The sequence below is a fragment of the Microcaecilia unicolor genome, chromosome 1 (assembly GCF_901765095.1).
Source record: "Microcaecilia unicolor chromosome 1, aMicUni1.1, whole genome shotgun sequence".
Taxonomy (NCBI): Eukaryota; Metazoa; Chordata; class Amphibia; order Gymnophiona; family Siphonopidae; genus Microcaecilia; species Microcaecilia unicolor.
Genome location: NC_044031.1, coordinates 536,571,429 through 536,634,011, shown reverse-complemented (window position 1 = coordinate 536,634,011; position 62,583 = coordinate 536,571,429). Strand labels below are relative to the sequence as shown.

The following is a 62,583-nucleotide window of genomic DNA, read 5'->3' as shown; positions in this document are numbered from 1 at the left end:
ACACACTATAGGTAAGTATAACTATATCCCAATCAGAGTCTTCTGTGAACCAGGTCTCTGTGATCGCCGCTAAATCCAAATCAGCCTCTTCCATCACAGCCTCAAAATCTAAAACCTTATTTCCCATTCTTCGGGCATTAGTATATACTGCTTTCCAGATATTGCCCCTTTTTCCCCATTTATGTAGAGATATTTAATGTTTCACTTACATGAGGGCTTGTACTTACCTGGGGGCTCTGTTCACCCTGCCCTAACAGTTCTGGTTTAAAACCCTTCTGATGAAAACACTTCTTCCCTTCTTTGATAGCTGGACACCATCTCTGCTCAGCAGCCCTTGGAAAAGCATCCCGTGGTGCAGGAAGCCAAAATGCTCTTGATGACACCATCTGCACAGCCACATGTTCATCTCCAAGATGCAAGGTTTTCTGCCTTTGGCCCTTATCTAGATAGCAGGTACTGTTGAGGGTAAGTGCTGCTTGCTAGGACATTCAGAGGCCCTATCCAGATAGATAGTTATTTTAGAAGCATCCACACATCTAAATAGCAGCCTTTAAAGGTCTGGAGAGGGCCAGATGTTTAAATGCAATTTCAAAACAGAAGCCATTCAGACATGTGGAAATTCACTACTAAATGGCAAGGGGGCGTGGGGATGGAGGGGAGTGGCCTAGTGGGACAACAATATACACATATATTCTCTATTTCATATAGGGAATCCATATCTGCAATGGAAAACCCATACATCAGAATTTAGACCTGCTTCAAGAGACAACCAAACAAGTGCTTGCATAAGGGGCAGCACTAAATCCTGATGTTTCAGGTCCCCCCCTCACAACCTGCCATCACTCGACCCTCCCAATCACCTGATTCCCCCATCACCCAACCCCCTACATCACAACCCCCATGCCATTACCAACCCCCTCCCACTATCACAAGCCTCCCCAACGACATTAGCAGCACCCTCTCCTCATTACCTGACCTCCCTGAGATCACCCTCCCCAAAAGACCCCAGGTGTTGGCACATTCCAACATGTGGCAGCCTCCCTAATACTCCCCCCCCCCCCCCCCATGGGTCAGAGGTTCCCAAAAATTGGAAATATGCAGCAAGCCCCCTCTCCCCACCCACTGACACAGTCCCTGGGCTTATGAGTCTCTGGTGACCTAGTGGGGCAGAAGTGATGCCCATTCACTCCTGCCTTGTAGCCACTGATATCCAAAATGGCCACCATATTACTACTAGAGGTTAAGCTTGCATATCACTCCTGTTCCACTAGATTACAGGGATGCTCTGTAAGTCTGGGGGCTGTATTGGAGAGTGGGAGTAAGGGGGCTTGCAGCCTCTTGCCAATATTTGGGGGCCTCAGGGGGAGAGTATGGGAGAGGCTGCCACTTGTCAGACTTATGTCCACACATAGGGCTCTTCCGGGAGAATGCTGCTAATGTCAGGGGCTGGGTCAGCTGATCTCAGCAAAGGCTGTTAATGGCAGAAGGGTTTGGCAATGTTGAGGGGGTCAGGTGATGTAGACAGGGTGCTACAAATGTTGGTTGGGGGGGGGGGGGGCCTGGCTGATCGGAGAAGACTAATTTTGGAGTGCTGTCAGGGAGGGGGTTTGGGGTTATTCACATCCAGATAGGGACCATCTTTGCTGAGGGAGCAGCAATTTTAGAAAGTTGTTCCCACCTCGGTGAGGGAGTGGAAAGTATGTTTTGTTTCCCTATGTCCAGTCTTTATAATCGCTGCTCACTCTAGATGAGGGTGGACGTTTGCAAAGCCTCTTGTAAAATAGCATGGGAAGTCCACACATCCTGACTTGGACATTAGAATTCCCCTCTGTACATTCTTTTTAAAATGCTGTTCATAGTGTCTGTGAATATCCTCATAAACTGCTTCTGTGTCATGCAGATAATGCTAGGGCAGTCCTGGAACTTATCCAGATAACTTAGGACAGATAAAAGGCTGTCCTAAATTATCCAGATAACTTATTCAGATAGCATACTGAATGTTGCCCCTATCTGTGTGGTGCTAAATATCTGGCACAGCTGACATTTAGAACCAAAATGGTGACCACGGCAGCTGCCTATGACCCATTACTTCTTGACCAAAGCATTTGAAGGGGTACAAGTTCTGGACAGATCAGTAAAGCCTTCCCTTCCCACCTACAATTTGCATGCGCCTTGCTTAGTTACTCTTTGCTTTTTATGTATTTACCTGAAGAAACTATAAATCACTGTGATGTACTTTAACCAATGATGGTATAGCAAGTTCTGAATCAACTAAACTAAGCTAGATTCTCTCACCAGAGTTACCTTCACATTAAAAAATCTCCCTTTTTGTACCTGTACAGCCTTTCTGAGCATTTCACCCTCTGCCAGTCGTAGAGGCTGCTGATCACATAACAACCAAGAAGAATGGGGGTTTGGGGACAAGGTGGCTTTAGCCTAATAGAAGGGATCTCCCAAGCAAAAAGTGACCAAGCGGTGATATACAGATGCTGTAGTATATGCGTATTCTTTATCACCGTGGCTCTTCTGCCTTCTCATGCCAATTCCTGATGCCAGTTACACCATAGTTCCTACCTCTTTTGGACATATGTAAGGCAATTCATAGCACCTTACTGGTCTGTACAGACCAATGACTCCAAAATTCACAAAAACATTTTCAAAAGAACAGATGGCAGTTAGAGTTGAGTATTCACAAGGGAACGTGTGGCTCTTGCTAAGGAGAAAGTACCTAACATTCAGGCTTATTGCATAATACAGTTTAAGATGGATAGGAAGATTTCCAACTGTGAAGTTCTGCTATGCAAAAACAGATTAGCACTGATTTGGACAATGAAATCTAAAGTTCATTAAGAAAACTGCAACACAGGATATCTTTTGCAAGTGGGTTTGTAAGAGCTATGAGCTGAGCTGTACAGAGCCACACAGGATGCAACCGTACAGAACAAAGTGGAAAGCTTAGACTAGGAACATACATTCATTTGAAACACTACACAGGCTGTTTAGTGCTGCTTTTAGCCCAAACAACAGGACTAAAACCAAAATTGTGGATTTTCTTTTGCCTGTGTTGTAAATAGTGGACACTGTTTGCAAAGAGCATGTAATATTTCTCAATTGTGCACAATAGACCTCTTAACAAGCCACACTAGTGGTTTCTCCCGTGGCAATGCCGACAGAGACCATACAAAGTGAATGGGCTTTGTCGGCATTAAATGCACCGGGAACCACTAGCATAGCTTGATAAGAGGCCCACTATTTGTGAACAATGTGCACTATTGGAAAAGTACACACATGCATACAGATTGAAAAAACCCAGTATGCAATTTTTGTGGCTAGTGTGCACTATTTATGACATTGCCCCTAGAAATGAAAAAAATACATGTTAGAAAAACAGAAAACTAAACATTTGTTGTAAATGGCATGGAAAACTGAACACAAAAATGTTGGCTTGCAAACGCCTAGCTTAGGCCCATGACTTTGCTGGCATAGCATTAGATATGTCACTGGGTAAGAAGTCTTTTGCAGATATTTCAGGCAGTTGTGCCTCAAACTGTCTTCAACTGTCACAGATTGTCCACAGACAACCACCAAGGTGCAGAAACAGGATCTGCTACACAGAACAAAGTTAGAGAAAACAGAGTAGCCTGATCAACAGGACTCTTCCAAAAATCCCAGGAGGCATAATAAGTCTTTAATCAATACTAAAATAGGACTCAACACGGCACCGTGTTTCGGCAAAGTGCCTGCAGCAAATAATGAAAATATACTAGAAACAGAGATAACAGGATTGAATCCTTAGAAAGACTAACGATGCTGATGCACTTTTGCTGCTGCTACAACCCTCAATAGTGCAACTGAGGAAGACCATCAGGCTCATTTTCGAAAGAGGACCCCCATCTTTTGACACAAATCAGAAGATGGGGGTCTTCTCACAGGGTCGTCCAAATCGGTATAATCGAAATCCGATTTTGGACGTCCCCAACCACTTTCCGTCACAGGGATGACCAAAGTTCACGAGGGCATGTCGGTGGCGTAGCAAAGGCGGGACTTGGGCGTCCTCGACCCATAATGGAAAAAAAAAAAAAGGCCGTCCCTGACGGGTACTTGGATGACTTTACCTGGTCCTGTTTTTCTTACGACAAAGGCACAAAAAGGTGCCCGAACTGACCACCGGAGAGAATTGGGGTTGACCTTCCCTTACTCCCCCAGTGGTCACTAACCCCCTCCCACCTTAAAAAAAAAAAAAAAAATCTTTAAAAATATTTTGTGCCAGCCTCAAATGTCATACTCAAGCCCATCACAGCAGTATGCAGGTCCCTACAGCAGTTTTAGTGGGTGCAGTGCACTTCAGGCAGGCAGGCAGGCAGGCAGCCCAGCCCAGCCCCATCCCACCCATTACACTTGTGGTGGTAAATGTGAGCCATCCATAACCCACATCTAGGTGCCCCCCTTCACCTTAAGGGCTATGGTAGTGGTGTACAGTTGTGGGTAGTGGGTTTTGGGGGTCTCAGCACACAGGGTAAGGGAGCTATGTACCTGGGAGCAATTTAGGAAGTCCACTGCAGTGACCCCTAGGGTGCCCGATTGGTGTCCTGGCATGTCAGGGGGACCAGTACACTATGAATGCTGGCTCCTCCCATGACCAAAGGGCTTGCATTTGGTCATTTCTGAGATGGGCGTCCTTGGTTTCTATTATTGCCGAAAATCAGAAATGACCATCTCTAAGGACAACCTTAATTTCAAGTTTTGGGCGTCCCCAACTGTATTATCAAAACGAAAGATGGACGTCCATCTCGTTTCGATAATACAGGGTTCCCCGCCCCTCCATCGTGACGTTTTGCGAGGACGTCCTCAGCAAAACTTGGGCATCCCTTTCGATTATGCCCCTCTATGTAACCCAAGGGAACTGAGAAAATGTTGCTGCCACTAAGATTCTGTCTCCATCTGCTTGTTAATGGACACAAACCATGCATTGTATAATTCATACTCTGTAGTAACTGGCTTTTGATTTGGCCTATGACTAAAATCCTGATAGAACCCTACTTGTATGAGTGTTACATAAGGGCACGTCTCCCAAAACACGTGTGCAAACGGATCGACTGACAGATGAACCCTCCCCAGAAGGTGGCATCACTTAAGTGAAATTACCTACAAAAACAAGTAAAATATAACAGAGGCCACTGAAAGTCCGAGTCCATTTGGTTAAACTGCAAATGTTTTTATTATTTTGGTTTAATTCCCAATCAAAAGGCAAATACATTCTTTTCTTTTAAATAGTCCTGTGTTTGTTTCTACCCCTGGAAAACAACATACAGCATCTCGTAGGAAGAGGAGACTGGACAGGCCATATGGTCTTTATCTGCTGTCATTTTCTCTAACAGATACACACTAATGAGAATTTGTATTTTTTCTACTTAACTAATGGCATATGACTATACATTCAATGAAATATACACATTATTTTAGTTTGTATTCAGGACAAACACATGCAAACCTCTTAACGTACCAGCATAATGATACATAGGAAGGCTTCCCAGTTTTCTCTTTATACAGCTATAGATGAGAGTGAATTTTTTTTTTAAATGAAGAAAATAGTAGATGTACAAAAGTGCATGTGACTGAGGGAAAATATGAAAACTAACCAAATGACAAAAAAAAAGCACTTGAACAGACTTGTACAAATACTCACATTAAGAGAGACCAAAAGTTAAAAAAACAAATAAAACAAAACAAAAAAAAAACAACAACCCATAACAGAAGTTATGGTTCAGATTATTAGAGAGAAAAAAAAAAGAAATGTGGAAAGATTCAGAATGTTATTTTCTCCATTTATGTTTAGCAGAGAGAAAAACAAGCAGTATTTAATAAATACTATAAAGTGGGGTCCTGATTATGGATATAATAGACCTTCTGTGGAAGTACACAAGACACCATTAATAAGCCAGCTATCAAAAGCAGCATTTCAATGATTAGCAAATTAACAGCTCTCTTCCAACAAAATGTTATCCAGACTCTAAACAACCTTATCACAATGCCTGCCAACTGCTGGCACTGATGCAAAGCTCAGCACACCTTCGGTTTTACAGGTACCCTTTTATTTCTCATGATTTGTGGACCAAATGCCCTTATAAAGGCAACTAGTCGAGACATAAGAAGCAGTTGAGTTGACTTTGGCAGGTTGCCATAGACCTACACTGGAGATCGCTGTGACTGACCATTGAATCTCCTAGCTATACATTAACACCCACAACAACTCTCCACTGCTGTTTCCATAATTATTAAAATCTGAACATTAGTGCCCAAAATAGTGCATAGAGTATTAAAAAAAAAAAACCCATTAAGAACTTTGTTTTTCCACATTACAAAATGGACTTAGTTGCAGAGCCGTATAAAGGGTTTTGTGGCCATGATGCTGAGTGGCAATCCAGAAAAAGCACATTCTGAAATTGCTCAAATCATTTCAATACAGAATACTGCCATTTAGTATCTGAAAATAAGCCTGACAAAATGGATTCACCTAAAGCTAGCCCTAGCAGTCCATTTTCAAGTCAGAAGAATAAAGCTCTCATAAGAGAATGATAATTTGCCTTGCTGCTTTATTCCGCTTCCATTTTGTTTGGAAACCTTCATTAACTAATAATTTTAAATCAGATCATAATAGGTCACAGGCTATTTAAAGTGGCCACTTCCTGGGGCAAGCATAGTTTTTCTGGACAGTATACCATTCCCTTTGTGATCTTATGCCAGTTACTTTCCATCTCTGACCATCACCATGCTGAAAAGTTCAAAGTGTCAGATCTTGTGCTAATTGGGTAACATCAATTACTAGCCAATTTCAGTTGTTCTGTCCTTCAGCTCTTCCACTGAATTATAATGCTCTCCTAGTCCATAAGCATGTCGCATATACCTAAAAAAAAAAGAAAAAAAATAAAACAAGGAAATGAAAACCATCCTTATACAGAGATTTTCTAGTGCTTTTCAATTTTGACCCTACTGAAACCAATCCAAACCCAAACTGGACTGAGGTTACTTTACACAAGTTTATACCCAACCAGTTGTCTTTTATGGAGAGGAATGCATTAAAATTACTATAGCGTTTTCAGCGCTGGTTGAAAAGTGCTAAACCCCCCCCCCCCCCCCCCCCCCCAAAGAATAGGATGGGTCAGTCAAACAGATCAATTTTATTTGATAATTATTAGATTCCTGAAACAAAGCGTCTGGACTGAAGACTCTCCCCACTCCTGAGATCCAACACTATTTCCCACAAAACCATACCGACCTGTTTACTAAGGTGCGCTAGCGTTAGCTTGCCCTAATTTTTAGAAGGCACTAAAAACGTTAGCACACATACAATACAGCTTAGTAAACAGGGCCCTTAGTTTTTCTAGTGCATAAAATCCTAGTATACAGACATATCAAGTTTTATGTTGGGTTCTAAATAAATAACTGTACATGATTATATTCTATTTGCCAAAAGGCTTTCTGAAAACACAAACACTGGGAGTAAGGCACTCTACTTCCAAATTTTACTAGATTCATTGCATCCTCTTATGTGTAGAACGCAGAGCTGAATTTAGCAGTGTCCCTACAGAGGTTTCAGAATATGAAACAAAGAAAAAACAAACAAACATTCAGACCTTCACAAAGTTTTAGTGAGGAAAGGGAGAAAATGAGTAGATGGCATCTCTAATCACCCTGCAAACACTTGCATTTAAGACAAATTGGAACAAGAAAGGCGATTTCTGATACCTGTGTCCAAAGAAATACCGACTAATGTTCTGTTTTCCTGCTTTCCTAGATGTTATCACCTGTCTTCCTACATCATTCCCCTCCTTTTCTCCCTCTATAGCTTAAGGGAATAAGGGGAATGGGATTTGATATACTGCCCGAGGGTACAATCAAAGCTGTTTACGTAACCATAGATCTGACAACATTGCTTTCTGTGGCTGCTCACATTGAAATGGTAGTGTGACAGATTTTATTATTTCAAGTCCTGTTGGAATGAAAAGGGCCAATTCCTTAGCATTCCTCCAGACCAATTCAGTCAAAAGACTTAATAGCATCACAGGAGCCCAGAACTTGCAACCTCAGCACTGGGTAAGGAAAAAAACAAAAAACAACACACACACACACACTTTACTGTAGGGTTAGGATGAGTGGGTGCAGCAAAAAAAAAAAAAGTGGCTGGTGTAGAGAGGAAGCGGTGCAGTACAGAGAAAAGATTTGGGGGTATGAAAAAGAGGGAAAGGTGCAGGATGGGAAAAGATAGCAATGGATATGAATTTGAAAAAAAGGGGCAGGAGGAGAGAGAGAACAAAGTAAGGATGTGGCATGAAGGAAGTTTGGAAAATAAAAGAACACAACAGAGAGGGAATGATGGAGCAGAGAAAGTGTGTGGCGGGGTAGACAAGTTTAAGAGAATGGAATGGAGCTGCCAAGCTCCTCTTGTTGTTTAAGGATGGGAGTTTATATGCTGGAGCTACTGAGTCCTTCTTCCTGTGGTTTTTTTTTGTGTGTGGGGGGGGGGGGGGGGGGGGGAATCCTCCCATCCTCAGAGAAACAGCAAGAGGGGCATGGTGGCCCCAATCTATAAGCTCCAGTTGAGAGGTAATATAATGGAGCTGTTGAGAGCTTCTTATTATTGCTCTGGGGTTGAGAGATGATATGTTGCCAAGCCCCTCTTGCTGTTCCTCTGGGGTTGGAAGGTGATATGTTGTCATCCTGTTTTTTCTAAGGGTGAAAGCCACCCCGCCTCAGAGAAACAGCAAGAGGGGCTTTGCAGCCCAAACCTATAAGTTCCCACTGAGAGGTGCTATGATGGAGCTTTTCAGTTTCTCTGGAGGCGAGAGGTGATATGTTGGAGCTGCTAAGCTCCTGTTGTTGCTCTGGGGGTAATCCTCCCAGCTTTAGAGAAACAGCAAGAGGGGCTTGACAAAGACTGGAATGGACATGATTTGAAAAATGACTAGTCAACAAAGATAGAAAAGAAAATGACTAATGGTCATGATTACAATATGTCAGTTTTTGGAATGTACATCTACCACAGCATGAAATATAACAAATCATGCTAACTGCGCTAATTTCCAAATTTTCTAAGCACAGAATACTAAAAGAGATAACAGGCCACAGTTTGAGCTTAAGTGGCTGTGGTTACATTCCTTATATGTTCTGAAGACAGTTTGCACTTCTGTATCACGCGACCAATGAAGTTTACATCTTTTATTCCTTGGGAAAATGTAAGAAGGAATCGGATTGGACAGTATGGGCAAGTTCTCTACTTTTGTGCAGAACATTTGCTCCTGTCTTTATAAATAGACTCCATCTGTAAGACACTGTTCATTTTTACTCAGGGCCAGATTCACTAAACTTAACGAGCCAGCAAGGAGGAGGAGTGTGGTCTTTGCTCCCTCTCCTTACTTCTGGAGGGAAACAGCCTCAGTAATACATCCTTTTTTTTTTTTTTTTTTAATGTGCTAACAGTGAAAACAGACTTGTTCAGGTGTTTCAACAAAGGTAAGGCGTCGAGGTGTGGTGCCCTGGAACAGCATGTCAATGGTCTATGGCAATGCTGGAAAAACCGTGCTGGTACCGGAACTGCAGCTAGTGTAGTTTAAGTCTCTGGAAGTGCTTGCAAATTCAGAGTCCCCTCCATACTTTTCCCATGCATAGAGCTGTACAGGACCTTGATTCTGCAAAATGGAATGCACCAGATGTCAGTTTTAGAGTTGGTAGATCCGTGGTGTGTCTCTATCAGATCCTGGCTGAAGTCAAGGAAAGGCTCAAACTTCTATAGGTGGACATGTTAGTCACAGCCATCACTTTCCGATCCAGGTTAACACTAGAGTTAGAAAATCAAGAGCATTATTTGAGTTTGATCTAAGAGGTGCTGCAGCTCCATTACAAGATCTAAAATTGAAAGACGAAAACAAGATTGGTCATATCTGATGTTGAAACAGATTTTAACAAATCTGATGGTAAAAGACTCCCGATGCAGGCCCTGTAGGCCAAAACACAGCTGTGTCGAGTCTTGCTCATCGAGCATCCTAATTGTAAAATTTTATCTTGTTTTATCGACTACTAATTTTATTTTTAACTGGACTTTTAAATGAAGCGTCATCCTTTATTTTTTTTAGTCATCTTGCTGTTTTATTTTTTTTTTGCAAAGACTTGTTTCTACTGTATTAAAGGTTTGGCCTTATCCTCCCTAGAAGTGGATATTTCAGCTTTAGCTTGCCATCAGTGCCTTGTTCAAGGTAAGCCATTGGCCTCACATTCTGATGCTGCATGTTTTCTTCGAGGGTTAAATTGCTTACGCCCCCAAAGTGTGCTGTGGTTCGTCGTCTTATCTGCCCTAGTAGGGTCTACTTTCAAACCGCTCTCTATGGCAATCTTGAAGGATCCCACCACTGAAGACAATTTTCCCATTAGCAATCTGCTTAGTAAGATGGGATTTCTTAGTTACAATCTCTGTCATGCAGAAAGCCATTCCTGGTTATTCAAAGAGAAAAGAAAAGAAAAGATGGTGATTCATCCGGTTCCTTCCTTCTTGCCTAAGGTAGTGTTTCCCTTCCACATCAACCAGACTGTGGTCTTATCACTTTTGGGTGATGCTAGAGGTGATGCAGAGCAGAAGTGGTTGTACCATCTAAAATGTCTGCAGGGTTCTATGGGAGTACCTCAGGAAGACGGACATGTTTTGCAAATCATATAGGCTTTTTGTTCTTTTCAGAGGCTAAAGGAAGGGGAAAGTGGCTTTGAAAGCCTCCTTGAACTCTTTTTTTGAGACGACATAATCTAGATGTGCAGGCAAGAAAGGATGCTAGATCTCGAGAGAGCATGCTGTCCACAGGCTTAGCAGTGAATATTACTGCTCTGGTACTTCCTACTCATCTGAACTGGTCTGGAGGAATACTTAAAAGATAAAAAGAAAATTTATCAGGTAAAACCTAATTTTAGTCCCTCCAGACCAGTTCATAAATCACCAAGGGCTTAGTTGTGGAATAGTTCAAATCCAGAACAGCTGCAGTTAAAAAGGAAACCTTTGTGGGACCTGCTCATTTAGCTTTGTTAAGTTATCAAAATACTAGCTGACAATGGGCTGCACAGAGCACTTATAGGTTCACTTTGAGGCTAGTGTTTCACAGTCTCCATCAGCTGGTAGGAGTGTATAACCCACTTGTCTGAACTAGTCTGGAGGAACTAAAGGAAAGAAAATTAGCTTCCTATACCCATTCCGTCACACCACATTCCCCCTCTACCTTATCTCCTCCCCCCCCCCCCCCCCCCCCCCCCACACCTTCTCACCTCTCTACTCCCGTCTATTCCTCTCCTTTTGCAATATCCCCTCTTCCTAGCCTGACCACTCTACACCCCTTCTACCACCCAGATCTTCCATCACTCTGCCTACCACCTGCTTTGCTCTTTCCATCCTGTTATCACTCTGTCCCCTTCTCATTTTCTCTCTCTATCCTCAATCTATTCTTGTCCCTACCATCTTCTCTCCACCCCCCTTTTGCCTGCCAGTGCTTCTTTATACTTTCAAGACCCAACCCCACACTGTACTCACTTCATGCCCCACTGCCTCCACCACTTCTCTTCCTCCTCATGCTTCCTAAACTCTCTGCATTTTGCAAGTTAGTGTCAGAGTTTCAGTTAAAGGTCACAGAATTGCTTGGGCCAATTATCCCACCTGCTTATTTTAAAAGCATTGACCGTCGCTGGCTAGATTAGCCCCAGATAGCCTGTGGGGCTTGCCGCCGGAGCTTATGCAGGTTCTAGATGATAATCAGTCAGGGCCTGCATAAGATAGATAGTTATGCAGGTCCTGGTTGAATAGTGGCCATACCTGGATAACTTCCTTCCACCTTCCAAGCCCTCTTTCTCCCTTACACCCTCTCCCCATCACACAACAGTAAGAGTCCCCCCTCCCAGAAGAGCCCCCCTGAGCCTACCTCATATTCCTGGTGGTCCAATGGGTGCGTAGGGGGCAGGAAAGAGGTGCAGCAGCCATTTTCCTGTGGCAGCCCCAAGGGACAGGAGCAAGTGGGCTTCACTCCTGTCCCCATCGCACCCATTGGACCACCAGGGATAGGAGGTAGGCCCAGGGAAGAAGGTGGTTCTTATTGTTGTGTGCTGGGTGGGGGGGAGAGAATAGAAAGATTATGCATCTGCCAGTTGATATTCAGTGCCTGCACCTGCATAGCTAAGTGGTCAAATAAATTCACCCACTTAATATTCAGTGCTGGCACCTATATAGCTAAGATCATAAGAACAGCCACATTGGGTCACATCAATTGTCCATCTAGCCCGGTATCCTGCTTCCAACAGAATATTGCTGTATCCTCCCCAGTGCCACCCCTCTGTACAGCCTCTGACCTGCCCACTTTCAGCATGGGTGGTCAAAGATGATATTCAGCGGCACTTCCCAGTTTAGTGCTGCTGAAAGCAATTTAAGCAAACAGGAGCACCCCTCCTGCCTGCTTAAATCACTTGAATATCAGGCCCTTTAAATACTTCTGTTCAGTACTAACTGAAGGATGAACTGGCAGCATAATGGTAAAGTAGGTAGATACTATATCATTCACACAAGAAAGTTCTATACGCATACACAAACAAGTTGGGACTGAATGAATTCTTTGCTTCGGTCTTCACCGAGGAAGATTTGGGTGGGATACCGGTGTCGGAAATGGTATTTCAAGTGGACGAGTCGGAGAAACTTACTGACTTCACGGTAAACCTGGAGGACGTAATGGGGCAGTTCAGCAAACTGAAGAGTAGCAAATCTCCTGGACCAGATGGTATTTATCCTAGAGTACTGATAGAACTGAAAAATGAGCTTGCGGAGCTACTGCTAGTGATATGCAACTTATCCTTAAAATCAAGCGTGGTACCGGAAGATTGGAGGGTGGCCAATGTAACGCCAATTTTCAAAAAAGGCTCCAGGGGAGATCCAGGAAATTATAGACCGGTGAGTCTGATGTCAGTGCCGGGGAAAATGGTAGAGGCTATTATTAAAAACAAAATTACAGAGCACATCCGAGGACATGGATTACTAAGACCAAGTCAGCATGGCTTTTGTGTGGGGAAATCTTGCCTGACCAATTTACTTCAATTCTTTGAAGGAGTAAACAAACATGTGGACAAAGAGGAACCGGTTGATATTGTGTATCTGGATTTTCAAAAGGCATTTGACAAGGTACCTCATGAAAGGCTACAGAGGAAATTGGAAGTTCATGGGATAGGAGGAAATGTCCTATTGTGGATTAAAAACTGGTTGAAGGATAGGAAATGATAGGTTTAAATGGGCAGTATTCACAATGAAGAAGGGTAGTTAGTGGGGTTCCTCAGGGGTCTGTGCTAAGACCGCTGCTTTTTAATATATTTATAAATGATTTAGAGATGGGAGTAACTAGCGAGGTAATTAAATTTGCTGATGACACAAAGTTATTCAAAGTTGTTAAATCGCGACAGGATTGTGAAAAATTACAAGAGGACCTTACGAGACTGGGAGACTGGGCGGCTAAATGGCAGATGACGTTTAATGTGAGCAAGTGCAAGGTGATGCATGTGGGAAAAAAGAACCCGAATTATAGCTACGTCATGCAAGGTTCCACGTTAGGAGTTACGGACCAAGAAAGGGATCTGGGTGTCGTCGTCGATAATACACTGAAACCTTCTGCGCAGTGTGCTGCTGCGGCTAGGAAAGCGAATAGAATGTTGGGTATTATTAGGAAAGGTATGGAAAACAGGTGTGAGGATGTTATAATGCCGTTGTATTGCTCCATGGTGCGACCGCACCTTGAGTATTGTGTTCAATTCTGGTCGCCGCATCTCAAGAAAGATATAGTAGAATTGGAAAAGGTGCAGCGAAGGGCGACTAAAATGATAGCGGGGATGGGACGACTTCCCTCTGAAGAAAGATTAAGGAGGCTAGGGCTATTCAGCTTGGAGAAGAGACGGCTGAGGGAAGACATGATAGAGGTATATAAAATAATGAGTGGAGTGGAACAGGTGGATGTGAAGCATCTGTTCAAGCTTTCCAAAAATACTAGGACTAGGGGGCATGCGATGAAAGTACAGTGTAGTAAAATTTAAAACAAATTGGAGAAAAGTTTTCTTCACCCAACGTATAATTAAACTCTGGAATTCGTTGCCGGAGAACGTGGTGAAGGCGGTTAACTTAGCAGAGTTTAAAAAGGGGTTGGACTTGGGAAAAATCCACAATTCCAGGAACAACATGTATAGAATGTTTGTACGTTTGGGAAGCTTGAAAGGTGCCCTTGGCCTGGATTGGCCGCTGTCGTGGACAAGATGCTGGGCTCGATGGACTCTTGGTCTTTTCCCAGTATGGCATTATGTACAAAATGTCAGTGAAGTGAGAAGCAAAAGCAAAACAATGTACTCATCCAACATTTTGGGTATTTCTCTTGATGAGAGATTTACTGGGTCACAGCTATACACTGCAGTAAGAGCCCTTGACGCCAAAGGAAATGATCCTTATTAGAAACTACACAACCATTTCCTCAGATTTCTCACCTTCTTTAGGCATTGATCCATTCCAACCAGACTAGAACCTCGACACCATCTTTAGAAACCTAGCCATGCCATTGACTCTCCCTATCACTCTGATAGAGATCCTATGTACTTGTCCCAAGCTCTCTTGAATTTAGATCGTACTTTCATCTCCACCACTTCCACCAGGAGGTCGTTTCACAAAATTTCCATGAAGTATATCTCTCAGGTTACTTTCTTCCACTTAACCATCCCTGGTTTCAGAGTGACACCTGTCTCTTAAAACCTCTCCATCCTCTTATAGAGCCCATATGATTGCCTTTAAAAAGCAACAGAAAAGGGAGAAGGTAGCCATGGATTACCTATATAGTTTCTGAAGTTCTTTAAACTGGTTAAGGATATGTAAACCTTTCAAAGCAATCCAGCACAAGCTGTCAAAAATTTTGAAGTAGATCTGAAGAAATTTACAAGTAACTTCCTTCAAAATGCTTTCTGAATTTCTGCAGGATCTTCCACCAAAGCATGAATGCTACCCAATTCCAATTTCACGTTACTACTACTACTATTTAGCATTTCTATAGCGCTACAAGGTGTACGCATCGCTGCACAAACATAGAAGAAAGACAGTCCCTGCTCAAAGAGCTTACAATCTAATAGACAAAAAATAAAGTAAGCAAATCAAAATCAATTAATGTGTACAGGAAGGAGGAGAGGAGGGTAGGTGGAGGCGAGTGGTTACAAGTCAAAAGCAAATGTTAAAGAGGTGGGCTTTCAGTCTAGATTTAAAAGGTGGCCAAGGATGGGGCAAGACGTAGGGGCTCAGGAAGTTTATTCCAGGCGTAGGGTGCAGCGAGACAGAAGGCACATCTCTACTGGCTGCTATTAGTAGATACTGGTTAGTGCAGCGGGCTTTGATCCTGGAGACCTGGGTTCAATTCCCACTGCAGCTCCTTGCGACCTTGGGCAAGTCACTTAACCCTCCATTGCCCCAGGTAGGGGGGGGGGGTGGAGAACAACCCCCCAAAAACAAACAAACATATTGTAAGCCCTCTTGGAACAGAAAAATAGAGCTATAGAAATGATTAGTAGTAGTAGTAACATACAGTAAGCATATAAAACTGGGTTTTTGATCACCACAAAGGGTCTGTTGAACATTCATGATACATGCAACATGTAATTTCTAGTATTTGGGCAATACACATGTTTTTCAGAAAACAAGGTCTGATACAACCTTCAAGAAATGTAGTTTAGAGCAGAGGTGCAAGTCAGAAGTGTAATGTGTTGAATATTTTCAACTTTAACTCGCTTTCAGCTTAGTGGTCATCAAATGATTTAAAGTAAACCATGACTTCATTCATTCTCAAGTGCAAAGCACACCCTTGAAAGAAAAATGCATATAAAGATTAAATGTATACTTACACAAGTATAACGGGTTTGCTCGAGTACTCCTCGCCAACAACAATGGGCGAAGAATCAGCTTGCACTACCTCGATCGGTGTTTGTAAAATGTGCGAGAGCGCCCTCAGCTTTGAGAGAAAGCACAACAGTAAATAAAGAAGCTGCACTGTGTGCTGTAGTATCTCAGTCACACTGTTGGACATTCATTTTGAACTACATATAGAAATTGATGAGGATGTGCGTTACATTTTTACCAATTTATACAGGAAGACGGTTCCACCAGCACCCAACTGAGGGAACCACAGCATAGCTCTATTATACTAAAATTTGGCCATAGCTGCTTAGGTCGTTCCATGATGGAAAAAAAAATAGCACTAGCTTACTCGTAAGTAAAGGGAGGCATTTGTGTCAGCTAATGTAGTGACTGCTGAATAATTATTACAAAACTCAACAGCTATTACAACCCCTGGTTTACATGGATCTCATCATGATTACCACCCTGTTTCATTCAAACCCTAAATCAGATTATACTATTTAGAATAGTGCACAGAGAACTGGGATTAAGAAATTTCACAAGTGCATGCACACTCGCACCACCCTAAAGATTAGAGTCCTATAGGACCCAGTTTTACCAACATCATGTCCAGGGTAGAAAAATGATGCTGTAAGAACCCTCTATTAAAACTTTGTAATGAAGTAGCTCTGTAAAATACTATTGCAAAAATCAGACTAAAATTTGAAGTGTTAAAACATTTAGAGGCCCTATTTTATTTTTTTTTCTTATTTCAATAATATATGCAGATGTATGTTTCTACAAATATTGTATTGTTTAAAATTAATAAAGTTTGAAAAAAAAAAAAAAAAACATTTAGAGGCCCATTTTTAAAGCACATAGACTCGCAAAGTTACTAAGAGGAGCGTCTTTGATATGATGTCCAACTCTAACTTTAGATATTTTGCTGAAAACGTCCAAAAATCAAGTAGCAAACATGGCCATTTTTGAACCTGAAAAACATTTATCTTTTTGTTTCAGAAGTGGCCATTTCACCTTTGGGAAGTTGTTAAAAGGTGTTTAATTCTTTCGAGGCGGGTCACTCGCTGCCAGAAACCTGGAACTTGGTTATACCCAAACCAGGCAAAGACCCTCAGCTTTGCAGTTCTTATAGACCTATTTCCCTTCTGGGAGTTGATTATAAGATCTTCACCAAGATCTTGGCCTCCCGTTTGCAGCGGTATCTTCCCTCCTTGATTCATGAAGACCAAGCTGGGTTTGTCCATGGGCAGCAAACATTTGATAACATTCGTAGGGCCCTTCACATGATATATAATGCTCAAGCTAGGAACACTCCCCTATGTCTCTTATCGTTAGACGCGGAAAAGGCATTTGACAGGGTGTGTTGGCCATTTCTCTTTGCTGTCCTAGAAAGGGTCGGTTCTCTCAATGGCTCCAGTTAATATATGCAACACAGAGTGCCTTTGTTCAGGTTAATGGTCAATACTCAAGCTCTTCCTCTTTGTATCGAGGCACACGTCAGGGGTGTGCATTATCACCTTTGCTTTTTGAACTTGTCATGGAGCCCCTAGCTATCACTGTTCGGTCACATCCAGATATTAGGGGTCCTCCGTATGGGGATATAGAGACTCTGATTCTCCTCTTCGCTGATGATATACTGTTTACTTTGGTGGACCCGGTGACTTCCTTTCCAGTGATCTCGGATGTATTGCGGGACTATGGTGCAGTCTCAGGCTTTAAGATCAACCTTGATAAGAAGTCAGAGGCCTTAGATGTGAACATTTCTAATCAGCAAATAGCTACACTACAATCTCATTTTCCATTTCGATGGGCAACTCGGCATATCTGGTACTTAGGAATTAATATACCTTGTCGAGTTGATGATTAGTATGGGGTTAACTTCCCTCCTAAGGTGCGGGAACTTTTTCTAGAACTGGACCGTTAAGAGGGGTTGATGCTCTCCTGGGTAGGGAGGATCAGCGCACTTAAAATGATCATACTCCCCCAAACTATATCTATTTTTGGCGTTGCCTATCTCCTTACCAGACAAATTTTTATAGGGTTTACAATGTAAAGTTTTCTCCTTCATTTGGAAGAAAAGGCCACAATGGGTGCGTAAAGAAGTGATGTGTCAACTGAGAGCCCGGGGGGGGGGGGGGGGGGGGGGGAATGGGAGTCCCATCCTCTCTCTTATACTACCAAGCAGCCCATCTTAGAATACTAGCAGATTGGCTCCAGGGTACTGGGGGTACTGGGAAGATCTGGAAATAGCTTGAGCAGGGGTGGTTGGATCCGCACCCATTGAGAGCAATACCATGGCTCCCTAATCAGGTTCTTAGGGAGATTGTTAAGGGATGTCTGCCTCTGCTCCAATGGACCTTAACCACTTGCAGTAAGATACAAGGAAAATTTTTCCCAGACCATATATACTTTAGTCACATGTTTATCCGTTTGCCCCCCCCCCCCCCCCCCCCCCACTTTCTCCCAGGTGCCCAGAACTCTTGTTACCGTTCATGGGAAGGCCTGGGTCTTTGCGAGCTGGGTCAGGTATGGGAGGAAGGTGAAATTTTGTCGTTCGATGAGCTGTGTGAAGAATATGGGCTTCCCCCCTCACAGGCCTTTCAATACCACCAGCTTCGAGACTTCATCACACGTAGGGCAAAAGGTGACCTAAGCCTGTCTGAGACCCTCCTTGAACAAGGGCTAATGTGGGGTGGGGGTGGGGGAAGAGGTGGAATATCTAGACTATATAAGACTCTCCTCTCATTCCGCAAACCCGCTGAATACTACCTAAGTGGGAGAATGCTATGGGTGAAACATACGAGTTTCCACAATGGGAACAGGTATTTAAATCTTTACTTCAGGTTTCTATATCAAGTGCATTGATTGAGAATGGGCACAAAATACATAAGTATTGCCATACTGGGAAAGACCAAAGGTCCATCAAGCCCAGCATCCTGTTTTCAACAGTGGCCAATCCAGGTCACAAATACCTGGCAAGAACCCAAAAAAAGTACAAAACATTTTACATTTTTTATCCCAGAAATAGTGGATTTTCCCCAAGTTCATTTAATAACAGTCTATGGACTTTTCCTTTAGGAAGCTGTCCAAACCTTTGTTAAACTCCGCTAAGCTAACCGCCTTTACCACATTAGTACACTGGCCACACAGACATCCCAAAACAGCAATGGGCCACCCTGAGGAGCATTGCACTGAACTTCACATAAAAAGGTCCCAGGTACACATTTCACTGTTACCCCCTTATATTGTATGGGGAAAACCCACCAAAAACCAACTGTAGCCAACTGTACACCACTACAGTAGTCCTTATGCCTGCAGTTGTTACCTATACCTGAGTACAGTAAGTTTTTGGTGGGCTCACACTTCCACCACAAACGTAACAGTTAGCGTGCGATATGGGCTTGGGTCTCCTTCTCTACAGCACAGTGCACAGACCACTAAGCTTCTCCAGGGACCAGACTGTTGCTCTAACAGGACTGGCTCTAACAGGACTGGCCATAAATCTGACATCATAGAGGCTGGTATACACTGTTTTTCACATCTTTGGTGGGTGGGGGTCATGCCTTAATCCTTCCAGCGGTCATTTAGGGCACCTTTTTCTGACAGTCTGATTGAAATAGATCCATACCAAAACATCAAATGTTTTGCCCTAGACATTTTTGCTTTGTTCCATTGTGGCAGAAAAACGTATAAGGTGTGGGAGTGTCCAAATACCAACCCCCCCTCCCACCCCCCTCGTGAGTTGAACGTACTGCAGATGAACTGATTAGAAAAATGTCTTTAAAATGTTTCAAAAATAGCAATTTGGCCATTTTTTGCAAGGAAAATGTTCATCTGCCTTGTGTCACTTTTTGGATGTTTTTCTGTTTTGAAAAAGAGCCCTATAGTAACCTATGCGCTTTAAAAATGAGCACCTTGGTGTGTCAGCACAGACACTCCCCATCTTCAAATTGTTCTCCATCGCTGCTGCTCCCAGCTCTGGCTACTTCTGAAGGGGGAGAGAGGGAAGAAAGAACTCCAGCCCTGTGATACTCATCCCAGCCTTTTCATTTTAAATTTCCACTTCATAGTATTTGTTTTATTCATCAGCACTAAGCTGCACAACAGCAATTCAAAATAAGGCTTCAGACCATTTATGATACGATTATATTGTATTTAATGTATCATTCCCTTTGTGCTTTCCTTTTATTTCATAAGTTTCTAGTTTTTGCATACATTATTCCTCCCTCCCCTTTTATGTTAAATTTTATTAACTGCTTAGATGTATTTTTAAACGATTTGCGGTATATCAAAAATAAACTAAACCTTGAAAATAAAATCAGTACCACAAGCACAAAATAATCTAGCTTCAAAATTTGTTTCTAAATTGAGGGAACATGGCTACAGAACCCCATTGTCATGTTCTATAAAGTAACTTGTTGGTACGATAAATAGAACTGCATCTATAGTGGTTCTTACAGAGGTATGTATACATGTACTAACAGCAGAGAGCAACTTCAGGGTTTTGTTTTGGTTTTTTTAGGCCATACATATCCTCTGCTTCTGGTAAGAAAGGTGACGTGCAAAAGCTCTTCATGCCACAACACTTGGAGGTTGTTTACTAAAGCGTAGCTCGAGCTATCTGCAGCAGGGCCCATTCCTTAAAAGACCTGACCAAAGGCAGAAATCCAACATCATACTGACCTCCAGCTGACCTCCCCATGCAGGTGTGTTCACAATGTCATCACAATATTTTTCAAATTCCTCTGCAAAGATAAAAGTATTAGTTTAAAACTGATTGTCATCCTATTTTCAGGCCATCTAAAAGCAACAAATTTTGAAAATTGAAGTTCTGGCTCTTAGGTTCAGAGAAGGAAGGAAGTAGGTTCATGTGCTATGTTGTACAAGACCCTTTGAGTCAAATGGTATTCTCATGATGGACAACAATGGGGGAACCAGTACTAAATGGCATAAAACACAGGCATGACCACCAGCTAGGAATATCAGAAATCAACAGGGGCTGGCAAAAAGATGAATAGGCAGATTAAATCAGCTACCCTCTCATATGTATCTATCTATATATCTAGACACACACTTTTTTTTTTTTTTTTTTTTTTTTAATTAAAGCTCTCCTGCCTTCTGGTCACCAAAACAAACACTAATAAATACCAAATCATGTTTGCAATGATTTTCTCCTGTTTTTGGGTCTTGTGATTATGTAATGAAGGTATTAGCTGAGAAACCAAGATGCAAAGAAGTGCGCCAAAGACCTGAAAGCCGCTGCACCAGATTTCATGCCCGTTTCTTCTCTTTGTGATCATGAAGGACTCTGTTAAAAGCAATGGTTCAAAAAACACCAGGGGATGAGGAGCATATGGGGAAGGAGCACTGCTACGAACAGTAAAGTGCTAGACTGATGACATTCAAATAATATATGTTAGCACTCTTTAGCTAGTGAGACAGACATTGGCGAGACTCACCTGGTGTGTATACGTCACCAGTGCTGGGAGTGATTAAAAAGGGCAGGAAATCATCCACATGACCCTGCATATATTGTGCAGTTTGACTTCTCAGCTGTGCCAGTGTCAGCATGCTGCCACGTTCCTTCAGTTGGTCTTCAACAGCCCGGTACATGCAGTGTCCATCAGAGGGAATCTGTTTGATCTGTAGTCCCCTGCCAGCCAGCACGTGGCCCAGTTTTTGATTTTCTAGGTGTCTGACTCCTGAGAGATTCTCTATTTCGGCCTCAGCTATCCGTTCTTCTCTCTCTTTTTCCAAAGCTGCTTTCTTATCCTACACATTAGGAATAGCAATTAAAAAAATAAATTCATTTACCCAAGAGTTTGTAAAGGTACTATAAACTAACTACCAAAGCACATAAATAACCCACAAGCCAAGAAAGGTCACCAGACATTCATACCTCCTGAACACACACATGCAGGCAGCTTTAATATCTCATCCTCATCTCACCACCTACTTGGCCTTTACTGGTAAGGTTTCTGTCTTACAAACATCTCTAGTTTCTAGCTTTTTATTATGCAAGAGTTTAATCTTAACCCAATGTCAGCCCTGCTTCATGGTCCAGTTTTGCAGTTCCTCTGTTCACATGATGCCTCAGCACCCTGTCAGGGGACATTGGTATGTGTGTAAATCCTGCTGCTGGATTTACACAACATTCCTTACAGTGAACTGCTCTTTACTATTCAAGCACATGGCTAACAACTGCTAACATCATGGGGACTTGGGGGGAGTCAAGATGGCTGATTGAGGGCTGGTTTTGAAGTTACCAGTGTATGGGGGTTTCAGTTTTTCTACTTTGTTGAATGGGGAAGAGAAAGGGGAAAACACCAGATTTATCCCACTGAATCTGGAAATACTCTATGGTTCTTATTGAGAGAAGGCACATATGGACTGGTTACTTATAGGCCCTTGAGGCAAGTTGTGTTGGGGGTCCCCTCTTGGCCCAGATCTTTAATCACCAATGTTGCCTGTCCTGCAGTACAGCACTGTCGGGCTGATGTAACCATTTCAGCACAGAGTGATGATGTAAGCGGTGGTAATTTAACTAGGAGGATATTAGAAGTGCTGTAATTTTGTTTTTATAGTAGTCTCTACCATTTTGCCTGGCACCGTCAGGCTCACCAGTCTATAATTTCCCAGATCTCCTCTGTATCCTTTTTTAAAAAGTCGGTGTTAACATTGGCCACCCTCCCTCCAATCTTCTAGTACCATTCTTGATTTTAAAGATAAATTACATGTTACTAACAATAGATCCACAAGTTCATTTTTCAATTCTTTCTGCTTTGCTATTTTGTTCACTTAAATTGTACACTGATCATATTAGTTTGGTTTAGTTGTACAAAAGCATGAAGAGTCTCCAACTCATTCAATCAACAGCAGTTAAACTACTCCACAATGCACATTTTGATTACATCGCTCCTCTTTTGATATCTGAACATTGGTTTCCTATTTCAGTGCATATAAAGTTTAAGATTCTGTTATTGTTCTATAAATCCAAGTCCCTTCTGCCCCTTTCTACCTTAACAAGGTTCTCATTCCCTCTTCTCCTCTTTGTTATCTTAGATTGGCCAATAATAACCCTTTTTCACTACCACCTTCTCTCTTTCGACTTACTAGTACTCGAGATTCTGCCTTCACCTATTTAGGCCCCAAGCTCTGGAATGAGCTTCCATGTCACATCTGAGATCAACCAACAATTGCAACCTTCAGACTGGCATTAACACTCACCTTGTCAGAATTGCATTTGCCCTCCCATCATATCATTTACTTTGATATTTGGACTTCCTGTCCTTTTCGTCCCCCGCTTTTCTCTTTTAGCATTGATTTTATCTGCTTTTTAAATTGTTTTTCCAAACCACATTTAAGCCTTTGTTAGACCCCATGCGGTATATAAAATATGTGGAATAAATAAATAAATCTCAAGAAATCAGCTAAATACTGGCACTGTTTTAAGAGCCTCCCTCTGGAGTTCAAAAGGTATAATGTGCACTGGCAACATATCAAGATGCTCCAAAATTCTCTTGAAATATCAGGCTGATGGCACCTAATAGCAGATGGCGTTCTGCAAACATTCCTTTTCTTCCATTGTTGTAACTCACTACACAGGTTTTGATGATTTTTAAAATTGCAAAAAAAAAAAAAACCCAACCCCAAACAAACCTGTAAACAGTTTTGTTCTTTATTTATTAGATTTAATGTTATCCGCTGAGGATATTAAAAGATTGAATGGAATATAAATACTATAAATAATATGTTTTGTGGATAATTTTGAGGGCTTTTTGTATATTAATACATGTTTTTAGAAGGCAATATTGCCTTCTGTGAAGGGTCAATGTCTGTTTGTCCATCAGTCCATATGTACACATGCATAGCTTTAGACAGAATGAGAAATGGCTGGGCTAAACAGAGGCAGCTGTGTGGTTCCCAACCACAATCAACAGAATACACAAAAAGATACAGAGCTGCAACAGTGTTGGTGAACTGAAAGGGCAAGAATGTGAAGGGAAGGCAGAGAGGAAGTAGAACAGGTTCAGAGAATGGAGGCAAAAAGAGGAATAAGATGAAGGGAGTGTAGTGTGGGGATGGACTGATTCAAACTCACACAAGCACTCAGTCCCTCCAGGAAGGTCAAATCAGACTTCCCTTTCCTCCCAGAAAACCCATCAGCGCTTATTTAGCTTCCAATACACTCATGCTGCCCCTCCAATCATAAGCACCCCATCCACCACTCATAACCCCCTTCCACTTACTCACTTGACCATCTGCCACTCAGAATTCTCCCATCTCCTCAATCATAAGAATAGAAGAAAAGCCACGCCGAGTCAGACCAAGGCAAACTGAGCCTAACATCCTGGCTCTGACAGTAGCCAGTCTGAGACACTGGCAGAGATACTCAATATCCCATCTCCTCACTCACTCCAATCCCCTGCCCTAAAACACGTATCTACGCCCATATTCAGGGCCCTCATAGCTTCCCATCCAGTCACTCACTGAGCCTTCCCCTCAATTCCCTTACGAGTCTGCATGCACTCATTCAGAACCCTTCTGTCAATCAGCCTATATCCACTAATTTACTCTCATAACAATCCCCAGTACTCGCTTGTTTAGTTCTTGCCATCTTAACTCTTCCGTCTACTCAATCACCTGCGTATACTCTGACTCAGCACACCATTAGCCAAACCGCTTTGTGCGATGTTTAAAGCATATGCTTTCCAACTGTTTTATTGGAAGGGCAGATAAGTGGGACAAGTGTATACACCACTTATCACCTGCAACAAGGACTAAATCTTCCCTGTTCCATCCTCAAGGACCAGAAACTATTTTCAACCACACAACACAGTAACAGATAAAGACGGCAGATAAAGGTCCATCCAGTCTGCTGAACAGTCACATTCATTAAGCCTGCAAAGAGGTGGGAAAATGTGGGATACAAATGCAATAAATAAATAAATAAAAATGCAAGACTTAAAAATCAACAATGAACATGATATTTACCTGATCACGGTCTCTTTCTTTGGTGTTTCTAGGATATAGACCAAAGAAGTCCGCCCGGCTCTGTCCTTACATTCCTACTACTGGAGTTGACATCAAAGCCCACTCCAGCCTATCCAAGCCCGTCTTGTCATTTGCCGGGACAAAGACCATAAACGTCTGCCCCGGCACGGTCCTCACATTCCAAACCACTGGTGTTTCCGTCGAAGCTCTCTCCAGCCCACCCTAAACTGGATCACCATATACGGGACTCAGACCATACAAGCTAGCCCAGCACCGGCCTTAGTTGATGCAGCCAAATGGTAAAATTATGTATCATACCTGATAATTTTCTTTCCATTAATCATAGCTGATCAATCCATAGACTGGTGGGTTGTGTCCATCTACCAGCAGGTGGAGATAGAGAGCAAACTTTTGCCTCCCTATATGTGGTCATGTGCTGCCGGAAACTCCTCAGTATGTCGATATCAAAGCTCCATCCGCAGGACTCAGCACTTAGAGAATTACACCCACAAAGGGACACTCTGCCCAGTTCACCACCGCCGAAACGGGGGAGGGGAATTAACCCAGCTCATCCCCACACAAGTGGGGGAGGGGAATCCGTCCAGCTCATCCCCGCGGAGCGGGGGAGGGACACCACACCCGCCGATGCGGGGGGGGGGGGGATCTGGCTTATCCTGCAACCGCAACCGCGGGAGGAGCTGACTGACCCTGACGCCGCCGAAGCGGGAGGGGTACAAAGCTGCCCTACAGCCGCACGAAGCGGGAGGGAGTGCCGGCAGAATTTAAGTCTCAATCCAGCCCCGTAAAACGGAGGGGAGAGGAATGCAGCAGCTCACTGTAACACAAACTCGTCTCAACTCTTGAAGAATCCAAGTGAAAAAACTTGAACACGAAGTCCTCCTGAAGTAACTGAAGACTAAACTTGAACCTAAAATTCAACCAGAATATAAACAGTACAGATATCTGGGAGGGGCTATGGATTGATCAGCTATGATTAATGGAAAGAAAATTATCAGGTATGATACATAATTTTACCTTCCATATCATCATGCTGATCAATCCATAGACTGGTGGGATGTACCGAAGCAGTACTCACCCAGGGCGGGACATTGAAATCCCTGACCTCAACACTGAAGCTCCAAACCGGGCCTCCGCCCGTGCAGCCACAGTCAAGCGGTAATGTCTGGAGAAGGTATGGGCCGACGCCCAAGTTGCCGCCTTGCAAATCTCTACCAAGGAGACGGACCCGGCCTCTGCCATCGAGGCCGCCTGAGCTCTAGTGGAGTGAGCCTTCAGCTGGATAGGCGGCACCTTCCCCGCGGCCACATAAGCCGCTGCAATGGCTTCCTTGACCCATCTTGCCACTGTAGGCTTAGCAGCCTGCAGACCCTTACGAGGACCTGCAAACAGGACAAACAGATGATCCGACTTCCGGAAATCATTGGTCACTTCCAAGTATCTGATGATGACCCGTCTCACATCCAGATATTTGAGAGCAGAATACTCTTCTGGGTAGTCCTCCCTACGAAAGGAAGGGAGACAGAGCTGCTGACTCACATGGAAGCGAGAAACAATCTTGGGTAGGAAGGAAGGCACTGTGCGAATAGTCACTCCTGCCTCAGTGAACTGCAGAAAAAGCTCTCGAGAAGAGAGTGCCTGGAGCTCGGAAACTCTTCTGGCTGAAGTGATAGCCACCAAAAAGACTGCTTTCAACGTCAGGTCTTTCAGAGATGCCCTCGACAAGGGTTTAAAAGGCGGCTTTGTAAGGCTCTTAGCACCAGGTTGAGATTCCACGCAGGCACCACTGAGTGCAGAGGAGGGCGCAGGTGATTAACTCCCTTTAGGAAACGCACCACATCTGGCTGCAAAGCCAGGGAAGCACCCTTCAGGCGGCCCCTGAAGCAAGCCAGGGCCGCTACCTGGACTTTCAGGGAACTGAGCGACAGGCCTTTCTCCAGACCTTCTTGCAGGAACGCCAGCACTGAAGAAATTGGAGCAGTAAATGGAGAAAGTGAACCTGCTTCACACCACGCTGCAAAGGTACGCCAAACCCTGGCGTAAGCAGTAGAAGTAGAGCGCTTCCTCGCTCTCAGCAGAGTGGCGATGACCTTGTCTGAGAAGCCCTTCTTCCTCAGACTCTGCCGCTCAATAGCCAGGCCGTAATACCAAAGGGGGAGGGATCCTCCATCACCACGGGACCCTGATGTAACAGGCCCTGCTTCACTGGCAGTCGCAGAGGTTCGTCCACTGAGAGCCTGATCAAGTCCGCATACCAGGGACGTCTGGGCCAATCCGGACCCACCAGGATTATCCGGCCCGGATGCTTTGCCACCCGGTCTAGCACCCTGCCCAACATGGGCCAGGACGGGAACACATAGAGAAGCTCTTGCTCCGGCCACTGTTGGAGAAGAGCATCTACTCCCAGGGATCGAGGGTCCCGTCCTCTGCTGAAAAAGCGCGGCACTTGGCAATTGGCCGATGACGCCATCAGATCTAGGCTCGGCTGGCCCCAGCGCTTCGTGATGTCCAAGAACGCCTGACCAGATAGCTGCCACTCTCCGGGCTCCAAGGTATAGCGACTGAGAAAGTCCGCCTTGACATTCATGACTCCGGCAATGTGGGCCGCTGACAGCTGTTCCAGGTTCGCTTCCGCCCACTGGCATAGATTCATGGCCTCCTTGGCTAGAGGGGCGCTCTTGGTACCTCCCTGGCAGTTGACATAGGCCACAGCCGTGGCATTGTCCGACAGGACCCGTACAGGCTTCAACGCCAGTACCGGGATGAACTCCAAAAGCGCCAACCGAATGGCTCTGAGTTCCAGGAGGTTGATAGACCACTTTACCTCTGCAGTGTGCTCCCCAGCCCGACAAATAGGCGTCCATTGACGACAATCCACTCCGGGGTCACCAGAGGCATTCCTGCAGACAACTTGTCTGTCTGCGTCCACCAGCTCAGCGCCTTGCGCACTGCTGGGTCCAAGGGAAGGCGCACAGCATAATCCTCCGACATCGGAGTCCAGCGCTGCAGCAGAGAGTGTTGTAGTGGTCTCATATGAGCCCTGGCCCAGGGCACTACTTCCATCGTGGCCGTCATAGAGCCCAACAGCTGCACATAGTCCCAAGCCCGAAGAGGAGAGGCTACTAGGAACTGGTCCATCTGAGCCTGAAGCTTGACAATCCGATTGTCTGGCAGGAACACTCTGCCCACTTGGGTGTCGAATCGAACTCCCAGATACTCCAGGGACTGAGTTGGGCGCAGCTGGCTTTCCTCCCAGTTGATGATCCACCCCAGGGAGCTCAAAAGAGCAACCACCCGGTTCACAGCTTTGTCACACTCTGCATAAGAGGGGGCTCGGATCAACCAGTCGTCCAGATAAGGATGGACTTGTACTCCTTCCTTCCTCAGGAAGGCCGCGATGACCACCATTACTTTGGAGAAGGTCCGCGGAGCAGTAGCCAACCCGAACGGGAGGGCTCTGAACTGGAAGTGTCGGCCCAGTACTGCAAAACGCAGAAAGCGTTGATGAGGAGGCCAGATGGGAATATTCAAGTACGCTTCCTTGATGTCCAAGGATGCCAGGAACTCTCCTGCCTGCACTGCCGCTATAACAGAGCGGAGGGTCTCCATGCGAAAGAGCCTGATTGACCCCTTGAGGTCGAGGATAGGCCGTACAGAACCTCCTTTCTTTGGTACCACAAAGTAAATGGAGTAACATCCCTTGCCAAGCTGATTTTCTGGCACCGGAACGACCGCACCCAGGCGGATCAGATTGTCCAAGGTCTGCTGCACTGCCACAGCTTTGACCGGAGACTTGCAGGGAGAGAGTACAAACCCGACTCTTAAGGGTCGGCAGAACTCTAGCTTGTAGCCGTCTCTGATGACTTCCAGCACTCAAGCGTCTGAAGTTATAGTGATCCACTCGCCCGGAAATGAGGACAGCCGTCCTCCAATCTGCACTGGGGCGTGGACCAAGGCCCCGTCATTGGGTACGAGACCCTAGGGGAGGACCGGAGGGAGCACCTCCGGGACGGCGGTCTCTGCGAAAGGAATGCTGCTTGGGGGAGAATTTCCTCTTGAAGGAAGAGGGGGCAGAGGAGCCCGACTTGCCCGGGCGGTACCGACGGGCTTCCTGAAACCGTCCTCTGGAGGTACCGGGGCGAGCACTAGCTCGAGCCCTGACCTCTGGTAACCTCTTGCCCTTAGACGTGCCGAGATCGGTCACGATTTTGTCCAGCTCGACCCCAAAGAGCAGCTTGCCTTTAAAAGGCAATCTAGCCAGGCGGGATTTAGAGGCGTGGTCAGCAGACCTATGCCTCAGCCAAAGCCACTGCCGCGCAGAGATTGTCTGAGCCATGCCTTTAGCTGAGGCCCTCAAGACATCATACAGCAAGTCTGCCAAATAGGCTAAGCCCGAATCCAGGGCCGGCCAATCAGCCCTCAAGGAAATATCCGAGGGGGAAGCCCGCTGCACCATAGTCAGGCACGCCCTGGCCACATAGGAGCCGCAAACTGAGGCCTGCAAACTTAAAGCAGCCGCCTCAAAGGACGACCTTAAGGCCGCCTCCAATCTTCTGTCTTGGGCGTCCTATAGGGCCATGCCACCTTCCACCGGCAACGCCGTTTTCTTAGTCACCGCAGTGATTAAAGAAACCACGGTAGGCCACAGATAGGCCTCACGTTCACTTTCAGGCAAAGGATAGAGGTGGGACAAAGCCCTAACCACTTTAAGGCTCGCTTCCGGGGCATCCCACTAAGCCGAAATTAAGGTGTGCATGGCATCATGCACGTGGAAGGTTCTATGCGGGCGCTTCGTCCCCAGCATAATGGCAGAGCCAACAGGGGCTGAGGGAGAGACGTCCTCCGGAGAGGAAATCTTCAAAATGCCCATGGCCTGCATTAACAGGTTGGGCAAATCCTCTGAGCTAAAGAGCCGCGCTGCAGAGGGGTCATCCGCTCCATCCGAGCGGAGATCCGTCTCCTCCAAGGAATCCGCAAAGGACCGTTGGGAGAACTCAGATACGCTGCCCTCATCTACATCGGAGGAGACAAAGTCCTCCAAGGCCTGGGAATCAACCCGAGGGCGTTTACCTCCGGGGGCCTCAACCTCTTTACCAGACGAGGGAGCAGGGGCAGCGTTTTGCATAAGGAAGGCCTGATGCAGCAGCAAAACAAACTCGGGGGAGAAACCCCGCATACTGTGCACTTCCGCAGCCTGGACTACAGCCCTAGACGCACCCTCAACCGGCGCTCGCAAGAGCGGGGGAGAGACATGCTGCGCATCCAAGATGGCGTCCGGCGCGACACTCCGCGAAGGAGCCGCGCGGGAAGAACGGCGCTTAACTTTAGCCGCTTTTGTGCCGTCGCCCAAATTAAGGGCGTTCATGGCATCAATGTCTCCCACCTCAAGGGCGGCCCAAGAAGAAGCCGTCCGAGCCGCGTGGCCGGCCAATATGGCGGAGGCGAGCCACGGGGGATGGGCGTTTATGGCGGGAAAAACCGCCACACCGGAGGAAGGACCGGGACACTCACCGGTCACGAAACTGTCACCCAACAAGGGCGAATCAGACTTTAAGACCCCCGCATCCCCTCTGGAAGCGCACACGCGATCCGGGGAGCGACTCTTTGCGCCCTCGCCCTCCGACGCCATAGGCCACGTGGAGACCAATCGGGGAACCCCCTGCCCGCTATAAAAGGTAAAAATTACCTGCTGTCCGCTCCGAGCTGTAACGACCTGGTGTCCCAGTGAGTAGCTGCAATAAACGTTTAAATAAACGTCGAAATAAACGCCTTTAAGGACGTTCAAAAAATTTTTTTTTTTTTTTCCAAACGGAGCCAGCGGGAGGGGGGAGAAAAGGAGGGACCTGGCGCCACCAGGTTTGCACTTACTCAAGAAGAGCCCTCAACCCCAGGCACTCAACAAAACCTAAAAATTAGGCTTGGAGGCCTAGCCAGAGCTGCTGCTGTGTGTGACCACCACCTGCTGAGATAGAGAACATACTGAGGAGTTTCCGGCAGCACATGACCACATATAGGGAGGCAAAAGTTTGCTCTCTATCTCCACCTGCTGGTAGATGGACACAACCCACCAGTCTATGGATTGATCAGCATGATGATATGGAATCATCATTTAAGCACCACTTGATATGCAAACACATATGCAACCTTTTAAATTGTTTTTTTATATCATTTATTTTCTAATTCGAGATCCTCTGTGTTCATCCAACGTCTTTTTGAATTCCGCCACAGTTTTTTTTCCACCACCTCCCTCAGGAGGAGATCATTCCAGGCATCCACCACCCTCTCCGTGAAAAAGAATTTTCTGACATTACTCCCAAGTCTACCACCCCGCAACTTCAATTCATGTCCTCTAGTTTTACCACTTTCCCTTCTATGGAAAATATTTGTTTCTATATTAATACCTTTTATGTGTTTAAACATCTGTATCATACCTCCTCTGTTCCTCTTATCCTCTAGGGCATACATTCAGGTCTTCAGTCTCTTCTCGTATGTCTTTTGGTGCAAGCTCCATATCATTCTTATCTTATCTGGTCTGCTTCAAGCTTTCTTACATCTTCAGAAAGATACAGCCTCCAAAACTGAACAAAATACTAAGGTGGGGCCTCACCAAACACTTGCACAGGGGCATCAACACCTCCTTTCTTCTGCTGGTTACACTTCTCTATACAGTCTAGCATCCTTCTGGCTACAGCCACCGCCTTGTCACACTGTTTCATCGCCTTCAGATCCTATCACCCCAAGATTCCTCAACGCCTAGCACATATGTCTCCCTTGAATTTCTACTCCTTAAGTGCATCACTTTGCACTGAATTTTAATTGCCAAACATCAGACCATTCTTCTAACTTCTGCAGATCCATTTTTATGTTTTCTATACCTTCCGGAGTGTCCATTGTTACAAATCTTGGTATCATACGCAAAAAGGTAGACCTTACTTTCTAAACCTTCGGTAACGCTGCGCACAAATATACTGAACAGAATCAGCCCCAGCACCGATCCTTGAGGCACTCCACTACTCACCTTTCCTTCTTCTGAGTGAATTCCATTAACCACCACCCTCTGGCATCGGTCTGTCAACCAGATCCTAATCCAGTTCACCACTTGAGTCCTAACTTCAGCCTGTCAAGTTTATTCAAGAGCTCCTATGAGGAACCGTGTCAAAGGCTTTGCTGAAATCTAAGCAGATTACATATAGCGCACGTCCTCAATCCAATTCTCTGGTTACCCGCTCAAAGAATTTAATCAGATTCATTTTGCACAATTTACCTTTGGTAAAACCATGTTTTGGATCTTGTAACCTATTGGATTCCAGGAAATTCACTATCCTTTCCTTCAGCATCGCTTCCATTACTTTTCCAATAACCAACCTGATGATACCGGCCTGTAGTTTCCAGCTCCTTCTCTGTTCTCACTTTGTGAAGAGGGACCACATCCGTTCTTCTTCAATCCCAAGGAACCTCCCCCATCTCCAAGGATTTATTAAAGAAATCTTTAAGAGGACCCGCCAGAACCTCTGAGCCCCCTCAATATCCTGGGTTGGATCCCGTCCAGTTCCATGGCATTGTCCACCTTTAAATTTTTCATAAACAGTTTCTTCCTTGAACAGTGCTGTATCTATTCCATTCTCATATGTATCTTTGCCAGTCAATCGTAGTCCTTCTCCAGGATTTTTCTTCCATGAACACAGAACAGAAGGTACAAAAAGTAACACACATTATTCCAGCACTGCCAAGAAATTCACACAAACCCCAAAACAATCAGAATGTCTGACCTCTGCAGTGTACACCCTGAAGGAGGGCAACACAACATTCACAAATAAATTATTCCATGATATTTTTAGCTTTTACCCAAGGTAAACAGAAATAAAACAAAAAGAAAATAAGACAGTCCCATTAAAAAAAAATACATTTTTTTTAATTAGCTTTTGAAGGCAATACTTTCTTCTGCAGGTCAGACATTAGCAAAATATGACAAATACCAGAATATACAAGTGAAACATAAAAGCATTCCAATGGCAGCCTCACAGGGACAAGGTAGGGGTTGGGGGGGGGGGGGCGTGAGAAACAGGGAAATATGGATGGGTAATCAGAGTGTGACACAGCTGTACAATTTTATGGCTTATAATGTGACAGGAAGCCAAGATCTTTAAGTCCTATATTGTGAGTGTCAAAATATTTCATCATTTTAACTTTACCTTTTACCTAAAAGCTTTCCTTTGGAAACTCTTGTGGAGTTGGGGAAGGAAGGCCGTGAGAGAATTTCAGATTTTTTCCCAGGCTTTCTACATGGAACAGGTCCTATTACTGCAAGTCCCCAGAAGTCCAAGATTACTTATTCCGAGCCACAGACAAGAGCATGCAAAGTCTGCTCCCCAGTATACCATCCCTTTCCGGAAGTAGCTTTTTCACACATTTAAAACAACAATATAAAAAAAAACAAAAAAAAAAACCACACACAGCTATATTTACCTTCCTGAGAATCACTACTTCCATTACAAATTTGTGCTAAGCAGATCCTGTTAAGACAAAGCCTACTGGGACACTCCAACTTCTCAATACCATATCTGAGAATAAGAAGACCAGTGCTCCTCTGAACTGTAAATATGCAATGAAAACGCCATCATACCCGCCTCTTTTGGGCTTTTGTTGGCCGAGAATGTTGAGCTGTTTTTTCACCATCTTCACACTCCAATTTCCCAATCCCATTAGCAAGAGATTCCACCTAGAAAGTGAAAACAGCTATTAGATATGACAAATCTCATATTGCACACAATATGACGGGTATGTCAGGAGAACAGTTGCAGGCTCAATGTGGCTTACACAAAATCACAGGGTAGGCTAGGGTTCAGAAAGTATAATTAAACATTGTAGTAGTAGGTACATAGTAACATATGGAACTCTGTAAGTCTAAGTGCTTTGAAAATGAGCCTCATAGCCAAATTGTTAGGAGGAAATAGATTGTTTGGGTACACAATGGAAAGTTCACATTTAGAGTGGGGCGATATTCAAAAACTTTATAAATACATTACATAGTAACATAGTAGATGACGGCAGAAAAAGACCTGCATGGTCCATCCAGTCTGTCCAAGACAAACTCATATGTGTATACCTTACCTTGAATTTGTACCTGTCCTTTTCAGGGCACAGACTGTATAAGTCTGCCCAGCAGTATTTCCCGCCTCCCAACCACCAGTCCCGCCTCCCATCATCAGCTCTGGTACAGACCGTATAAGTCTGCCCTCCCCTACTGAATATCGCTCAATGACCTTGGTAGAGTATTGCCATGTGCAATGCACACCAAGAGGCCTTAGATTTCTGGACGACGTGTATATTATTCAATGGAAAGATTTAATATCGAAATGTTAATTGGATTTAGTGCTGATTACGATTTGAGAAATTAAACAAGATATTAAAGAAAAATCAAAAGGAGTTAGATTCCAAAATTCAAATAATGAAAGAGGGACCAGCAGGATTCTTTAATCAGCAATATGCTGAACAGAGTATGGAGAAATACAGAAAGGAATTCAGGGTGCAGAAAACAGCAAAATGTAAAGGCGATGAACAGGACTACACATGGGGCTTTATTTACCCGTAAAAGAACTAGGAGAAATAGGAAATCTAATAAAAGTTAACTTTATTAACTCCTCCAGTGATTCATCTGGGAAAGAAAGTAGCCCACTAAAGAACAGTGGACATGATAGTGTTAAGTCAGTTGAGGGTCCCCAAACATGCAAATGGTAGTAAAATCCAAGCGGTAAATAAAGAAACACAATTAACAGTATTTAATATTTCCTCCAAAGGTTTATCAAAAATCTCAACAGGAGTTACTTTCTATGAGCCTATCTTTTGTACCTACTCAGTTTCATGATGCATTCATTATACGTCAATATCTTTATAGATTTTTTTTTTTAGGAAATTAAGATTAAAATTACATTTTGGAAATAAAGAAAATGGAGGATTTGCAAGCGGTACAGTCTTTTATACAAAAATACCGACTACCTTACACATGGGTCACCCCAGGCCCTAATGACTCAGTATTAGCTACATTCCAACAATAGGTATTAAAGGATCTGGATAGAATGGAACAAGAGATGGCAAAAACTTAACAGTAATTTGATGAAAACCCAGAAGATAGTTTTAAGAGAATTACAACTTGATGATACTTTAGTAATTTCTAGGGCTGATAAGGGTGGGGGAATAGTAGTTCAGGATAAGTCACCCAATATATCCAATATCGGTGACTAAATTAGTATGTCTATAAATGCCAGTGTTTAACACAGTTCCTGCCACTCAATATCAGGCCCTATGTTACATATAATAGTACTTCAACATCCTTAGAAACATGTACAGGTATTATTTTTAATACTTCACAACAATATGAGAAGGTTTACAGCATTCCTAATATTACCAAGATCAAACACCTCAGGCCATTTATACCCTGCTTGCCCCACACTTTCATAAGGTCTACGATGAATATTCCATATCCAATACGGTGCCCTGACACACACTGAGGCATATTTTCAAAGCACTTAGCCTTCCAAAGTTCCATAGAAACCTATGGAACTTTGGAAGGCTAAGTGCTTTGAAAATATGCCTCACTGTAGCATAAGAATCTGAGTCTGTTTGTATATGATGGGTTTTGTTTTGTAATGTTTTTATTATGTATGTTTAATTTGTACACTGCTCTGAACAAGGGCAGTATATAAATGGTAATAAATTAAATGAAAGAATAAAATCTTGTATTTGAGTGAAATCTGAATTTTGAGCAGCACGGAAATCAACATTCGGACCAATATTCTGTGGCCCTTTCCTGGTAAGCAGTACCTGATAATTGGATAAGTGCTGGTGACTGGGATATTCATTGGCACTATATAAAAGTGTCACTGAATATACTTACAGACCACTTCAGCACTAACTGGACATTGCAAGGGCTTTGCAGTCCATGGGCAGAGGGAGGGCAGGACCCTCAACTGTCTGATTAGCAGGGATATTCTGCCCACTAACCAGACAATTATCTGGATAAAGCTAAGACAGAAAAAGGCTGTCCTAACTGTAGCTAGACAGGGATAGTGGGCTTAATACTGCTGCTATCCATACAGCGCCAGTACTGACTTCCCTATCTGAATATTCAGCACTAACCTCTATCCTGATACTGGCACTGAACATCCTTAGTATTTCTCTCTTTTCCCCCCTCATTCAGCTGCCTCTCTCCCGTGTATGGTTCTTTCCTCTCATCCTCTTTCTCCCCCTCACCCAGCTCACCTCTTCAACATTCTCTCTGCTCACCCCCTCCACATGCATGTCCTTTTAACTCCTGCCCCCCCCCCCCCCCCCCCCCCGTGTGTCCCTTTCACAGCTTTTCTGTCCCCTAATTTCTACAGGCTTTCTCCCATAACTACTTTGCTGCTCCTCACTGTATGGCACAGTCTTCCTCCTGCAACAAGAGACTGTCGTAGTGTAAGTCATACAGTACCCGAAATACAGCAATGTTCAAAGTCTTGCAAGAATAGCACAGGTCTTCAAATATTGCAATACAAGCATGCAGAGAACTGTGCAGTGTAGGAGACAGACTGCACTGTTCCTATTCACATACAGACCACTTCCTTAGCCTCGCTTTCTCCATGCTGCAGGGAGAAGTCTCCCAGGGCCACATCCACTGTTGCATGTCAGACACTGTCTAATCATATGTTTATTCCTATTTATAATATGTATAGCCTACATTACCTAAAAATCCAAGTGGGAATTCCCAAGGATGTACTAAAGTGCACACCGTTCACCAGTGCCCTCTGGTGTCTCATGTGGGAACTGTTGCTTTCTATACTTAATTAGAAAACAGGCTTGCAAACAAGGTCTGAGGGGGAGATGCAAACTTACCACACCAGCTGGTTTAGCAAGCACATTATTCAGCAGTAGATATACAAGGGGTTCTGTGGGCTCTTTTCTGTCTGTAGTGGCAGCCAACGAGCTAATTAGCATTTAAATGTGCATTCCGTGGGATGCACATCCATTTACGAGCGATGCACAGCAAGGACTGCAGCAGTCAAGCAGCTTATCACTACCAGACCAGTCTTTCTGCTATTGCTCCCAGCCTGCACAGCCTCTTCCCCACTCCCAGGGGGCTCGAACAGGTATCATCCTGGCCAGCACGGTCCTTGGATCTGCTTGTCACTGGTGTAACACACATAGGCTGCTCATCATGGTCCCGGGACCCCCAGGGGGACATTGCTCTGAAATGTGCTGCAGGAGTGTGGATCCCTAAGGTTTGCAGAAGGGACAGCAGAATTGCTCCCGGGATTAGCAGCTCCTGCCTGCAGCCTCGCCGACACGCATGCCAGAGATGATGATGGGTTTGGAGGAGCAGAGTTGGACCCTTGGGGCAAAACGTGGACTGGGAAAGACGTGGAAGAGGGGAGAGAACCCCACAAAGCCTGTATGCTTGTATGAAAGCCGTGAATAGCACACGCTGCTCTGAGCAAGCACAGAGCAGCCACACTTAGTGACGATTGTTCTGTGCATGCACAGCTTAGTGATCGCCTTGTGTATCTGCAACAGGAAGAGACCTTTTCTCAGATACTTACTACATTCCCCACTGAGAACTCAGTTTCATAGTGAAGAGAAAATGCACCTGCAGCCTGGACATACAAGAATAGTGCTACATTGGTTAGATTTAGACTAAACATGCAAATATTAAAAGCATTATTCTGAAGTAATCAAGTAGGATCACTGCAAGCCTCTCTTCTAACCAACACTGATGAAGCTCAGCAAGCACCTCTATGCTGGTAGTGCAAAAACTGAATGGGAGGAAGGAAGGAAGGGGAAAAAAAAAGTACTCTATAATATTTTGTGCCAGTAGTCAAGACTCACAGAAACAGATCAGCAAACGCGCCGGAGACCAGCACTGAAGAGGACTTTGGCTGGCGGGGGTTGGGGACCCCGGTCAGCAAAGGTACCTGGCAGTGGGGGAAGTGTCAAAAGTGCAGGGGGAGGTAAAATGTGCCCCCTCCCGCAGAGGTCTGGCTAAGCCCCTAGCCTTAACCCTTCTACTACTACAAATCATTTCTATAGCACTACCAATTGTGAAGCGCTGCGTATGACTGAACATGAAGAAAAGACAGTCCCTGCTCAAAAGAGCTTACAACCTAAATCAGGACAGACAGGACATATAAGGGATAAGGGTAGGACAGACAGATAGGACACATAGGGAAAAGGGACTATTGAAGAGAGGAAGACAAGATAAAGGTTACGAGCAGGTGACAAGTTAGGAATTAAAAGCAGCATCAAACGGGTAGGCCTTTAGCCCGGATTTGAAGGCGGCCAGGGATGGAGCTTGACGTAATGGCTCAGGAAGTCTGTTCCAGGCATAAGGTGCGGTGAGATAAAAGGAACGGAGTCTGGAGTTCACGATGGAGGAGAAGGGTGCAATTAGTAGAGATCTGCCTAGTGAACGGAGTTCCTGGGAAGGAGTGTAGGGAGAGATGAGGGTGGAGAGGTAGTGAGGGGCAGCAGAGTGAATACACTTATAGGTTAATAAGAGGAGCTGGAACTGTATACAGAAACGGATAGGGAGCCAGTGAAGTGACTTCAGAAGAGGGCTGATATGGGCATAGCGACTTTGGCGAAATATTAATCGTGCAGCAGAATTTTGAACAGATTGAAGAGGAGAGAGATGGCTGAGTGGAAGACCTGTGAGAAGCAAGTTGCATCAGTCTAAGCGAGTGGTGATGAGAGTGTGAATGAGGGTTCTGGTAGCGTGCTCAGAAAGGAGAGGGCAAATTTTGGCAATATTATAGAGGAAGAAACGACAGGTTTTAGCAATCTGTTGAATATGTGCAGAGAAGGAGAGGGAGGAGTCGAAGATGACCCCAAGGTTATGAGCAGATGAGGACTGCCAACAAGAGCACCAAATTATACAACTACTACTACTAATGCTAAATAGTAGTAGTAGTTGTATAATTTGGTGCTCTTGTTGGCAGTCCTCATCTGCTCATAACCTTGGGGTCATCTTCGACTCCTCCCTCTCCTTCTCTGCACATATTCAACAGATTGCTAAAACCTGTCGCTTAAAGTACAGACTAAAGAAGCATCTAATAAATTAGGTTTCAAGAAACCCTGGTGATCTCAGTAATCTAATCTTGATATCTGTAATCCACTTGATCCCCAAAAGGGTCCAAAACAGCAATCATAAGTATGGAGAAAAATTACAATCATATAGATAAAACAGACATTAGCAATTTTTACTAAATAAAAAGGTTCAAATTTTTACAAAACGATAAAGAAGAATATGGTAAATTATTCCAAAAAAAAAAAAAAAACCCTGCCTGATATATAAAAGTTTTCTAATAACTTTTTGTAACAAACTTCTGTAAAAGAGGGGAAACTTGGCGCTAATCCATCTGAGATTTGATTGGATCTTGACCTAAACAGCATTGGTATCAGTTTAATGACATGAATAGAGGTTAATCTTTGTAAGATTTTAAAGATAAAACAGCAAGATTTAAACACACAGATTTTGAATGGGAGCCAGTGCTTGGAAAAGCAAAAGGTGTCGTGTCACATGCTCAAACTTGGTAGATTTAAATATTAAATTGATCAGCTGAAGTTAGTTTCACTGAAATGCCAAGATACAATGCTTTACAGTAGACCAATTCAGATAGTACTAAACTCTGAGCCAATATGCTAAATTGACTCAAAAACAGCCCTCAGCTGTTTCAGCTTAAAATTTAAACAGGTAATTCACCGACAAGGCAGAATCCAGAATGACACCAAGAACCTTACTAGATTTTTCCCTATCATTTTGGTTTAAAGTAATTGTTTTGGTGAAGATCCTATTTACTTACTAATCCTATTTAAATTACTGAACTAGAGAATCTTTAGTCTTATCTGCATTTAATTTTAAAATATGGGCAAAAGCCCAATTAAGTTTATTTATTCATACACAGCACGTTTGCCAATAATGGTGTGTGGTTAACAATCAGTGTTGAAGTACACCTAAGAGGAAGAGGAAAAAAACCCCCAGAAGATATGGAAACAATGAAAGCTGAGGTGAGAGAGGTGGTTATGGACTTGTTTGGCCCAAGGCCTCAGATAAAAGGTGCATTTTAAGTGATGATTTAAGAGCTGGCTCCAGATATGAGGAAGGTAAAATTATGTATCATACCTGATAATTTTCTTTCCATTAATCATACCTGATCAATCCATAGACTGGTGGGTTGTGTCCATCTACCAGCAGGTGGAGATAGAGAGCAAAGCTTTTGCCTCCCTATATGTGGTCATGTGCTGCCGGAAACTCCTCAGTATGTCGATATCAAAGCTCCATCCGCAGGACTCAGCACTTAGAGAATTACACCCACAAAGGGACACTCTGCCCAGCTCACCACCGCCGAAACGGGGGAGGGGAATTAACCCAGCTCATCCCCACACAAGTGGGGGAGGGGAATCCGTCCAGCTCATCCCCGCGGAGCGGGGGAGGGACACCACCCCACCGATGCGGGGGGATCTGGCTTATCCTGCAACCGCAACCGCGGGAGGAGCTGACTGACCCTAACACCGCCGAAGCGGGAGGGGTATAAAGCTGCCCTACAGCCGCACGAAGCGGGAGGGAGCGCCGGCAGAATTTAAGTCTCCATCCAGCCCCGTAAAACGGAGGGGAGAGGAATGCAGCAGCTCACTGTAACACAAACTCGCCTCAACTCTTGAAGAATCCAATTGAAAAAACTTGAAGACGAAGTCCTCCTGAACAGGAACTGAAGACTAAACTTGAACCTGAAATGCAACCAGAATATAAACAGTACAGATATCTGGGAGGGGCTATGGATTGATCAGCTATGATTAATGGAAAGAAAATTATCAGGTATGATACATAATTTTACCTTCCATATCATCAAGCTGATCAATCCATAGACTGGTGGGATGTACCGAAGCAGTACTCACCCAGGGCGGGACATAGAAATCCCTGACCGCAACACTGAAGCTCCAAACTGGGCCTCCGCCCGAGCAGCCACAGTCAAGCGGTAATGCCTGGAGAAGGTATGGGCCGATGCCCAAGTTGCCGCCTTGCAAATCTCTTCCAAGGAGACAGACCCGGCCTCTGCCATCGAGGCCGCCTGAGCTCTAGTGGAGTGAGCCTTCAGCTGGATAGGCGGCACCTTCCCCGCGGCCACATAAGCCGCTGCAATGGCTTCCTTGACCCATCTTGCCACTGTAGGCTTAGCAGCCTGCAGACCCTTACGAGGACCTGCAAACAGGACAAACAGATGATCCGATTTCCGGAAATCATTGGTCACTTCCAAGTATCTGATGATGACTCGTCTCACATCCAGAAATTTGAGAGCAGAGTATTCCTCTGGGTAGTCCTCCCTACGAAAGGAGGGGAGACAGAGCTGCTGATTCACATGGAAGCGAGAAACAATCTTGGGCAGGAAGGAAGGCACTGTGCGAATAGTCACTCCTGCCTCAGTGAACTGCAGAAAAGGCTCTCGACATGAGAGTGCCTGGAGCTCGGAAACTCTTCTGGCTGAAGTGATAGCCACCAAAAAGACTGCATTCAACGTCAGGTCTTTCAGAGATGCCCTCGACAAGGGTTCAAAAGGCGGCTTCTGCAAGGCTCTTAGCACCAGGTTGAGATTCCACGCAGGCACCACTGAGTGCAGAGGAGGGCGGAGGTGATTAACTCCCTTGAGAAAACGTACCACATCTGGCTGCGAAGCCAGGGAAGCACACTTCAGGCGGCCCCTGAAGCAAGCCAGAGCCGCCACCTGGACTTTAAGGGAACAGAGCGACAGGCCTTTCTCCAGACCTTCTTGCAGGAATGCCAGCACTGAAGAAATTGGAGCAGTGAAGGGAGAAAGTGAGCCTGCTTCACACCACGCTGCAAAGGTACGCCAAACCCTGGCGTAAGCAGTAGAAGTAGAGTGCTTCCTCGCTCTCAGCATAGTGGCGATGACCTTGTCTGAGAAGCCCTTCTTCCTCAGACGCTGCCGCTCAATAGCCAGGCCGTAAGACCAAAGGGGGAGGGATCCTCCATCACCACGGGACCCTGATGCAACAGGCCCTGCTCCACTGGCAGCCGCAGAGGGTCGTCCACTGAGAGCCTGATCAAGTCCGCATACCAGGGACGTCTGGGCCAGTCCGGACCCACCAGGATTATCCGGCCCGGATGCTTTGCCACCCGGTCTAGTACCCTGCCCAACATGGGCCAGGGCGGGAACACATAGAGAAGCTCTTGTGTCGGCCACTGTTGGAGAAGAGCATCTACTCCCAGAGATCGAGGGTCCCGTCCTCTGCTGAAAAAGCGCGGCACTTGGCAATTGGCCGATGACGCCATCAGATCTAGGCTCGGCTGGCCCCAGCGCTTCGTGATGTCCAAGAACGCCTGAGCCGATAACTGCCACTCTCCGGGATCCAAGGTATGGCGACTGAGAAAGTCCGCCTTGACATTCATGACTCCGGCAATGTGGGCCGCTGACAGCTGTTCCAGGTTCGCTTCCGCCCACTGGCATAGATTCATGGCTTCCTTGGCTAGAGGGGCGCTCTTGGTACCTCCCTGGCGGTTGACACAGGCCACAGCTGTGGCATTGTCCGACAGGACCCGTACTGGCTTCAACGCCGGTACCAGGAGGAACTCCACAAGCACCAACTGAATGGCTCTGAGTTCCAGGAGGTTGATAGACCACTTTGCCTCTGCAGGAGACCAGAGCCCCTGCGCTGTCCTTACCATGCAGTGGGCTCCCCAGCCAGTCAAAGAGGCATCCGTCGTGACTACAATCCACTCTGGGGTCACAAGAGGCATTCCTGCAGACAACTTGTCTGTCTTCAGTCACCAGCTCAGCGCCTTGCGCACTGCTGGGTCCAAGGGAAGGCGCACAGCATAATCCTCCGACACCAGAGTCCAGCGCTGCAGCAGAGAGTGTTGTAGTGGTTTCATATGAGCCCTGGCCCAGGGCACTACTTCCATCGTGGCCGTCATAGAGCCCAACAGCTGCACATAGTCCCAAGCCCGAAGCGGAGAGGCTACTAGGAACTGGTCCACCTGAGCCTGAAGTTTGACAATCCGATTGTCCGGCAGGAACACTCTGCCCACTTGGGTGTCGAATCGAACTCCCAGATACTCCAGGGACTGAGTCGGGCGCAGCTGGCTTTTCTCCCAGTTGATGATCCACCCCAGGGAGCTCAAAAGAGCAATCACCCGGTCCACAGCCTTGCCGCACTCTGCATAAGAGGGGGCTCGGATCAACCAATCGTCCAGATAAGGATGGACTTGTACTCCTTCCTTTCGCAGGAAGGCCGCGATGACCACCATTACTTTGGAAAAGGTCCGCGGAGCAGTAGCCAACCCGAACGGGAGGGCTCTGAACTGGAAGTGTCGGCCCAGGACTGCAAAACGCAGAAAGCGTTGATGAGGAGGCCAGATGGGACTATGCAAGTACTCTTCCTTGATGTCCAAGGATGCCAGGAACTCCCCTGCCTTCACTGCCGCTATAACAGAGCGGAGAGTCTCCATGCGAAAGTGCCGAACTTTCAAGGCCCGATTGACCCCTTTGAGGTCGAGGATAGGCCGTACAGAACCTCCTTTCTTTGGTACCACAAAGTAAATGGAGTAACGTCCCTTGCCAATCTGATTTTCTGGCACCGGAACGACCGCACCCAGGCGGATCAAATTGTCTAAGGTCTGCTGCACTGCCACAGCTTTGACCGGAGACTTGCAGGGAGAGAGTACAAACCCGTCTCTTAAGGGTCGGCAGAACTCTAGCTTGTAGCCATCTCTGTTGACTTCCAGCACCCAAGCGTCTGAAGTTACCCTGGTCCACTCGCCCAGAAACGAGGACAGGCGTCCTCCAATCTACACTGGGCCATGGACCAGGACCCCGTCATTGGGTACGAGACCCTGGGGGAGGACCCGGAGAAATTCCTCTTGAAGGAAGAGGGGGCAGAGGAGCCCGACTTGCCCGGGCGGTACCGACGGGCTTCCTGAAACCGTCCTCTGGAGATACCAGGGCGAGCACTGGCCCGAGCCCTGACCTCTGGTAACCTCTTGCCCTTAGATGTGCCGAGATCGGTCACAATTTTGTCCAGCTCGACCCCAAAGAGCAGCTTGCCTTTAAAAGGCAACTTAGCCAGGCGGGACTTAGAGGCGTGGTCAGCAGACCAATGTTTCCGCCAAAGCCACCGCCGTGCAGAGACTGTCTGAGCCATACCTTTAGCCGAGGCTCTCAAGACATCATACAGTAAGTCTGCCAAATAAGCCAAGCCCGATTCCAGGGCCGGCCAATCAGCCCTCAAGGAAGGATCCGAGGGGGAAGCCCGCTGCACAATCGTCAGGCACGCCCTGGCCACATAGGAGCCGCAAACTGAGGCCTGCAAACTTAAGGCAGCCGCCTCGAAGGACGACCTTAAGGCCGCCTCCAATTTTCTGTCTTGGGCGTCCTTCAGGGCCGTGCCACCTTCCACCGGCAACGCCGTTTTCTTAGTCACCGCAGTGATTAAAGAATCCACGGTAGGCCAAAGAAAGGCTTCCCGTTCACTTTCAGGCAAAGGATAGAGGCGGGACATAGCCCTAGCCACTTTGAGGCTCGCTTCCGGGACATCCCATTGAGCCGAAATTAAGGTGTGCATGGCATCATGCACGTGGAAGGTTCTAGGCGGGCGCTTCGTCCCCAGCATAATGGCGGAGCCAACAGGGGCTGAGGGAGAGACGTCCTCTGGAGAGGAAATCTTCAAAATGCTCATGGCCTGCAGTTACAGGTTGGGCAAATCCTCTGAGCGAAAGATCCGCGCTGCAGAGGGGTCATCCGCTCCATCCGAGCGGGAATCCGTCTTCTCCAAGGAATCCGCAAAGGACCGTTGGGAGAACTCAGATACGCTGCCCTCATCTACATCAGAGGAGACAAAGTCCTCTAAGCCCTGGGAATCCACCCGAGGGCGTTTACTTCCGGGGGCCTCAACCCCTTTGTCGGACAAGGGAGAAGGGGCAGCGTTTTGCATAAGGAAGGCCTGATGCAGCAGCAAAATAAACTCGGGGGAGAAACCCCCCAGACTGTGTATTTCAGCAGCCTGGGCCACAGTCCTAGACGCACCCTCAACCGGCGCTCGCAAGAGCGGGGGAGAAACATGCTGCGCATCAAAGATGGCGTCCGGCGCGAAGAATCGCTCCCCGGACCGCGTGTGCGCTTCTAGCGGGGATGCGGGGGTTTTAAAGTCTGATTCGCCCTTGTCGGGTGTCAGTTTGGAGGCCGGTCAGTGTCCCGGGTCTTCCTCCGGTGCGGCGGTTTTTCCCGCCATAAACGCCCATCCCCCGCGGCTCGCCTCCGCCATCTCAACTATGGCCTTATCTTCCCTGAGTGCGTTTTTGCTTCTTCACGGTCTAACAGCCCCACAGATTCCTTCGCAGGCTTTCTGCTTCTGATGTGCCTGAAAAGGTTTTACTTTGAGTTTTTGCTTTTGCAGCAAGTTTCTCTTCATATTCTTTTTTTAGCCTTCTTTATCAATTCCTCGCATCTAGCTTGACAGTGCTTATGTTGCTTCTTATTCTTTGGGTACTTTTTCCATTCTGTGAAGGACATTCTTTTGCCTCTAATAGCCTTTTTCATTTCACCTTTTAACCATGTTGGCGGTTGTTTTCTTTCCACATTTGTAAATATGTGAAATGCATCTGATCTGGGCTTCCAAGATGCATAAGTATTTTGGAAAGCTCATTACCTTCACTAACGGTTCACAGGCACTTTTTCAGGTTCTTAACCAAGTTTCGCTTATGACTCCTCCCTTCTTCCCTTCACTGCTGGCTGATGCCTGGTAGGGAAAGATTTCATCCCTACGACAGACCTTTATTCCCCTCCCTCCTGTCTCTCCATCTGTAAAATTGCCTTTATTAACTATTGAAGTGCATTTCTCTAGTTTGGCCAGCAGGTGGTGCATGTTTTATGTTAAAGCTGTTATAGAAAAGTGCATTAACGCTTTCACTTAGTGAACAAGTGAATCTACAGTACTGTGAGCAACATACTTTTAAAACTTGTTGTCGGGGCTCTGATTGGCTGGAGTTTGAAAAATTACCCACCAGTTGTTGCTTCAGTCTTAGCCCGGGAGAAGAGAGACAAATCTCTTCGCTAAGGCTCTGTGAACAGTTTATATGTCCAATCTCCCCAGGTACTTTTTAGGAAGTATACAAATGTCTAGTTAATGTTATAATTGATCCATATTTCAGTTACCTGTTATTGTTCTGCTGACTGCACATTTTTGTTCAATTTTTAAGACAAAAAATAATTTAGTTTATTGCCTCTCTGTCTGGACTGAAAGAATCCTGGTGGTTTGTGTTGGGTCTGCAAGTACTTCCTGGGAACTGTGGGGAAAGGAGAAACAGAGGAGATATGATACAGACGTTCAAATATTTGAAAGGTATTAATCCGCAAATGAACCTTTTCCAGAGACGGGAAGGCGGTAGACCTAGAGGACATAAATTGAGGTTGAAGGGGGGCAGACTCAGGACTAATGTCAGGAAGTATTTTTTCATGGAGAGGGTGGTGGATATGTGGAATGCCCTCCCGCGGGAGATGGTGGAGATGAAAACGGTAATGAAATTCAAACATGCGTGGGATAAACACAAAGGAATCCTGTTTAGAAGGAATGGTTCCGTGGAATTTTAGCAGAGACTGGGAGGCGACACTAGTAATTGGGAAACAAAACGGGAGCTGGGCAGACTTCTATGGTCTACGCCCTGAACGTGACTGAATAGATAGGGATGGGCTGGATGCTTGGAATGCCCTCCCGCAGGAGATGGTAGAAATGAAAACGGTAACGGAATTCAAACATGCGTGGGATAAACATAAAGGAATCCTGTTCAGAAGGAATGGATCCTCAGGAGCTTAGCCGAGATTGGGTGGCAGAGCCGGTGGTGGGAGGCGGGGATGGTGGTTGGGAGGCGGGGATAGTGCTGGGCAGACTTATACGGTCTGTGCCCTGAAGAGGACAGGTACAAATCAAGTAGGGTATACACAAAAAGTAGCACATATGAGTTTATCTTGTTGGGCAGACTGGATGGACCGTGCAGGTCTTTTTCTGCTGTCATCTACTATGTTACCATGTTACTATGTGTAAATTTTAAGGGGCTTCGATGTTAGCGTCAGAACTTAGTACAAGAACAGTACTGAGCAAGACTTCTACAGCATGTGCCCTGAGAAAGGCAAGGAAAATCAAACTCAGGTATACATATAAAGTATCACATACCATGTAAAATGCTGGCCAGACTGGATGGACCATACAGGTCTTTGTCTACAGTCATTTACTATGTTACTATGTGGGACCACTGGGAGTGTGTCCCCAGTAACCTAAAAATCACTGGAGATAACTGGAGACCAGAAGACTCACCAAGAGGCGGTTGTGACCAAGTTGGTGGGAGGAGGGTGCTAGTGTAGAGCACAAGCGGCAGGTGCAAGTGGACCTGAGCTGTGCTGGGGATAGACCCTCTAAGTGGCCGCGAGGTAACCCCAGGCGGGCGGCTAGGCATTTCGTGAAATGGATAAATATAAAAATGATACACATTAGGAAGAATAATCCAAATCATATACTTATCTGATGCTAGGGTCCACCTTGGGTGTCAGCACCTAAGAAAAAGATCCAGGTGTTAACAATGTGCTGAAATCTTTTGCCCAGTGTGCGGTGGCAGCCAAAAAAGCAGACAGGATGCTAGGAACTATTAGGGAAAAGGAAGGTGAATAAGACTGAAAATGCTATAATGCCTCTGCATTGCTCCATAGTGTAACTGCACCTTGAGTATTGTGTTCAGTTTTGGTCACTGTACTTCAAAATAGATATAGCAGAATTAGAAAAGGTTCAAAGAAGAGTGACCAAAATGATAAATGGGATAAATTCCTCCCCTATGAGGAAAAGCTACAGCGGTTAGGGCTCTTCAGCTTGGAAGAGAGATGGTCGAGGGGAGATATGATCGAGGTCTACAAAATCTTGAGTGGTGTACAACGAGTAGAAGTGAATCGATTTTTTTACTCTTACAAAAAGTACAAAGACTAAGGGACACTCAATGAAGTTACATGGAAATAAATAGGAGGAAATATTTTTTCACTCAATGGATAGTTAAGCTCTGGAGATCTTTGCCAGAGGATGTAGTAACAGCAGTTAGTTATCAGAGTTTTAAAACAGTTTGGACAAGTTCCAGGAGGAAAAGTCCATAGACTGCAATTGAGACATACATGGGGAAGCCACTACTTGCCCTTCTACTGGTAGCATGGAATGTTACTACTTTTCGGGTTTCTGTCAGGTACTTGTGACCTGGATTGGCTACTGTTAGAAACAGGATACAGGGCTAGTAGGACTACTGGTCTGACCCAGTATGGCTATTCTTATGTTCTTATAGAAAGATGACAATTATTTCAGAACTCCTGAAGATGAACTAGAAAGAGCTGCAGACTAGGCAGGGCCAGGGAATTGCGACACAAGCAATGCCACACTGGGAAAAACCAAGGGTTCATCGAGCCTAGCATCCTGTCCACGACAGTGGCCAATCCAGGCCAAGGGCACCTGGCAAGCCTCCCATTCTATACATGTTACTCCTGGAATTGTGGACCCCTCCGAAGTCCATTCAGTAGTGGTTTATGGACTTGTCCTTTAGGAAATCGTCCAACCCCTTCCCAAACTCCGCCAAGCCAACCGCCCTCACCACGCTCTCCGGCAACGAATACCAGAGTTCAATCATGCGTTGGGAGAAGAAATATTCTCTCCGATGTCTCAAATTTACTACACTGTAGTTTCATCGCATGCCCCCCAGTCCCAGTATCCTTGGAAAGCGCGAACAGACGCCCCACATCCACCTGTTCCACTCCACCCACCATTCCATACACCTCCATCGTGTCTCCTCTCAGCCGTCTCTTCTTCAAGCTGAAAAGCCATAGCCTCCTTAGTCTTTCTTCATAGGGAAGTCGTCCCATCCCCGCTATCATTTTAGTCACCCTTCGCTGCACCTTTACCAATTCTACTATATCTTTCTTCAGATGCGGCGACCGGAATTGAACACAATACTCAAGGTGCGGTCGCACCATGGAGCGATACAACGGCATTATAACATCCTCACACCTGTTTTTCATACCTTTCCTAATAATACCCAACATTCTATCTTAGCCGCAGCAGCACACTGAGCAGAAGGTTTCAGTGTATTATCGACGACACCCAGATCCCTTTCTTGGTCCGTAACTCCTAACGTGGAACCTTGCATGACGTAGCTATAATTCGGGTTCTTTTTTCCCACATGCATCACCTTGCATTTACTCACATTAAACGTCATCTGCCATTTAGCCGCCCAGTCTCGTAAGGTCCTCTTGTAATTTTTCACAATCCTGTCATGATGCACATAGGGTTTGAGGAGATGGAGCTCAGGGGAAAACCAGGGTCAGTGGTTACGAGTAGCAGAGAGTGGTACTTAAGTATGCAGAATGCACCCGAGGGCAAGATTAAGTTCATTGACATATCAAACGGAGATTCAGTAAAAAAGAGAGTTAAAGAATTCTGAGAGAGTCTGCAATATGGTCAATGGACGAATCCGTAATGGAGCAGCCAGTGTTATGTGATAGTGGTGAAGGATGGTCTAGGAAAAACATGAGAAGTAAATGGTCAGACAATGCCAGAGGTAAAAGGAGGGGGGGGGGGGTAAGTAGGAAAGAGGGCAAGATCCGAGGATGTGAATACAAGGCTCAGTGTATTACCTGTGGATGAGCCTGGCCACTGCGCACCTGATAGTGCAGGTAACAGTTTTAGAAGCAGCGAGATTCAGATCTGATGAAACAGGAACTAATATGAAAATATCATTTGCATACAAAAGGAGAGAGTTTCATCTGCAGCCACTAATTAGACACCTCCATTCCAATGCATTCCAGTTCAAGGAGGACGAAGTGTTGTAAACCAGTACATAAAGTCCTAAATTGCTGCTGCTAGCTGAAGCACAATTTTTCATCAGCCACTGGTGCAGCACAGTGCTATGGATCCTATTAGTTCAAGTTAACAAACCTGAGCTTGTTTCTACCACATCTCTCCTTGTTTGCCTTAATCTTATTGATTGAAGGGTGCAAATGCTCTAGGGAAGGATTTATCTGTCCTATCACACACACAGCATTGTGCTGTGTAATGAGATAATATCATAGCTGTATTCAAGTCCTACCAAAAAATAAAATTACATACACACACACACACACATGTAGTAATAGTAGAAACACAGAAATATTAAGCAGCACTATTATGAAGCGCAAGTCCACTATACCTCCACTTGCTTAGATATTTCCAGCCTCAGATGTTCCACCTCCTGCTGGTGTCTCTCATCCATTTCTGCCTCAAGCCTGGCAACATCTTCTGTAAGCTGCTTTCTCCTTTTCTTGTCATTCTTTGGTACAGCATTTTTCATCCCTTGAATTTTGGCTGCAAAGACATTTCACAAGAGATGAAAATCAAAAATGTATTTCTTTAATCAAAAGCTGGTGATGAACAAATCCGTTGCCACGCTGAAAATAGATTAAACTTGATATGTTCACAGCTGTTAGTGATGTCTAATATTACATTTTGATTAAAGATCAGAAATCATTCCGTGAGACAAATATGCAATAATAGGGGAAATCAGGAAGGGGTAAACACTTTTTTCACATCACTGTCACCATGAGTGGTGTGAAACAAGTAAATAAGGAAACTCTTTCAAATAGTACCCCAGGCAGAACAATTCAAAGAAAATATCTTTCACTCCATGCACGATCAAACTGTGGAATTTGTTGCCAGATGATGTGGCCAAGGTAGATAGTAGATCTGGGCTTAAGAAGGGGTTACAAAAGTTCCTGGAAGAAAGTGTGTTAGGAACTGGTTGAGTAGAAGGTGACAGAGGGTAGTAGTAAATAAAGCTCATTCTGAGGAAAAGGATGTTATCAGTGGTGTACCGCAACAGTTGGTTCTTATTAACCTTTTTGTAAGCAATATTACTGAAGGGCTGTCTGTAAAGTTTGCCTCTGTGCACGATACCAAAATCTGCAATTGGGTAGACACCCTAAATAGTGTGGATAACATGAGGAAGCAAAGCTAGATGAATAGTCTGGAATCTGGCAGCTTAGGTTTAATGCTAAAAAATGCAGGGTCATGCATTTAGGCTGGGATTGGTAGCATGGAATAGTACTACTATTTCTGCCAGGTGCTTGTGACCTGGATTGGTCACTGCTGGGGACAAGATACTGGGCTAGATGGACCATTGGTCTGACTCAGTATGGTTATTCTTATGTTCTTAAGTCCAGAAACCATTAAATGCTACGTAAACTTGAGGAATCTGTTGCATTCCTTATTGCCCACTTCCAGGGATAAACATCTATTCTTTAGGATCCTGCCAGCTACCTGTGACATTAGACTGGCCACTGCTGGAAAGGAATGTTGGGCTCGATTGACTCTAGTCTGCATAAGGAGATTATATATATATATAAATAGATAGATATATAGATAGAATGTCCTTATGTACTAATCTAGGTTTACCTCATTGGCATAAGCAAACATCTGGTAGTCTCAGATGAATTTTTAGTACCACTGCCCTCCCACTTTTGTAATAGTCAGTACAGGGCCTGTAACATGGCAGTTCCACAGGTTTCCCTCACCCTGTGCCTTTTGTTTTTGCCTATTAATGCTGAGTAACTAGGTGATCAATGTTTGGGTCAGAAAGCCTTCCCCTTTTGATCCTCTTTATGTTCTAGAGCCCTAAATAGCCATCAAGCTCACTACTATTTGGGTTTCTGCCGGTACTTGTGACCTGGATGCAGGATACTAGTCTAGATGGATAATTGGTCTGACTCAGTATGGCTGTTCTTATGTTCATACTTGTGTCTTGAATTGCACTACCTACAAACCTTTATAATATTATTTAATTTGGGGGATACATACCTACCAGATCCTGCACACAACTGGATAAAACTGAGCCTGGCTCTACCTACCTGATTCAAGCTAAGTTAACAAGTAGCCCTGATCTACTCTAGTTTTGCTCCCTGTATGTATGCATTTGTAATTTTGATTTTCTTTAGGGCATCAGCTGGAAAATCAGAATTATAAATTCATGCATACAGCCAGGAAAAGCCATGACTGGAGTTAAGTATTTAAGATAGCCTGGATAAGATCATAATACTAGACTCAGAGCACATCAGATAAGGTCCAACTCCATCCCACATTAAATGCAATGGAAGCAGCAATTCTATAGAACAGACGTTGAACTAGGGTTTGCAACTGGCTCTATTTCGTCTGATCCATCCAAGCCTGGTTTTACCCCAGTGCATACATGCACTAGTTGGTCGACTGACTTAATAAACTACACAACTACGGAGACAGAAATAACAAGATAATCCCAGACTCAGATCAGCCGCAAAGTAGCCTAAGCCAAAGCGCTCTGAACCGTGCTAACTCCGCACCAACCCTGCAGCTCCTTCCGCTCCCGACGCTGCCGCTTCAACAACTTCTCCTCCTCCGTATCCGTCTCTTCCTCCATTGCTTATCGTGTCATCGGCTACTTCCACCGCTGCCCTGCATGAGCTGCTGCCCCTCACTTTTTATTCCTCCTAGCTGCGATACGTCGCTTCCTTGTGACGTCATATCACCGCGCCACCGCCTCACCCAATTCATCCAACCAAGGACAAGGAGGATGTCTTTGCAACCAGCCTCCTTGGCCTCGCCCAAGAACCCACGAGTCATGTCACGTGCATTTTTCAGCCTATAATCTGCGGTGCGGGTGCAAGAGAGGCGGCTGCGTTCTATGATTTCAGTGACAGGGAGCAGCAGCAGCGTGACTAGCGATAGCAGAGATGTTTATTAAACCTCATTGGATGATAGGGGAGTTGATTGAGAATAGGAGACGGTACGATGTCAAAAGGTTGAAGCCACTTAGGTTAATCTGTTTCCCTTTCCTTGCGCAGCCGTCGTTCTGCATACACTCAAAACAAAGCAAACAAACCTATGACTTCTGCATCCACGTTGTCTTTCTTTATTGTTGGTAGCATTTTTTATTTAATCTCCCATATATTTTCAAACATGCCAGTTTGTGCAGCATAAATTGCAATCAGTATGTCATTTGGAGGGCTGGTTATAGGGACCTTAGCACGTGTTACATTCGTGCAGAGATTTTCTTCTCCTGGTAATAGGGTCACTAAAACCAGTGCTTTTTTGTTGGAAAAAAGGTACCAGTGAAGGAGTGGAACGCCGGTACTACCTGAATGCTACTGAGCAACGGGACAACCTCATGTTTTGTGCCTACTGATGGACTTTTACTTATGCACTCTACGGGGGGGTTTCTTGTGGCGTATGAAAGTGTGTGAGTGGGCTTGCAGTTCCAGGCCGGGCGACCGCGTCCTGGTCAGGCCGAGTGTTGACCCTTCTGTGTCTGGTGGAACGAGACCCCTTACTCCTCCACCTCCCCTTTCCCCCTTTGTCCGTCACCTGTCCTTTGGCACTCAGGTTAGGATGGGCGGGGGTGGGTCTTCACCGTTAGATTTAATGACGGAACACTTTAGCGAAGTGTTCGACCTAGATAAATGTAGCAGGGCCGGGATGATACAGAGATGTCAATTTATGTGGCCAGGGCTAGGAATTGCTGGATGGCCCCCGGAAGGGTCATTCAAGTATGAAAAAGTGGCGGCGGTCATGAATATTGTTATAATTGAGGGAAACCCCGGCTGTCCCGAGGACATTCCATACATAGAAGCGTGGTTGGATGTAGTCCGGGATCCGCCGGCTTGGGCCCAACGGAAGGTAGAAAAGGCCGCCCTTATGTTGGTAAAGCAGAGAAAAGGCCGGAAAACCAAACTTAGAACCCTGCCGACCCATGCCTTCGCTCTCCAAAGCTCGGCAACCGCTGCCGTCCCGAAGGCCGCAGGGACCGCCCCCATACGGCCTACCGCCCCTAGCACTGAAGCCACTGAGACCACGCCCCCTGCTACCAGAGTCAAGGCAGGAACTACGCCCAGTACTACCAACACACTTTCTAGGAAAAAACCCCCGAAGAAAACCGCAGGGAAAGTTCAGGGTTCGGCCGAGAAGAAGCCTCCAAAAGCCCCGATACTTGCTACGGCGGAGGCATACGAAGACGACATTGCGCCGCCGCCCTATGCTCCTATGTACCCTGACCTTACGGGCCTAGCAGAAGGCCCCGCTGGCGCCGAGACTTCCGGGTCAGAGTCGGATGCCGGGGAGACGTCCCGCCCAGCCTCACCTGAGTCACCTGGCCTCGCAACCACATGGAAGAGTACACGGGTTGTGAAGAACATTACTCGGTTCCCCCAATCGAGTCCGCAACAGGCCCTTCCGTCCAGCCGAAAAGGGGGAACCTCTCACTTATTCCCAGTCCGACAGTCCACCACCTATACCCCTAACCCGGCAGAGGGGGGGGGCCAGCCCATCGAATCAACAGTCTATAGTCACGTTCCCTTCTCAAGTGCCGATTTGTATAACTGGAAATTCCATGGGCCGTCCTACGACCAGAAACCCGAGCAGCTGATAGAGCTGGTGGAAGGCATTATATACAGCTACAATCCAACTTGGGCCGACCTTAGGCAGTTGAGCGCCCACATCCTGACCTCTGAAGAACGCCGCCTTTTACAACAAAATATGGAGCAAGCCATCCGGGATGCGAATCCGGCCCATGCCAATTTACAGAACCTACTAGAAACGGAGGCACCCATCGCTGCCCCCACGTGGGATTACCGAACCGCCGAAGGCCAAACCTTTATTCGCCGATACCAACAGGCGTACCTGGCCGCCTAAAGAAGGGAAGCAGAAGGTTACCAACATGGGAAAAATCCACAGTGTAGTCCAACAAAAGGACGAGAGTCCAGGGGACTTCCTTGAACGACTTATGGAAGCATTTAGGAGGCACAGCCCGATAAATCCCGAGGACCCTAAGAATCTCCCAACCGTGGTTATGAGTTTTGTTAGCCAGTCAGCACCGGATATACGAAGAAAGCTACAGAGAACGGAGGGGTTCGAAGGGATGAGCCTAAGCCAACTGAAAGCTATAGCTGATCGCGTGTTCGGATATCGCGACCAGGAGGAGAAGGTGGAGGCCCGGAAGGAATCGACCAGACGGATGCGGGAGAAGGCAGATGTATTGGCTACGGTGTTGGAAGAACGAATGAGGTCTAGACCAAAGGGGAGGGGCAGGAGAACAAGAGGAACGCGGTCCCCCATAGGGTGTAACCAGTGTGCAAATTGCCGACAAGAAGGACACTGGTGGGCTGATTGTCCAGAGGAGATACGGGACAACCCGAGAGAAGAGGAATCATGGGACCGGCAGAGAGAGGAGGAGACCGGCGGCCGCACGGGGGCCCCTAGGCGAGGCCGGGGAAGGGGCCGAAGAGAGAGAGGACGGGATGACCGGAGGGAATGGCAGATGGCTGTGGACGCTACCCGAGACAGCACAGCATGAAGAAACCGGGAGGGCAGAGTCCCCACTGACCCTCTGGTGGAAATTCGGGTGGGAACAGAATCTATGAAGGCCCTACTAGACACGGGGGCCCAGCGATCTGTTATCACCACTGCCATAGCCCCAGCCACGAAAGAAACTATACCAATTGTGGGAGCCTCCGGGAAATCCCTTGCGGCCCCCCTCCTCAAAGAGCGCCAAGTCCAGATCGGAGGGACGATGGTGTCCCATCAGTTCATACACATCCCTGGATGCCCGGTCCCCTTGATTGGTCGAGACCTACTCTGTAAGCTCCAGGCCACCTTGAAGTTCAAGACTACGGGTGAAGTGGAAGCTCGCTTTGAAGATCGGCCAGTGACACTTATCTGTCCAGTAAGAGAAGAATGGAGACTACACGTTCCCCCAACTGTAGGACCCGGCGACTGCCGTTACGACCAGAACACCCCTTTCGCCCAGCAGAGGCGAGCCATAATGGATGAAGTGCCTGATGTATGGGCAGAATTGAACCCCGGCGGACTGGCCGTTAACGCTATCCCCATCTGGATTGAGCTCAAACCAAATGCTCAAGTTGTCAACCAAGGACAATACCACATCCCCTATGCAGCCCGGCATAGTATGCATACACATCTACAGAAACTCCTTCAACAGGGAGTCCTTAAACCAATCAGATCCGCATGGAACACCCCATTGTTGCCCGTTAAGAAACCAGGAACATCCGAGTACAGACCCGTCCAGGACCTGAGGAAAGTCAACAACCAGGTAGCCGACATAGTTGCCCTCGTACCAAATCCATACTCCATCCTAGCCCAAGTGCCATCTCAGACCAAGTGGTACAGTGTCATTGATTTGAAGGACGCCTTCTTTTCCATCCCTCTTGCTGTCGACAGCCAGAAGTTGTTTGCCTTCACGTGGGAAGACTTGCAGACGGGAACCAAGCAGCAATATACATGGACCCGTCTTCCCCAGGGGTTCAAGAACTCGCCCACCCTCTTCGGCGACCAACTCGCTCAGGACCTGAAGACGTATCAGGACGAGTATGGGCCGGTCGTTCAATACGTGGACGACCTGTTGGTGGCCCGTGAAACGTTCACCGAATGTGCTGAAGCTACCCTCTACCTCTTGAAGACCCTGGAAGCCCAGGGGTACCGAGCCAGCCAGAAAAAGGCCCAGATATGCGAGATCGAAGTCGAGTATCTGGGGTTTCGCCTCCGAGAAGGAACCCGGAGTCTCGGTACCCCCTCGAACCCAAGCTATCCGCAACCAACCCACCCCTGCGAATAAGAAGGAATTGCGGGCACTCCTCGGAGCCGCTGGATACTGCCGGATCTGGGTCATCAACTTCGCTGTCCTGACCCAAGACTTGTACGCCAAACTGAAAGGACCTGAACTCGAGGGCCAAAATCTCCAGTGGGAGAAACACGAACTGAAAGCCCTTCAGGACCTCAAGGAGGCCCTTGCGGCCTCACCAGCGCTCGGACTGCCAGATGTGACTAAGCCGTTCCACTTGTTCATCGACGAAAAGAAGGGATTGGCATTTGGAGTCCTCACCCAACTGGTCGGCACCTGGCAACGCCCTGTAGCATACCTCTCCAAGGGCATGGACAACGTGGCAAGAGGATGGCCGATGGCGAAAGAAGTCACTTCCTTATTGATCCATCACCTCCTGCTGAGATACGGCCTTCCCAGACAGATAAACTCCGACAACGGTCCTGCATTCGCCAGCGAAGTAACACAACAACTCAGTACAAGGCTGGGTCTCGATTGGAAGTTACATTGTGCATGGAGACCCCAGAGCAGTGGAATAGTGGAGAGAGCTAACCGATCCCTCTTTAACCAACTGGCTACCGACCTCTGGGAGCCTCAAGAGTATCCTCGTCAGGGTGGGGGCCTGTTTTTGCTGTCCTGCCTATTAATACCTTTGTCTCTCCCCTTAGTTTTCAGGTGTCTCCGCTCCACCATGGAAAGCATCGCTGACCGCCGTGCTGCTGCCCAACTTATGGCTCTCCAGATGTACTCCCCCATTCCCCAGTCTGATGCAGCTGACGATGAAGCACCTTGTGGCTGACGTGCACCACCTCCTGAGTCACTTAAGGGGCCATTACCCTTGTGTCAGCATAAGACCGGATACAAAGGGGGGGGGATTCCACTAGGGGCCCTCCGTCTCAACCCCGGCGAAGCAACCAACGGCTGCGCAAGGGCTTAGGGCTCGCTTGTTGCCTCCCTCGCTAACTATCCTTGTCCTTTCTTTCCTTTTCAGGGTTCATGGAGGTGATACTCTCCACCAGAATGGATGTTCAAGTATCAAAAGGGGGGAATGAAGGAGTGGAACGCCGGTACTACCTGAATGCTACTGAGCAACGGGACAACCTCATGTTTTGTGCCTACTGATGGACTTTTACTTATGCACTCTACCTCTGCTTTTGGCTATTTGGCCACACCTTATTACTGCACTGGACATTTGTGCCTTATCCAGTTTTACTGTTTACTAACAAGACAAGTTTGCTGTTTACTAATGTACAGACAGAATGCAGGGCTATTAGATATATAGCTTGTAACAGTAGTTTGCAAGGCCTATACAAGACCAGCTTGCACGTAGCAACGCCATCTGAATAGGCGACCTTGGAGGGTGCTGACACCCCCCTGCATTCCTGAGCCGCACCTTATCTCCTGTGCTAGAAAGGAGCATTGTGTGTGTACAGAATAAGCTGCTAAGTTTCGTTTTTCTTGCCAGTATCATTTCAGTGTTATGACGTGTGTACGTACTGGGACTACAATTTTGTACTGTAAGAACTACAAATGTTTACTGCGCATGACAAGTATGACGTGTAAGGGGCCAAATGCGCAGGCCCAGTAGGGAAGTATAAATGTAAGCGTCAGATGATTTATGACACACAGTGTCCCGAGGCTACTCGGTGCTGTTCACTTGCTAGCAATAAAGTTGCCTTGTTTGGAACCAAAATTCGCCTTTCGTCTCCTGATTTCCCACCTGTTTCACCAGTACTCATTATAAATAAATAAAATAAATTATAAAACTAAAACAAATACATGAAATAAAGTAAATTATGGGTGGGGTCACCATATATGGCTCCGTCCATATGGTACACACCTCTTATACCAGCCATGGTGCATATAAACAGGTATCATTGAAAATACTATACCAGTATAGGTGAAAAAAAAATAACTTGTGATTTTTTTTTTATTATAAATAATTTCTGTAACCTTATGAGCCCTAACAATATACCCACTGCCAAAAAAAAAAGGCAGCAGATATAAATTCTAAAATTGCACATATTCCAAAAATTAAAATAAAATGATTTTTCTACCTTTGTTGTCTGGTGACTTTGTTTTTCTGATCATGTTGGTCCCAGTGTCTGATTCTGCTGCTCTCGATCTTTTCCCTTAACTCCATTTCCAGGGCTTCCTTTCCATTTCTCTCTTAACTTTCTCTTTTCTTCTTCATTTCTTGCTCTACGTCCATAGGTAAAAGCTGGGTCCTTCGCAGACTTGACTGGAGGAGGTATAGAATGGATCCAGTTTTTGCCTATTTTCTCCATCCATGTGCAGTTTTACTCCTTTTCCCTTTCCCTCATCTCCATCAGTATGCATCTCCTTCCTATTCTTCCCTCCCCTCCATCCATATGCATTTCCTTCCTCTCTCTTCCCTCTCATCCATCCATGTCCAGCATTTCTCCTCTCTCCTCCCCTCCATCCATGTTCATCTCACTTCCTCTCTCTTCTCTTCCCTCCCCTCCATCCATGTTCATCTCACTTCCTCTCTCTTTAGGGTTACCATATGGCTCCAGAAAAAGGAGGACGGATTAAGCCAGCCGGGTTTTACTTCCATTGCTTTCAATGGAAAGCAATTGCTTTCAATGGAAGTAATTGAGCCAGCCGGGTTTTACTTCCATTGCTTGAAAGCAATGGAAGTAAAACCCGGCTGGCTCAATCCGTCCTCCTTTTTCTGGAGCCATATGGTAACCCTATCTCTCTTTCCTCCTCTTCACCCATGTCCAGCATTTCAACACTCTCCCCTCCCCTCCATCCATGTGCATCTCCTTCCTCTGTCTTCCCTCTCCTCCTTCCATGCCCAGCATTTCTCCTCTCTCCCTTCCCCTCCATCCATGTGCATCTCTTTCCTCTGTCTTTCCTTCCCTCCAACATTTCTCTTCCCTGCTCTCCACTCCATCCATGTCCAGCATTTCTCCTCTCTCCCCTCCCCTCCATCCATATGCTTCTCCTTCCTGTCTTCACTCTCCTCCATCCATGTCCAGCATTTCTCCTGCCCTCCCCTCCATCCATCCATCCATGTCCAGCAACTCACCTCTCTCTCCTCCCATCCATGTCCAGCGATTCTCCTTTGCCCCTATCCTATCCTTCCCTCCCATCCATGTCCACCGATTCTCCTCTGCTCTCCCCTCCATGTCCAGCGATTCTCCTTTGCTCCCTATCCTCCCCCTCCCTTCCAGGTCCAGTGACTCGCCCCAGCCTCCACCTGTCCCCGAGATCGTTCCAACTCCAGCCCCACCTGCCCGATCTGAGCTCCCCGACATTCCGTTCATGCCCCCTTTGTTGAAATCTTCTATTTTACCCGAAGTTTCAGCAGCAAACCGGCAGTGAAAGCAGCAGGCTGGCTCGTCTCCTCATCGCTTCCCTTGCGGAAAGGAAATTGCATCAGAGGAAGGTGGGCTGGTTTCACTGCCGGTTCACTGCTGGGACTTCGGGTAAAAAGTAGAAGATTTCAATGCAGGGGGCACGAACGGAAAGTCGAGGAGCTGAAGGCAGGCAGATGAGCTGGCCCTTCGAAAAAAGGTGCCGGTATGCTGTACAGGCACAAAAAACAGCACTGACTAAAACAGACATCATTTTATGAGAATCAAGTGCTCAACATTCAGAGTTTCTATCTATTTATTCATTTACTTATTTATAACATTTATATCTCACATTAAACATGAATTAAGTTGAAACCTGGGAGCATTTAAAATCTTTTTTTCCCCCGTGCCTAGAACAAAAGAGAGAGATGGTTTGTAGGAACTTGCTTCTTTTGTTTTGTGGAATTTAGTGGTATATTATAAAAATGCACTTAATGTTGTTTATTACTGCTATTTAAAAGAAAGATATTCAATAATGAGGGCAGAGCTACATTCATACAGAAGTCCAGAGTCAGTCTAAATGTGCCAACATTTTCCAGTTCTGTGATATATATTTATTTATTCTTCATTTTTCAACAGCATTTTCTCAGTTTTTACCCAAATGTGAACACAATTATAATATTAATAAGTTTTGGATGTTATTGAAATCTATTATTTTGTCTCACTGTATTTCCAGTTTTGGCACAGAGTAAGTCATCATAAGGACAAAATATAAAAAAAGCAATGGACTGTATTAAGGGCTTATAGCCCATTTAGGGCCTCTTTTACAAAGCTGTGCTACTGATTCTCGGTGTGGCAAATGAAGCCCATTCAGTTCCTATGGGCTTCTTCTCATTTGCCACGCAGGAATCACTAACGCGGTTCTGTAAAAGAAGTCCTTAGTTATGAGAGATCTGCATGAAAGAATATATTTTTATTAATTTGACTTATAAAAACCACTTGTCCCTGAAACACACTCAAAATAGAATAATCCATTTGTACAAAAGAGATGAGGTGAAGATGTGATTCCATGTGCCTCAATTAAAGGAGAGTTTAATTTTACTTCCAATCTTTATAACGCCAGGCTTCCCAAGGCAGATTTCAGCAGTTAAGATAAACCCATCAGTAAACAGGATATCCTTACTGAAATTTGGCCATGTATTAATGTACAAGCAAAAAAAGCCTGTTTCGCAAAAAATGAAACGGGCCCTAGGAAGGGTATTGTCTAAGCAATTTCTCCTCTCTCCTCTGCCTTCCCCTTCATGTCCAGTGATTCTCCTTTCCCCTCCCCTCCCCTCCCCTCCCCTCCATGTCCAGTGACCTGCCCCAGCCCCCACCTGCCCCCCTTTTAAGCACCCAAGGTCGAGTTCAACCCCAGCCCTCACCTGCCCGCCCTCGTCTCCCACAACAGCCCTCTTTTCCTTCCTGCCACCCTGCCTTGATTTCTCCTCTCTCCCCTGCCCTCCTCTCCTTGTCCAGTGACTCGCCCCAGCCCGCACCTTCCCCCCTTTTAAGCACCCAAGGTCGAGTTCAACCCCAGCCCTCACCTGCCCGCCCTCGTCTCCCACAACAGTCCTCTTTTCCTTCCTGCTGCCCTGTATTTAAAAATTTCCTTTTACCTCCAGTCGCAGCGGCGGCAGGCTCGGCTCGCGTTGCCTCCAGTCTTCCCTTTCCTCCCCTTTCAGTGTCCCGCCCTCCTCTGACATCATTTTGTCTTTCCGGGAGGGCGGGACACAGAGGGAAGGGAATGCTGGAGGCGAGCTGACATAAGCTCAATTGCATACAGTTATGAACCCAACCAGCCATTCAGGGACGCAGATGAACAAATTATTATATAGAGAGATTGTATAGAACAGTGTAGAAAAATTAGCATAAAATGCATCCTTTATTAGTGCTGTTTCCACCAGCTACAATAATTTTTTAAGTTGTTTTTGTGATATTCAGTTTTGATTTCATGATATTTATATCTAGATATGGGAAGCTTTCAAATAAATTAAAAAGCTATCAAATTAGTAAAAAAAAAAAAAATCTTTTGTCCTCTATCTTTTAAGGCACTGCCAATCCAGTTAGAACAGCTTTTGACTTGTTACAGATGGACCATGCTTAGGCAATCCATTATTTCTAATAATCTTTGCTATTGTTTTGGGTGAACCAGTTGGGTGCAAGCTCCACCTACTAGCTTAACTCATATAATGGGCTAGATAGCCTTGTACTGGCTCCTGTTCTCAATGTAACCTCAATTAATGATATAATCCAGGACTACAAATACCACACTGCATTGGAATGTACATTTAACACCAGGACTGGTCAAAAAAAATCTCCCTCCTACTACAGTGGGTAACTTGGCAGCTCTGCTATTTGAGAGGGAGCTCCACCACAGCAAGTTCTCAGGGATGCTAAGAAGGGTCCACCTTCGCTAGCCTAACAGAAGGAGTCAAATTTCTGGGCCTGATTACCTACTGCTTTTGCATTCAGTTCCATTCAGGGAGGCCTGTACCTTGCTTAAGTAGAGTGGTAGTCGTCCACTTGAATTGATGGGATTAAAGGACAATGATGTTTGTACTAGTTTGTGAGAATTAACATGCCTGTCA

General features: G+C 45.8%; 1 protein-coding gene across 3 annotated transcripts; it reads right to left on the bottom strand.

Annotated features, from left to right (window-relative positions):
• Positions 1 to 5,194: 5,194 nt before the first annotated feature.
• On the bottom strand, positions 5,195 to 52,536 carry OTUD6B (OTU deubiquitinase 6B). 3 transcript variants are annotated; one of them, XM_030216420.1, is made up of 7 exons: positions 52,367 to 52,535; positions 50,202 to 50,356; positions 33,576 to 33,671; positions 21,400 to 21,712; positions 20,624 to 20,685; positions 15,928 to 16,034; positions 5,195 to 6,904 (listed from the first exon to the last, which is right to left on the bottom strand). In XM_030216420.1, exons 1-7 carry the CDS (start codon positions 52,437 to 52,439, stop codon positions 6,823 to 6,825), a joined length of 888 nt encoding a protein of 295 aa, XP_030072280.1. In that variant the 5' UTR covers positions 52,440 to 52,535; the 3' UTR covers positions 5,195 to 6,822. The 3 variants fall into 3 exon arrangements, with proteins under 3 accessions (XP_030072280.1, XP_030072288.1, XP_030072295.1); XM_030216428.1 differs by having other exon boundaries at positions 52,363 to 52,450; XM_030216435.1 differs by lacking the exon at positions 15,928 to 16,034 and having other exon boundaries at positions 52,367 to 52,536.
• Positions 52,537 to 62,583: the final 10,047 nt, after the last annotated feature.

Coding starts and splice junctions, on each gene's coding strand:
- OTUD6B (XM_030216420.1), bottom strand. CDS start 52,439: ATGGAGGAAGAGACGGATACGGAGGAGGAGAAGTTGTTGAAGCGGCAG. Junction 50,357..52,366: donor GGAGCGGAAGGAGCTGCAGG/GTTGGTGCGGAG, acceptor ATGTCTTTGCAG/CCAAAATTCAAGGGATGAAA. Junction 33,672..50,201: donor AAATATCTAAGCAAGTGGAG/GTATAGTGGACT, acceptor TTCACTTTCTAG/GTGGAATCTCTTGCTAATGG.